The sequence below is a fragment of the Phyllobates terribilis genome, unplaced genomic scaffold (assembly GCF_046119375.1).
Source record: "Phyllobates terribilis strain yellow unplaced genomic scaffold, ASM4611937v1 Scaffold_8__6_contigs__length_399053987, whole genome shotgun sequence".
In the NCBI taxonomy this organism is placed as follows: domain Eukaryota; kingdom Metazoa; phylum Chordata; class Amphibia; order Anura; family Dendrobatidae; genus Phyllobates; species Phyllobates terribilis.
The window spans coordinates 189,281,674-189,353,762 of NW_027362768.1; positions in this window are offsets into that span (position 1 = coordinate 189,281,674).

Genomic DNA, 72,089 nt, shown 5'->3' on the forward strand with positions numbered 1-72,089 from the left:
CTTGTATTTTTTTTAATACAAACTTTTTTCTGTTTACAGCTCCTTTAAAGGGAATCTGTCATCAGGTTTTTGCCACCTAATCTGAGAGCAGCATAATGTAGGGTTAGAGGCACTGATTCCAGTAATGTGTCACTTACTGGGCTGCTTAGTGTTGTTTTGATAAAATCATTGATTTGTCAGAAGGTAATTATCACTAGATGACTAGTAAGTTCTGTAGGACGCCACCCCCATCACTGATCAGTAGATTTCTGTGTACACTGAGCATGGGCAGAAAGCTGCCAATCAGTGGTGTGGGTGGGGCTATACAGAGCGCAGCATTCAGAGAGCTGCTAGATCTGCAGCAGATAAAACGGTGATTTTCTCAAAATGACAACGAGCAGCTGAAAAAGTGACACATCGCTGGAATCAGGGTATCTGCCCCAATATTGTGCTGCTCTCAGATGAGGCAGCACAATTAATATTGTGCCAAATTAATTTACCGTGAACTATCACATGATCTATCACAGGGGATCATGTGACATGTCACGTGATAAATCAGGTGTGGGGGGGGGGCCCGCGCCTTCTAAACTGCCCGGGGCCCTTGCTACTCTTAATCCATCCCTGCTCAGGACCATAACACTGCATTCACTACACCACATTTCCGGGGAACAGGGTGACAATGCTCATGTGGGGAAGCACAACTGTCCCTGATCCCTGGCTGGAGTGGGGAGGAACCATCTAGAGAGGGGGAACCAGGTACTGGATGGGTGGAGGAAGTAGTTAAGGGGAGCACTGGAGTTGGAGCATATAAAAGTAAGGAACCATTTTGGTTCAGAGAGGAGTGGAGAAGAGAGAGTTCAGTCGCAGGAGGAGAGTGTAGGAGCAGAGGCTCTGTACGAGCTCTGCTCCGCAGGCAGGCCTAGCCAAGAGGCCTGAGCCTGAAGGAAGAGGGAGCAGGAAGGCTCCAGGAAAGGAACAGAAGGGACCCCAGGGGTATGGGCCGTGCAACTGCTACCCGTACGCCCGCCGCTACCAGGAGGTAGGGGGGTCAGGCCAGAAGAAGGGAACCGGATCCCTCAACCAGCAGAGACTACAAGGCTCAACTGGGGACCGGAGGCTGCAGCACTTCAAGTACAGCAAGCCACCCACACCAGCCACCAGGAAGGTAGCCACATAGGGCCAGGGGACAGAACACACGTCGCCCGCCAAGGCCCGAGGACACTGGACAGAGGTGCCGCTAGGTGTGAGGTACAAGGAGAGAGGCCAGAGAAAGGTACATAGAACGGGGTCCTGAAAAGTGCTCTGGAGATACCTGAGGGTGGACTGAGCCCCTCACTGAGTACGCACAGCACGACGGGGGAAGATTGCTTGGTACCTGTAATCTGAACTACAACAACAGTGAGTAAAGACTTTGGGACTGCAACACCTTGTCTCCGTGTTTCTTACCGTGCCAGCACTCACTGCACTGGGACGCCCGCACAACCACCACCATCATTCACCTGCGCTGCCCTGAAGCTACACTCTTCCTGTGGGGAGTTATACTACACTTGCTGCGCATATCATCAGCTTCAGTGGACTGCTCCGCAGCGGCGGTTCTCCATAACCGCAATCCACAGGTGGCGTAGTCGGACTATACATCACCTATACACATAAACTGCCACTGGTTTTACCGCCCTGGGTCACGGACCGGGTCGCCGCCACGGTGACTACAACCCCCCCACCTTCTACAAGGCTCGGGTCTAGGTACCCCCCACGGCCCAGGGGGCGCGTCACTTGCATAGCCTGGGCATTTTTTCAGATCGATAAGGATGACCCAACTCGTGTTATCAGTAACATTTGTCAGCAAAAGCTAAGTAGAGGCCAAAAAATCCATAGTTTGAATACTTCATGCATGAACCGGCACATGGACATGAAGCATAAGTTGCAATGGGAAGCTCAGTGTGCTACAATGCGGCCTAGCCGGCCGGGCCAACCACCGTCTGCCACATCTTGTGCATCCGCGGCCTCTTCATCCTCTGTGACTGGGGGGACAGCAGTCACACCTGTTTTGGGGCGCAGACCTGCCACCTCTTTACCCGCAACAGCCAGCGTGATTGGCAGGTCATCATTTAATTTGGAAGTGGAAACACCAGCTGGTGTTGAGCGCTCTCCGACATCGAGAGCACCACCTTTGGATCAAGGCAAAGTAACATGTCCGCCTGCATCTTCCTCACAGACCATCAGTTTGGCGGGGACATCCTACTCAACCCCGTTTAAGCACAACAGCCAGCCCTCGGTCCCTCAGATGTGGACAAGGAAAAGACCATTTCTTCCTAGCCATGACAAAGCTAAGAGGTTGAATTTCACCATCTGCAAGCTCTTGGCTACAGAAATGCTGCCTTTCCGCCTGGTGGACACAGTGGATTTTCGAGACCTTATGTCCGTCTCAGTGCCCCAGTACCAGATGCCCAGTCGGCACTACTTCTCAAAGAAAGGTGTGCCTGCGCTACACCAGCATGTCGCACACAACATCACCGCTTCTTTGAGAAACTCTGTGTGTGACAGGGTGCATTTCACCACAGACACTTGGACGAGTAGGCATGGACAGGGGTGTTACATGTCGCTGACTGGGCACTGGGTAACTATGGTGACAGCAGGACAAGGGGCTGCTGTCCAAGTCTTGCCATCCCCACGAGTTGTGCGTCAATCCTCTTTATCTAGAAGTTCCTCCACTGCTTCTACCTCCTCAACCTCCTCTCGGTCCTCCACCTGCACCCAAAGCCTGTCTGGTAATGCCACCCGCTTTCTAACTGCGCAGAAGGGATCCTGCACACCTCCTTACTATGCTGGCAGTAGGGCTCAACGGCATCAGGCGGTTTTTACTTTGAAATGTCTGGGAAATGTGAGTCACACAGCTGAGGAGTTGTGGTCAGCTCTGGAGACCCAGTTTCATGAATGGTTGTCTCCACTGGACCTGCAACCAGGGAAGGCCGTGTGCGACAGTGCTGCAAACCTGGGTGCGGCCCTTCGCCGGGGCAATGTCACACACGTGCCTTATATGGCTCACATGTTGAACCTGGCTGTCCAGCAATTTTTAGCCCACTATCCCGGACTAGATGGCTTTCTGCTCAGGGCACGGTCGCTGTGTGCTCACTTCCGCCGTTCGCATCCCGAAGCTCAACGACTTACATCTCTACAGAAGTCGTTGGGCCTGCCAGTTCACCGGCTGAAATGCGATGTGCCGACACGGTGGAATTCAACTCTGCACATGTTGCAGCGACTGTGGCAGCACCGAAAAGCCCTGGTGCAATACGTTCTGACGTATAGCCTGGGCCAACGAGATCCAGAGGTGGGGCAAATCACGCTGCAGGAGTGGTCTCAGATCATGGACCTATGCACCCTTCTGCACAGTTTTGAAATAGCGACGAAGATGTTTAGTGCTGACGATGCCATTATCAGCATGACTATTCTGGTGATCAACATTCTGGAGCACACGTTAAACAGAATTCGGAGTCAGGTGGTGGGACAAGAGGAGGTGGAGGAAGTAGAGGAAGAGGAGTTGTATGCGGAAGGGCTAACATCTCCAAGGCCCAGACGGTCGGCAGCACCAAGGCGGCAGGCATGGGAGTGTGGGGGAGATGGTTTTACCAGGGCGCATGGTAGCAGCCAAACTGTTGAGGAAGGTGCAGGAGCCCAGGAAGAAGTGGAGGACGAAATGATGGAAGACTCATCAGATGAGGGAGACCTTGATCACATTTCTGTTGTGCGAGGTTGGGGGGAGAGGACAGAGGAAGGAAGCATGATTCTTACCTCGCTACTAACACAACAAGGACTTGGTCCTCCTGGATGCGCAAGACACATGAGTGTCTTCTTGCTGCACTACCTGCAACATGACCCTCGGATTGTCAGAATTCGAAGTAATCCCGACTACTGGGTTGCCAAACTCTTAGATCCCCGGTACAAAAGTAAATTTGCAGAAATAATTCCTGCCATAGAAAGGGATTCACGCATGCAGGAGTATCAGCAGAGGCTGTTGCAAAATCTTACATGTGCTTTTCTACAAAACACCAGTGGTGCACGTAGTGAATCTCACAGTTCTAACTTGCCAACCGTGGGACTGTCGAGTCTGCATCACTCAAACCGTAACAGTAACACAGTATCTGCTGGTAACAGCAATTTTGTGGAATCGTTTCACCACTTTTTTAGCCCATCCTTTGCAAGGCCACAGGAGACAAGAAGTCTGACACATAGTCAACGCCAAGAGAGGATGGTACAGGAGTATCTCCAAGTGAACATCGAAGCCATGACTGTGTCACTGGACTCTTGCTCATTTTGGGCTTCTAATCTGGGAAAATGTCCGGAGCTCACCACTCACGCCTTGAAGATCTTGTCATGCCCCGCAGCCAGCGTTCTCTCTCAACGTGTGTTCAGCGCTGCTGGTGGTGTGCTGACAGATAAGCGCACGCGGCTGTCCACTGAGAATGTAGACAGACTCACGTTCATAAAGATGAACAAATCATGGATCCGCAAGGACTTTTCTACCCCTGTATCATCCTGAGGAGACTAAAAGCTTGATGATTTGTTAATATCACCTCACCAACCGTTTTAAGCAACTCTGGGGCAATTGATGCCACTTAAGTGGTGTCTGTGCCACAAATTTTGGAAAAAATGGAGACTCTTTTTGGAGTCCCCTTGCTGTGTTTTACGTGACGTTGGCATCGTCAATTCCAGGTGGGTTGGGTCGCTCCCCCCCCCCCTTTTAACCGTAAGAAACTACATACACTATGGCTTGGGGTAACACAGATGGTTGAGTCTGAAGAGCTGTTTACTCAGAGGTCTTGTCCAAAGCTTCAGTGTCTGCTAGTCAGCGTAGTAGCCCAGCTCTGAAGCAAGCTACACCGCCTGTGTATCTAATAAGAATTTTTAACTGCATCTAGCCTAGGCAGACTGTGGGGACCCCCAACCAAACCCAGACGCTCAGCCCCCCTACCGCCCCCCTTTCCTTGACAATACAATAATGTAACTCTTACAACTGGATGGGTGAGGATCGGTCACAGCTTTATTAACTCTTTGTACTCATTCTATTAGAAAGGCATTTTATTTCTAAAATAATTCAGCTTGTTGCAGCATGCCCTGTGTCTCCACACCGGCAAGTTGGCCAACAAGTGTAACTCTCCAACATGTCCTTTCTATTTCCAGGCCACAGAGGATCCTGCGTACTCATATACAGGACTCTGACCCCCATCCATCACTCTTAACGCTTGTTCCACTCCGTCCTGGAGTCCTGACAGGAATATGTCCAGTCCAATATCCATTAAGTGAACACCGTCGGGCCGTAGGAGACCTGCTTTATCTTCTTCCAGTTGTCGGTGTCGTATCACTACACCGCCTTTGTCTCTTCTAAATTTTGCCGTCCGAATATTTATTACCCGCCTTGTCCGTTCGATGGCCATGATGTCTCGCGCACCTTGCCATACCACTATCGGCACAATCTCTGACCATACTATAGTTAGTTTTGTGAAAAATTCTCTGAAGCGCTCAGTGTCTAGCTTCATTATTGCCATTAGTTCTGCGCTCTTGTAATGACCGAGGTCGTTTCCCCCGGCCTGTATAACTAAGATGACCGGACCTCTTACCTCTCTCCCTACCTTGATTACCTCCATTAGTACCTGTGGCCATAGCAGGCCTCTAATACCTCTCCAGTTGAAATATGTGTTATGAAACTCTAATTTCCTCCCGCCTGGGTGGACTTTCGCCCTTTTTTCTGCCCAATATATTTACGAGTGGCCTATCACCCACACTGTTGGCTTAGCGTCACCTGTAAAAGAAACAAACCACGTTAGGATAACAAGTCCGGTCTTATGTATCTCGCCAAACACGTGGATCGCCATCTCCCTATCCTCTGAACTTCCGTTTCTGACAGTCCTGCTCCTGCTGCTTCCGTGGCCGCGCCTATGCGGAATGAGTGTGTCCCGTAATCTTTGGGGTGGTTCCCTGCCGATGTTATGCATTTATTAAATATAGCTTGGAACTGGTATCTTGATAATGGCATTCCATCAATGTGTGATAGGAAGAAATTACTTTGTGATCTGATGGTTATATTTGTTTTTACTATTGTTACCCGACTCAGTGTACCGTTTGTGGGTTGTAGAACTACCCAAGTGCCCCTGCCCGCTGGAACCGTTTTCGATTTGCGTATGCGTAGACGTATTGCATTATTGGCTATGACTACGTCCTGGTGTAATAAGCCTCCACTGGTGGTAATTTTGGATTGAGGGACTAATTCGCTTATGCATAGCGCCCTGAAGAAGGCGATCGCAAATGCAGTAGACAATAGTGTTGCTTCAAATTGTGAGTGTCATGTTAATGGTGTTAGGGATATGATGTGAGAAATCAGTTTTAGTGACACGGGACGTCTACACTCCTGACTTGGCTGACCCCTTTTCCACCCTTTTATGGATTGTCTGATGATGAATCTCTTTGTCACATCTCCCCAATTCAGTAGTTGGAAGTGAAATGCTACTCCGGTCAGACACCGCTGCGCTGACGCCCCTGATATGCCCCTCATCATTAGCTGGTGGAGAAATTCTATGGTGACTTGTGATCTGGCTTGTTCACATTGGTCAACCCGTCTACCTGCTACTAGTCGTGTCCACTCTTCCCATGCCTTACCGTATGTTTGCCACGTCGACGGGGCAACTGACGCTCTGATTAATGGCATCAAGTATTCGCCACTAGATCCCATAGGGAGGGTGGGCAACTGTTGCCTGATGGGTGGGCGTTGGGGAGGAGCTCTGTGAAAATCTGCCAATTGAATTGTGATAAAGCGTTAGCAGCAGCGTTAGACCCCTCAGCATCGTGGCTAGCGCGGACCCATACATTGTGTTTTAGGCACAGGAATGCTAGCCGGCGTAGTAGGCCTAGCACTGGGAGAGACGATGATGCCATCTTATTAATGCAGTGCGCTAGGCTGGTGTTTTTTGTTATGAAGCGTATATTTTTGTTCGCCAGGCGCGAGCCCCATATTTCTATTGCTACCACTATTGGGAAGAGTTCCAGGAGTGTTTGTTTTTTTGTCAGCACTTGTTCTGCCCAATACGGAGGCTGTAAGCTTGGGCACCATTGGTTATTTAGTATCGCTGCATATCCGTACAGATGGGCTACTCCAATGAGTAACAGACACTGCTACAGGCCCAAAAAGTTTTACTGGGCTAGATGCAGTAAAAAATTGTTATTAAATACAAAGGTGGTGTAGCTTGGTACAGATGGGCTACTACAATGAGTAACAGACACTGCTACAGGCCCAAAAGGTTTTACTTGTCTAGATGCAGTAAAAAATTGTTATTAAATACAAAGGTGGTGTAGCTTGGTACAGATGGACTACTACAATGAGTAACAGACACTGCTACAGGCCCAAAAGGATTTACTGGGCTAGGTGCAGTAAAAAATTGGTATTAGATACACAGGTGGTGTAGCTTGCAACACAGATAGGCTACTCCACTGACTAACACACACTGCTAGAGGCCCAAAAGGATTTGCTTAGCTAGATTTAGCCAAATGCTGTGAAAAACACTTGCACAGCACTGGCACAGACCTGCATGGCAAAAAGTGCTAGGAACTGCTGTAACCTAGCCCTCAAAAGGGCTGCAATTACAAACTAGTCCCTACTCCCTAAACCTTTCTGTCTATTTAAGAGGAAATTTGCTTGCAATTCACACAGTTACAAAGTATAGCGCCCACAGCAGCAGCGGTGCCGTCTAACACTCAGCTGCAGCAGTGAGAAAATGGTGGTGATGGGGAAAATGGCTTGGTCTTATAGGGCAAGGACATGTGACATACACTGCCAATGACACATGCCCTTGCTTGTGTGAAAAAAAGCACTTCGCTCCGTGTGTGCGCTGCTGATAGGCTGACAGATTGCACCTCCCCACTGCAAATGCGGGAAAGAGAAAAAAAAATGGAGATCTTCATTGTTCCTGCAGAGATCCATCCCCTGCCCCTCCCCCCGCCCCGCTGTACACTCAAACTGCGTATTAACATTAATTTTCATCATTACTGAGAAAAAATCCAGTTATGATTTTGGTGCACGAACAGTTATCGAACATAACCTCGAACAGCCGGATTTTTTGCAAATCGTTCGGGTTCGTCGAACGGCTCGAACACCGCCCAAAACAGCTCGAATTTGAGATTGGCGAACAGTTCGAGTCGAACACCGCTCATCTCTACCGTGGAACTGCAAAACCACAGTTATAATTTCCTGGTGTATACCAGACTTGTTAAAATAGATATATTGGTGTCTGAACAGTCAGCGACACACTCAAACAGTTTTTTTTATGGTAAAAGGGCAAGCAGGTTGATAACACCCAGATTTGAACCGTGGAGAAAGAAAACCACAGTTCTATTTTTCTGGCCTACACCAGGCTCTTTTAAATAGATATATTTGTGTCTGAACAGTCAGTGAGACACTGAAAATGTTTTAAAATGTTTTTTTTTTTATGGAAAAAATACAAAAAAGTGGATAACACAGAGATTTGAACCGTGGAACTGCAAAACCACAGTTATAATTTCCTGGTGTATACCAGACTTGTTAAAATAGATTTATTTGTGTCTGAACAGTCAGCGACACACTCAAACTGTTTTTTTTTTATAGAAAAAAGTCAAGCAGGTTGATAACACCCAGATTTGAACCGTGGAAGAGTCAAACCACAATTCTATTTCTCTGGCCTACACCAGAATCTTTTAAACACATATATTTCTTCTCTACTCCCCTCTTATCTCCTCCTCCCACAATCGCATACAATAATAATAATAATAATAATGTTTATTTTTATAGCGCCAACATATTCTGCAGCACTTTACAAGTTTTAAGGGGGACTTATACAGACAATACAGAATAAGCATATCTCATATCGAAAGGAGTGAGGGCCCTGCTCGCAAGCTTACAGTCTATGAGGAAATGGGGGAGACACAAAAGGTAGAATGTACATATATTGTATAATGCAGCCTTAATATACTAAATAGGATAAATAATACATGGACTGGTCGCCTGCCAGTATGTGTACATGTAGAACGAGCAAAAAAGCTTGTAAAAGAACTTCAACATGACGTTTCAAGGATGGAGCGAGACTGCCATCTACTGGCCAGAGACAGTCAAGCAGAACCAAAATATACAAAGGAAGTTGCAGGGAGGGCAGATTCAGAGGCTGGACCCGATCAGATCACTTCCAGGAAGGAGTTCAGAGAGATAAGAGGCCAGCGGGCCAAACCTGAGGGGTCTTTGGCGCCAAGCAGCAGAGAGGAGCAGACGTGCTCCCTGCGTCCTGAGAAACGCCGCGTGACAGGCCAAATCCAGAGGCCTGAGAGGTGCTCCAGCCGGGCACCGGTAAAAGAGCTCCGGATCCCTCACAGTTGTGACTCAAGTGCTGTGCCTGCTGAGGATACTAGGAACCTGATCGCGGTGCTGAGTGAGTTCGAGACGTCGGCCGCCGACATACGAAGCCTGGACCCCCCTATCCAAGGCTCGAGAGACTGCCCCCAACAGCCAAGCAGAGAGGAGCTGCATACGTGAGCAGGGCCGTCACTTCCACTGCTCACCCACGGTACCGGGGACAATTGGGTTTAAGTACTCAGGTTGGGAGGGGGACGGTTGGGGCTAAAGTAGCACAACGTGATTTAATTGAATTCATCCGGAAAGAGACTCACGGCCTAGCGGGAATAACCGGTGACCCCCGCTAGGGCCAAATTCACGGTTAAAGAACTTGTGTGGTGCTTCTCACGCTTGAGGGCATCACCTTACTTTAAGAGACTGCGCCTTACTTTGAGAAATTTCGTATTTTTCTGATGTTTCAAACCACTGTTCATTACCCTTGTTGCTAATCCCTTGTTTCAGAATACCTGTTGTATAAAACTGTTTACAAACATCTCTGACTGTTCTCGCCTTGTGTCTCTGTGCGATGCATTCCGGTACCTACATTACATACAGTCCTGACCGAGGCTATTAAGTGCATGGCTGGTATGAACCTGAAATTGAAGAAGATTTTAATATGGGGGAAAACTGGGACGGACAACTGGGATGGACAGGTAGTGTGTGGAGGCGATACGCCAGTCTAAAGAAATGGGTTTTTAAGGTCCGCTTGAAACTGTGGGTATTGGGAATTAATCGAATTATCCTAGGTAGTGCATTCCAAAGAATTGGCGCAGCACGCGAGAAATATTGGAGACGGGAGTGGGAAGTTCGGATTATGGAGGATTTAAGTTTTAAGTCACTGGCAGAACGGAGGGCACGTGTAGGGTGGTAGATTGAGACAAGGGAGGAGATGTAGGGGGGTACTGAAGCATGGAGCGCTTTGTGGGTAAGCGTGATAAGTTTAAATTGAATTCTATATTGGATGGGTAACCAGTGCAATGACTGGCACAGGGATGAGCCATCGGTGTAGCGGTTGGCGAGGAATATGATCCTGGCTGCTGCATTAAGGACGGATTGGAGAGGGGAGAGTTTAGTAAGAGGGAGACCGATAAGTAGAGAGTTGCAATAGTCCAGACGGGAATGAATAAGAGCTACGGTAAGAGTTTTTTCCCGAGTCAAAGGTGAGAAAAGTCCTGATTCTTGAGATGTTTTTGAGGTGTAGATGACATGAACGAGCGAGTGATTTGATGTGAGGAGTAAAAGAAAGATCTGAGTCAAAAATGACCCCAAGACAGCGGGCTTGTTGCTGGGGAGTAATGGTTGAGCCCCAAACAGAAATGGCAATATCGGGCACAGGTAGGTTAGTGGACGGAGGAAAGACGAGTAGTTCAGTTTTTGACAGATTCAGTTTTAGACAGAGGGAGGACATAATGTTAGACACAGCAGAAAGACAATCACTGGTCTTTTGTAGTAATGCCGGGGTGATGTCCGGAGCAGAGGTGTATAATTGGGTGTCATCAGCATAGAGATGGTAGTGAAAACCGAATCTGCTGATTGTTTGTCCAATAGGAGCGGTGTATAAGGAGAAAAGAAGGGGGCCTAGGACTGATCCTTGAGGAACCCCGACAGTAAGGTGAAGGAGAGAGGAGGAGGAGCCGGCGAAAGACACAGAGAAGGAGCGGTCAGAGAGATAGGAGGAGAACCAGGAGAGAACAGTGTCCTTGAGGCCGATAGAGCGGAGCATAGTGAAGAGGAGCTGGTGATCCACAGTGTCGAATGCTGCAGAGAGATCCAGGAGAATCAGCAGGGAATAGTGACCATTAGATTTAGCTGTTAGTAGATCATTAGAGACTTTAGTGAGGGCAGTTTCAGTAGAATGTAAAGAGCGGAAACCAGATTGTAAAGGGTCAAGAAGAGAGTTACAAGATTTCTCCCGTGCTTCCCCCCTACTCTGGAACTCTCTACCCCAACACGTCAGACTCTCGCCTGCCGTGTAAACCTTCAAAAGGAGCCTGAAGACCCTCCTCTTCCGACAAGCCTACAACCTGCAGTAACCCTCGCTCCACCATCCCGCTGCACGACCAGCTCTACCCTCACCTACTGTATCCTCACCCATCCCCTGTAGACTGTGAGCCCTCGCGGGCAGGGTCCTCGCTCCACCATACCGCTGCATGACCAGCTCTACCCTCACCTCCTGTATCCTCACCCATCCCTCGTAGACTGTGACCCCTCGCGGGCAGGGTCCTCGCTCCACCATACCGCTGCACGACCAGCTCTACCCTCACCTACTGTATCCTCACCCATCCCTCGTAGACTGTGACCCCTCGCGGGCAGGGTCCTCGCTCCACCATACCGCTGCACGACCAGCTCTACCCTCACCTACTGTATCCTCACCCATCCCTCGTAGACTGTGAGCCCTCACGGGCAGGGTCCTCGCTCCTCCTGGACCAGTCGCATTGTGTTCAAGATTATTGTAATTGTTCTTGTATGTATACCACTTTTTCACATGTAAAGTGCCATTGAATAAATGGCGCTATAATAATTAATAATAATAATAATAATATTTGTGTCTGAACACTCACAGACACACTCAATTTTTTTTTTTTGGGGGGGGGGGATACCAAAAGGTTAATAAGACGGATATTTGTACCGTCTGACTGAGGAGAAAAAAAAAAAAACAGGATTTACATGAAACAAAATGGATTTTTCCAGTCCCCTGAGACCTGGGGATAAGTCTAGCAATTTGACCAGCAGGAGCACACAGGACTGTAATGCAGCGTTTGCTGGTATAACCACTGCGTCTCCTATACAGCCTGCCTGCCTGGTATCTGGGATGGATATTAGTCCTGAGAAGGACTGTTTGTTTGATTTTGCAGGCTTTAGAGACCCTACACTAACTATTTTGCAGGATATATCTCTCCCTAAATCAGCAGCGCTGTCCCTACACTGTCTGATCCAGAGCGACTGTGTCCAAGATGGCGGTGCCCGGTTTTAAATACTCGAGGTGACGCTGTGCAGCCAGCCAATCACTGTAATGCCCACAAACAACATGGCTGCGGCATTACAGTGACTGGCTGGCAATCCCTGCATGTTCATTGGCTCTGTAAAGAGCGCCAAACATGCAGGGCGGAGACCCGAGCTCCCGCCCGAGTAACCCGGAAATGCTCGGTGCTCGCCGAACATCCCGAGTAGTGAGATGCTCGGGCGAGTAACGAGCAGTGTCGAGCATGCTCGCTCAACACTAATCACTAATAAATAAAAAATAGGTTATTTTTAAAATTCACGCCCCGGGGATATTTAGTGATTTGAGCTCCACCTATTGTTTTTGCTCATTTATTGCAAGTTTGGTATAAAGTCTGGTCTGTTACATGTTGCCTCAGTCGTCCTATGAATAAGGGTGTTGTATACACCAGAAACGCGTCAGGTTTCTGAGGTTTCATTTTAGTATGTTTTAGTTTTTTCTTCAATAAAGAACAATTTTTAATTATTTCCTGTTGGATGTGCCGGTGGATTTCCCTTTTCTTTTTCATTCGCTTGTGATCACCAATGGGTGCGGCACCCTCAGGATGGACTCCGGCTGACATATGGTTTTGGAATCGACAACGTGGTAAGCTTTCTACATTTCCCCTCCCCTCCTCCCTTCTATGCCAATAATTTCCAGCACTCACAGTAATGAGAACTGGCTGAAAACACACCGAGCGCTCACACATGGCCTCCATCATCACGGTCCAGGTAATAGTAACCGATTGGAGACCACAGCACGTGGGGAGCATCGGCTCTGCCAGGTTTCTGACCTGGGATTGGATCCAGTTTGGTTGATTACAAGACAAACTGATTTCACGCTCCATCCAGACCATGAAGGAACGAGTCTGGATCTGATCTCCGCGCCGTTTGCTTTGCAGATGACAGAGAAGCTTTTTCACCTTTCAGTGTTTCTCTGAAAATAAGAGAAAATGATAAATCATCAAGTTGAACCTGCTGTAGAAAAATGTTAGGGGCGCGTCAAAGGGAATTATAATCATAATCTTTGTCAAAAAGAAAACTTAGCAATCTTGCAATTTTCACACTAGGGTTTTTTTAGACTGCCCTTTCAGGAAGAGTTATCAGCAATTACATTATCATCAGAGGTAGGTTTACAATGACAGGTAACGCCTCTATACACAGGTGAAAACACAGGATCTACCAATGACAGGTGATATCACTGCTCATCTCCTTCTCCTGTACAATAAACAATAACACCTCTATATACAGTAGATAACACAGGATCCAGCATTCACTATAGGTGATGTCACAGCTCACCTCCTCCTCCTCCTGTACAATGACTGATGACACCTCTATATAAAGTGGACAACACAGGATCCATCATTCTCAATAGGTGATGTCACAGCTCACCTACTCCTCCTCCTGTACAATGACTGATAACACCTTTATATACAGTATATAACACAGGATCCACCATTAACAATAGGTGATATCACAGCTCACCTCCTCCCCCTATACAATGACTGATAACACCTCTACTGTATATACAGCAGATAACACAGGATCCACCATTAACAATAGCTGATGTCACAGCCAGGGCCGGCGTCAGCACCCGGCGCATCCGGGCAAGTGCTGGGGCCCTGAACATGCAGGGGGGGGGGGCCTGCTCAGGGTGTGCTGTGGGACCAGAGAGCGGAGGAGAGCGGTGTCAACGCCCTCCCCCCCCCACTTGCTCAGGGCCCCGGTAGCCGGCGCAATACTTACCTCTCCCCGTGCCTCCGCAGCAGCTCCTGTCTCTTCCGCGGCTGCTGCACTGTGACGGCTTTCCACCGCGCCCTCCCCTGAGCCGTCACAGCGCAGAGCGGGAGTCCGAAGCAGTGGCAGCAGGTGAGAAGTGAGGTATTTGATTTTTTTTTTATTATATGGAGCCATGGGGCATTATATGGTTGGGTGGGGGTGTGTGACATCCTGCATGGGGCATTATATGGTGGGGTGGGGGGGTGACATCCTGCATGGGGCATTATAAGGGAGGGGGGTGTGTAATATCCTGCATTGGGCATTATAAGGGAGGGGTGTGTGTAACAACCTGCATGGGGCATTATAAGGGAGGGGGGGTGACATCCTGCATGGGGCATTATAAGGGAGGGGGTGTGTAACATCCTGCATGGGGCATTATAAGGGAGGGGGGGTGTGACATCCAGCATGGGGCATTATAAGGGAGGGGGGGTGACATCCTGCATGGTGCATTATAAGGGAGGGGGGGTGACATCCTGCATGGGGCATTATAAGGGAGGGGGGTGTGACATCCTGCATGGGGCATTATAAGGGAGGGGGATGTGACATCCTGCATGGGGCATTATAAGGGAGGGGGGGTGTGACATCCTGCATGGGGCATTATAAGGGAGGGGGGAGTGACATCCTGCATGGGGCATTATAAGGGAGGGGGTGTGACATCCTGCATGGGGCATTATAAGGGAGCGGGTGGGTGACATCCTGCATGGGGCATTATAAGGGAGGGGGTGTGACATCCTGCATGGGGCATTATAAGCGAGGAGGGGTGACATCCTCCAAGGGGCATTATAAGGGAGGGGGGTGTGACATTCTGCATGCGGCATTATAAGCGAGGGGGGGTGACATCCTGCATGGGGCATTAAAAGGGAGGAGGGGTGTGTGACATCCTGCATGGGGCATTATAAGGGAGGGGGGGGTGACATCCTGCATGGGGCATTATAAGGGAGGGGGGTGTGACATCCTGCATGGGGCATAATAAGGGAGGGGGTGTGACATCCTGCATGGGGCATTATAAGGGAGGGGGTGTGACATCCTGCATGGGACATTATAAGCGAGGGGGGTGTGACATTCTGCATGGGGCATTATAAGGGAGGGGGGGTGACATCCTGCATGGGGCATTATAAGCGAGGGGGGGTGACATCCTGCATGCGGCATTATAAGCGAGGGGGGGTGACATCCTGCATGGGGCATTATAAGGGAGGGGGGTGACATCCTGCATGGGGCATTATAAGGGAGGGGGGGTGACATCCTGCATGCGGCATTATAAGCGAGGGGGTGTGTGTGACATCCTGCATGGGGCATTATAAGCGAGGGGGGGTGACATCCTGCATGGGGCATTATAAGGGAGGGGGGGTGACCTCCTGCATGGGGCATTAAAAGAGAGGGGGTGTGTGTGACATCCAGCATGGGGCATTATAAGGGAGGTGGGTGTGTGACATACTGCATGGGGCATTATAAGGGAGGGGGGTGTGTGACATCCTGCATGGGGCATTATAAGGGGGGTGTGACATGGTGCATGGGGCATTATAAGGGAAGGGGGGTGTGACATCCTGCATGGGGCATTATAAGGGAGGGGGATGTATGACAACCTGCATGCGGCATTATAAGGGAGGGTGTGTGTGACATCCTGCATGCGGCATTATAAGGGAGGGGGTGTGTGACGTCCTGCATGGGGCATTATAAGGAAGGGGGTGTGACATCCTGCATGGGGCATTGCAAGGGAGGGGGGTTTGTGTGACATCCTGCATGAGGCATTATAAGGGAGGGGGTGTGTGACATCCTACATGAGGCATTATAAGGGAGGGGGTGTGTGACATCCTGCATGAGGCATTATAAGGGAGGGGGTGTGTGACATCCTGCATGAGGCATTATAAGGGAGGGGGTGTGTGACATCCTGCATGAGGCATTATAAGCGAGGGGGGGTGACATCCTGCATGCGGCATTATAAGCGAGGGGGGGTGACATCCTGCATGGGGCACTATAAGGGAGGGGGGTGACATCTTGCATAGGGCATTATAAGGGAAGGGGGGTGACATCCTGCATGCGGCATTATAAACGAGGGGGTGTGTGTGACATCCTGCATGGGGCATTATAAGCAAGAGGGGTGACATTCTGCATGGGGCATTATATGGGGGGGGAGCGACATCCTGCATGGGGCATTATAACGGAGGGGGGGTGACCTCCTGCATGGGGCATTAAAAGAGAGGGGGTGTGTGTGACATCCAGCATGGGGCATTATAAGGAAGGGGGCGTGACATCCTGCATGGGGCATTATAAGGGAGGGGGGGATGTGTCATCCTGCATGGAGCATTATAAGCGTGGGTGGTGTGTGAAATCCTGCATGCGGCATTATAAGGGAGGGGGGTGTGTGGCATCCTGCATGGGGCATAATAAGGGAGGGGGGTGTAACATCCTGCATGCGGCATTATAAGGGAGGGGGGGTGTGACATTCTGCATGGGGCATTATAAGGGAGGGGGTGTGTGACATCCTGCCTGGGGCATTATAAGGGAGGGGGGTGTGACATCCTGTATGCGGCATTATAAGGGAGGGGGGGTGACATCCTGCATGGGGCATTATAAGGGAGGTGGTGTGTGACATCCTGCATGGGGCATTATAAGGGAGGGGGTGTGTGACATCCTGCATGGGGTATTATAAGGGAGGGGGTGTGTGACATCCTCCTTGGGGCATTATAAGGGAGGGGGGGGTGACATCCTGCATGGGGCATTATAAGGGAGGGGGGGACTCAATTATTAGGGGAACAGATAGGGCAATCTGTCACAAAGACAGGGATCGTCGAACAGTGTGCTGCCTACCTGGCGCTCGAGTCCGGCACATCGCTGATCGGGTTGACAGATTACTGGGAGGGACTGGTGAGGACCCAGCGGTCATGGTGCACATTGGCACAAATGACAAAGTTAGAGGTAGGTGGAAGGTCCTTATAGATGATTTCAGGGAATTAGGCTGCAAGCTGAAAGCAAGGACCTCCAAGGTGGTATTCTCTGAAATACTACCGGTAACACGTGCCACGCCAGAGAGGCAACAGGAGATTAGGGAGATAAATAAGTGGCTCAAGAACTGGTGTAGGAAGGAGGGATTTGGGTTCCTGGAGAACTGGGCCGACTTCTCAGTTGGCTACAGACTCTACGCTAGGGACCGACTGCACCTTAATGGGGAGGGTGCAGCTGTGCTGGGGGATAAAATGGCTAGAAGGTTGGAGGAGTGTTTAAACTAGGGATTGGGGTGGGGGGTATTCATTTTATAGGTGCGGAAGATAGTGCAGATAGTGACCTCGGCACAAATAAAGAAATTGGGGGCGGGGTTAGAACAGTCAATAAAGTCAGAAGGAATAGAGGTACAGAGAGATACGTAAAATGCATGTACACTAATGCCAGAAGCCTCACCAACAAAATGGAGGAATTAGAATTAATTTTGTTGGAAAATGTGACATCCTGCATGGGGCATTATAAGGGAGGGGAGGTGACATCCTGCATGGGGCATTATAAGTGAGGGGGGGTGTGACATCCTGCATGGGACATTATAAGGGAGGGGGGGTGACATCCTGCATGGGGTATTATAAGGGAGAGGGGGTGACATCCTGCATGGGGCATTATAAGCGAGGGGGTGTGTGACATCCTGCATGGGGCATTATAAAGGAGGCGGGGTGTGACATCCTGCATGCGGCATTATAAGGGAGGGGGTTGTGTGACATCCTGCATGGGGCATTATAAGGGAGGGGGGGTGACATCCTGCATGGGGCATTATAAGGGAGGGGGTGTCTGACATCCTGCATGGGGCATTATAAAGGAGGCGGGGTGTGACATCCTGCATGCGGCATTATAAGGGAGGGGGGTTGTGTGACATCCTGCATGGGGCATTATAAGGGAGGGGGGGTGACATTCTGCATGTGGCATTATAAGGGAGGGGGGGTGTGACATCGTGCATGGGGCATTATAAGGGAGGGGGTGGTGTGACATCCTGCATGGGGCATTATGAAGGAGGCGGGGTGTGACATTCTGCATGCGGCATTATAAGCGAGGGGGTGTGTGACATCCTGCATGGGGCATTATAAGGGAGGGGGTGTCTGACATCCTGCATGGGGCATTATAAAGGAGGTGGGGTGTGACATCCTGCATGCGGCATTATAAGGGAGGGGGGGTGACAACCTGCATAGGGCATTATAAGGGAGGGGGGGGGTGACATCCTGCCTTTGGAAGTGCATTGAGGTGAAGGGTGCATTGCTGGAAAATGGAAAAAAAAACTAAAAAAAAAAAACTCTTTAAATCTCTTAGTTTGCGAGTGTGAACGAGCTGCGTGTGTCCGGAGCGTAAGTGCAAACGAAAATAAGTGTGTGACTTGTTTTTCAGTGACTTTGTATTCAGGGAGTTTGGAAGGGAGGACTTTGGACTGAATTGCTGTCTGTATTTTATTAATTCTTTACTTTTCTTTTTACTTAACATTCTGTATATTGCAATCCCCATTAGGAAATGAGCTCCATTATTGACAATGCTATCCAGTGTACATCATGCCACATGTATGTATTCCTTGAGCAGACGGTCGAGGTTGCTTACTGCTGCGCGAGATGTGTGCACGTTGTGCGTTTGGAAGCCCAGATACTGGATCTAAATGAGCAGCTGGCTACACTGAGATCCATTGACAATATGGAAAGGAGTCTGCTGCTCACTGAGCAGCAGCTCACTGGGGTAGATGTGAGGGAGGGTGGTAGTCGGGAGCTGCAGGATAGTGAGGTCGCTAGAAGGGTGACAGTTAAAAGGGGTGGTAGAGGGAAGAGTGCCAGGGAGGCTAGTCCTGATCTGGCACATCCCAATAAGTTTGCAAAGTTGGCAGATGAGGGGAGTGACGGTACAGGGGTAGCACTACTGCAGCAAGGCATGTCCCCTGAAAGCCGGAGGAGTGTCAGCTCCAGTAAAGAGGGAAATAGGAGAGTAGGGCAGGCCAGGCAGGTGCTGGTAGTGGGGGACTCAATTATTAGGGGAACAGATAGGGCAATCTGTCACAAAGACAGGGATCGTCGAACAGTGTGCTGCCTACCTGGCGCTCGAGTCCGGCACATCGCTGATCGGGTTGACAGATTACTGGGAGGGATTGGTGAGGACCCAGCGGTCATGGTGCACATTGGCACAAATTACAAAGTTAAAGATGATTTCAGGGAATTAGGCTGCAAGCTGAAAGCAAGGACGTCCAAGGTGGTATTCTCTGAAATACTACCGGTAACACGTGCCACGCCAGAGAGGCAACAGGAGATTAGGGAGATAAATAAGTGGCTCAAGAACTGGTGTAGGAAGGAGGGATTTGGGTTCCTGGAGAACTGGGCCGACTTCTCAGTTGGCTACAGACTCTACGCTAGGGACCGGCTGCACCTTAATGGGGAGGGTGCAGCTGTGCTGGGGGAGAAAATGGCTAGAAGGTTGGAGGAGTGTTTAAACTAGGGATTGGGGGGGAGGGTATTCATTTTATAGGTGGGGAAGATAGTGCAGATAGTGACCTGGGCACAAATAAAGAAATTGGGGGTGGGGTTAGAACAGTCAATAAAGTCAGAAGGAATAGAGGTACAGAGAGATACATAAAATGCATGTACACTAATGCAAGAAGCCTCATCAACAAAATGGAGGAATTAGAATTAATTTTGTTGGAAAATGTGACATCCTGCATGGGGCATTATAAGGGAGGGGGGGTGACATCCTGCATGGGGCATTATAAGGGGGGGTGACATCCTGCATGGGGTATTATAAGGGAGGGGGGGTGACATCCTGCATGGGGCATTATAAGGGAGGGGAGAATGTGACATCCTTCATGGGGCATTATAAGGGTGGGTGACATCCTGCATGGGGCATTATAAGGGAGGGGGGATGTGACATCCTTCATGGGGTATTATAAGGGGGGGGTGGTGTGACATCCTGCATGGGGCGTTATAAGGGAGGGGGGGTGACATCGTGCATGGGGCATTATAAGGGAGGGGGGGATGTGACATCCTTCAAGGGGCATTATAAGGGAGGGGGGATGTGACTTCTTCCATGGGGCATTATAAGGGAGGGGGGAATGTGACATCCTGCATGGGGCATTATAAGGGAGGGGGGATGTGACTTCCTCCATGGGGCATTATAAGGGAGGAGGGAATGTGACATCCTGCATGGGGCATTATAAAAGAGAGGGGGGGGACATCCTCCATGGGGCATTATAAGGGAGGGGGGGGTGACAGCCTGCATGGGGCATTATAAGGGAGGGGGGTGTGACAGCCTGCATGCGGCATTATAAGGGAGGGGGGGTGTGACATCCTGCATGGGGCATTCTAAGGGGGGGTGACATCCTGCATGGGGCATTATAAGGGGGTGTGACATCCTGCATGGGGCATTATAAGCGAGGTGTTGTGTGACATCCTGCATGGGGCATTATAAGGGAGGGGGGGTGACAACCTGCATGGGGCATTATAAGGGAGGGGGTGTGACATCCTGCATGGGGCATTATAAGCGAGGGGGGGTGACATCCTGCATGGGGCATTATAAGGGAGGGGGGTGTGACATCCTGCATGGGGCATTATAAGCGAGGGGGGTGTGACATCCTGCATGGAGCATTAAAAGGGAGGGGGGGTGACATCCTGCATGGGGCATTATAAGGGAGGGGGTGAGTGTGACATCCTGCATGGGGCATTAAAAGCAAGGGGGGGTGTGACATCCTGAAGGGGGCATTATAAGGTAGGGGGGGTGACATCCTGCATGCGGCATTATAAGGGGGGGTGACATCCTGCATGAGGCATTATAAGGGAGGGGGGGTGACATCCTGCATGGGGCATTATAAGGGAGGGGGGTGACATCCTGCATGGAGCATTATAAGGGAGGGGCGGTGCGACATCCTGCTTGGGGCATTATAAGGGAGGGGGGTGTGTGTGACATCCTGCATGGGGCATTATAAGCGAGTGAGGGTGTGACATCCTGCATGGGGCATTATAAGGGAGGGGGGGGTGTGACAGCCTGCATGCGGCATTATAAGGGAGGGGGGGTGTGACATCCTGCATGGGGCATTATAAGGGGGGTGGGTGACATCCTGCATGGGGCATTATAAGGGAGGGGAGGTGACATCCTGCATGGGGCATTATAAGGGAGGGGGGGTGTGACATCCTGCATGGGGCATTATAAGGGTGGGTGGGTGACATCCTGCATGGGGCATTATAAGGGAGGGGGTGTGTGACATCCTGCATGGGGCATTATAAGGGAGGGGGGGTGACATCCTGCATAGGGCATTATAAGGGAGGGGTGTGTAACATCCTGCATGGGGCATTATAAGGGAGGGGGTGAGTGTGACTTCCTGCATGGAGCATTATAAGGGAGGGGGTGTGTGACATCCTGCATGAGGCATTTTAAGGGAGGGGGGTGTGACATCCTGCATGCGGCATTATAAGTGAGGAGGGTTGTGACATTCTGCATGGGGCATTATAAGGGAGGGGGGGTGACATCCTGCATGGGGCATTATAAGGGAGGGGGGTGTATGACATCCTGCATGGGGCATTATAAGGGGAGGTGAAATAATACATGGGGCATTATAAGGGGGGGTGACATCCTGCATGTGGCATTATATTGGGGGTAACAGCCTGCATGGGGCATTATGTGGGGGGAACAGCCTGTGTGGGGCATTATGTGGGGGGGAACAGCCAGCATGGAGCCTTATGTGGAGGCACAGCCTGCATGGAGCGTTATATGGGAGCCAGTATTCTGTTTGCAGCATTATATAGGGCCAGTATCCTGTATGGAGCGTTTTATGGGGACCAGTATCCTTTATGGAGCATTTTATGGGGGCCAGTATCCTTTATAGAGCATTTTATGGGGGCCAGACTACTGTGTGGAGCGATTCGCCGGTTTCTGAGCTATTGTACAATTTACAATAGATATCACTCATGTAATGTAAGAAGTGTAATCTTTGGCATTGTACTATATACTGTATATATATATATATATATATATATATATATATATATATATACAGTACAGACCAAAAATTTGGACACACCTTCTCATTTAAAGATTTTTCTGTATTTTCATGACTATGAAAATTGTACATTCACACTGAAGGCATCAAAACTATGAATTAACACATGTGGAATTATATACTTAACAAAAAAGTGTGAAACAACTGAAAATATGTCTTATATTCTAGGTTCTTCAGAGTAGCCACCTTTTGCTTTGATGACTGCTTTGCACACTCTTGGCATTCTCTTGATGAGCTTCAAGAGGTAGTCACCGGAAATGGTCTTCCAACAATCTTGAAGGAGTTCCCAGAGATGCTTAGCACTTGTTGGCCCTTTTGCCTTCACTCTGCGGTCAGCTCACCCCAAACCATCTCGATTGGGTTCAGGTCTGGTGACTGTGGAGGCCAGGTCATCTGGCGTAGCCCCCCATCACTCTCCTTCTTGGTCAAATAACCCTTACACAGTCTGGAGGTGTGTTTGTTGTCATTGTCCTGTTGAAAAATAAATGATGGTCCAACTAAACGCAAACCGGATGGAATAGCATGCCGCTGCAAGATGATGTGGAGGCCATGCTGGTTCAGTATGCCTTCAATTTTGAATAAATCCCCAACAGTGTCACCAGCAAAGCCCCCCCACACCATCACACCTCCTCCTCCATGCTTCACGGTGGAACCAGGCATGTAGAGTCCATCCGTTCACCTTTTCTGCGTCGCACAAAGACACGGTGGTTGGAACCAAAGATCTCAAATTTGGACTCATCAGACCAAAGCACAGATTTCCACTGGTCTAATGTCCATGCTTTGTGTTCTTTAGCCCAAACAAGTCTCTTCTGCTTGTTGCCTGTCCTTAGCAGTGGTTTCCTAGCAGCTATTTTACCATGAAGGCCTGCTGCACAAAGTGTCCTCTTAACAGTTGTTGAAGAGATGTGTCTGTTGCTAGAACTCTGTGTGGCATTGACCTGGTCTCTAATCTGAGCTGCTGTTAACCTGAGGCTGGTGACTTGGATAAACTTATTCTCAGAAGCAGAGGTGACTCTTGGTCTTCCTTTCGTGGGGCGGTCCTCATATGAGCCAGTTTCTTTGTAGCACTTGATGGTTTTTGCAACTGCACTTGGGGACACTTTCCAAATTTTACAAATTTTTCGCACTGGCTGACCTACATTTCTTAAAGCAATGATGGCCACTCGTTTTTCTTTACTTAGCTGATTTTTTCTTGCCATAATACAAATTCTAACAGTCTATTCAGTAGGACTATCAGCTCTGTATCCACCAGACTTCTGCACAACACAACTCATGGTCCCAACCCCATTTTTAGGGCAAGAAATCCCACTTATTAAACCTGACAGGGCACACCTGTGAAGTGAAAACCATTTCCGGTGACTACCTCTTGAAGCTCATCAAGAGAATGTCAAGAGTGTGCAAAGCAGTCATCAAAGCAAAAGGTGGCTACTTTGAAGAACCTAGAATATAAGACATATTTTCAGTTGTTTCACACTTTTTTGTTAAGTATATAATTCCACATGTGTTAATTCATAGTTTTGATGCCTTCTGTGTGAATGTACAATTTTCATAGTCATGAAAATACAGAAAAATCTTTAAATGAGAAGGTGTATCCAAACTTTTGGTCTGTACTGTATATACACGGTGGTCCAAAAGTAGGTGGCCAGAAAATAATAACATTTATTTTGATTTATATATAAAATTATATTTACTAACTCAAGCATAACATTGACATTTAAAATTTATTCTGAGCAATAATACAAAAGCCCTTAAATTTTATCAGCGCAGGTGCTCAAACTGTTTTCCATTACAATTTGCACAGCTTTGAAGTCGCCTCTTACGCTTCGACAAACTTTTTTGCACAAGTCTCTTTGGGTATTAATTTCTTGAAATGCATCTCTTATGTCATTTTTCAAATCACTGACACTTTTGGTTTTCGACTATAAACTTTGTCCTTGAGTACTCCCCATAAGAAAAAATCCATTGGGGTCAAGTCTGGTGAACGTGCCGGCCAATCAAGTGGGCCTCTTTGGCCAATCCATTTATTAGGAAATGTTTCATCAAGATACTCGCGTATTACTCTTGAATAATGTGGAGGGGCCCCATCTTGTTGGAAATAAAGGTCATTAGAATTAGGCTGTTGCTGTAACTGGGGAACAACTTGATTCATTAGAATTTCGAGATACTTATCTCCTGTGACTGATCCATCAAAAAATATTGGTCCTAAAACACCAAAACTTGAAATACCACCCCAAACATTGACACCAGGCTCATTTAGTTGTTGCTCTAATGTTAAATGTATGTGTCGCAGAGTGCATCTTCTTGCAGTCACCATTGTACTTATGAGAGCTTCAATCAGCAAGATATCTTAAGTAAACAGTATTTACTTCATACTGGATAAACATGAGATACAATTTAATGTCACACAGTCCGGTGCTGCTGACATAACACATTCAGGAAAGAAAAAAAACACAGGAAGAAGAAAACAACCAACAATTGAGAGCTTCCCTCCCCACATTACAGCAAGCATATAACTTTACACACTATCGCCATCTGCTGTCTGGTTAGTATAAAGTCCTCCTTTCACTTATAATAAGTCCTAATCTGTTGCATATGCCAACACCCTTTCTCAACAGTAAGGACTTATTCAATCAAACCCAACTTTTTTATTGGTCTCTGGTGTTTATCAGCATTCAACGCCTTTGTGAAGATGTCTGCTGTCATTTCTTCAGTAGGACAATACTCTAACTTCAAAACTCCTTGTTCCTGATGATCTCTCAAGAAATGATATTTCACATCAATATACTTGGTTCTTGGATTGACTCTTTCCATCTGAGCAAGAACAAGACATCCTTGATTGTCCTCTTTCAGTTTTGTTGGTTTCAACTGTGGTTGTCCTAATTCTGTCAACAATTGTCTTAACCACAGTACTTCTTGACTCGCATGTGCTGCGGCAACATATTCTGCTTCTGTTGAAGACAGTGTCACAATTGACTGTTTCTTACTTGTCCAACTTATTGGTCCACCTGAGAGAAAAAAAATATGTTCACTGGTAGATCTTCTGTCAGTTGGATCTCCAGCCCAATCTGCATCAACATATCCTGTTAAAATGCAATTATCACTTGTGGGTAATTTCAGCTTAACATTGCTAGTTCCTTTCAAATAACGCATTACTCTCTTCACGGCATTCCAATCAGCTTTATTTGGTTTTGATACCTTTCTACTCAGGATTCCTACTGCTGCTGCGATGTCTGGTCTTGTAACGGTTGCTAGATACAGTAGTTTTCCTATTGCTGTTCTGTATTCTTCATTATTTGGTAGCATATTTTTTTCACTGTTCATCTCTTTGAGATAATTAGTTTCCATTGGAGACTTTACTGTTTTTGCATCCTTTCATCCAAATTTTTCTGTTATGTCTTGAATCATGTGATTTTGATTCAGTAGGAAACTTCCATCTTCTTCTCTTTCTACCTGTATTCCTAGGTACTGTTTTACATTTTCCAAGTCTTTGATTTCGAAATGTTGCTTCAGGATTTTTAGAATGTTTTCTTTATCCCTTTCTTGTTTAAAACAAATCAAAATGTCGTCTACATATGACGCACCCCTGGGCCTGTGTCGCGCAGCGTTGCGCACGCGGGAGCGTACCCGGAGCCGGATCTGTTGAGGGTTGTAGTCTCGTGGCGGTGACCTGGTCCGTGCCCAGGGAGTCAGACTAAGTGGCGCTGTATTAGCGGTAGATGTTGGACGACTACGCCACCCGTTGAATGCAGCGAAGGAGCTGCCGCTGCAGGGCAGACCGCTGAGGCCGGTGGTAGGATTGTGCAGCGTGATAGTATCACCCCCAACGGGAGGGGTATGGCCTCAGGGCAGCCGACGTGGATGATGGGGTAGCAGGAATCACTCAGAGACGATGCGGTGTAATTCAGGGTCTTTACTGGTGATAAAGATAGACCCTCCCGGAGTACTGGCTAGCGATCGGGGCCTGGTCAGTCCTTGAGCAGATGGGATCTCCCCTGGCCAGGCGGAGTTGTAGGCCTCCCAAACTGACTGTACTCTTCTGGCTACCTTGCTAGAGGCGGGTATAAGTACCCCACGTCCCTGAGTGTACCGTGTGGTGCTCACCCGTATGGCCGGTGACTCGGGGCCTTCTAGTGGCGTCCGCTCCACGGCGGCGGTGCTGGTCCCACGCGTGTGACCGTGCCTTCGGGTTTCTTGGCCAGAGGACCTGAAATCCCCTGCCGGGCGGATTCTGCTGCTGGGTAAAGATTAGTCCCCACAGCCTCGGACTCCGGGTCCGGTGATAGCTTCTCAGTCAGGGCGAGCTCTGCAGCTGCCAGCCCCTGACTCCTTATAGCACTGCTCCCACAGAGCTCCTGATGTTCTTTTCCTATATCTGCTTCTCTTCTCTGTCTCTACTTCTTCTCTACTCACTAACCCTGCCTCAGCCCTAGGTTTATATAGGGGAAGTCCTTCCCCTCCCAGGACTGGGCAGGAGGTGTGGCATGCATAGGATTCCTGACCAAGAGACCTCCCACCTGCTCTCAGACATAACATTGCTGTTACTGTGGAAACCAGACCACTGGGGTGCCACATTCCCCCCTAGTGAAATTTAGTACTCCGGGACTAAACATATTTTTAAACATAACAAGGTATAAACAATAATAGTACAATAAGAAAAACATATAAAGATGGTCACGGCGTGTCCGCAACCGGGTGCAGTTTTTGAAGAAAAGCAAGGTGTCCATTTCACCAAAACAGGGAGACGTAACCAGGTAGGGGTCTGTCCTGCCCCGAGTCCTTAACAGTCTTTAGTCCATTCCTAGGTTACGCTCCAACCATGTACAAGGATTCCCGGTAAATCCACCAAGGACTCCTATAAATAACTAGAAACAAATAATTATACACAAGCAACAAGAAAAACAGGTAACCACAAATAAAACAGTTTATACACTTCAAATCCTCCAACGTGCGGGTAACTGGCCTCTAGTGGCCCTAGTGGACCTACGGAGCTAACTGTCTAGCCCTGAACTACAGGGTGTAGGAGCTGTCAAGGGTAAACTGGGCAGCTGTCTACCGGCTCTTTGGCTCACTAGGGGTACGGCAGGCTCACTATAAGCAGAGGGTTGATCCTCCTGTTCTGCTTGTGTGGAGTCTTCTGCCTCCTGGACCGGCTGCTCTTCCAGCTCTACCTGTTGCTCCGTAGGCACTTGGGATGCTGGTTGGAGGAACGTGAGGACGGGTACCACAACTGCACCATTGACTTGAGTCCAGGACCGAGGGAAGTCTCCGAGCACAGTACTAACCATATCTTCCCTTTCCTCTACGGGTCGATGGTCTTCTTGTTCCTCTTCAGGGTTCCGCAGCTGTTCAGGACACTTCTTCAGGTGATCCCGGGATACAATGGCTATGGTCTCCCCTCCGTCTTTACTGATGGTACAGACTTTCGGGTTCTCGTGGCTTGAGGGCAGTACGGTGTACGGGTCCTTCTCCCACTGGTCGTCCAACTTGTGGAGCCGTCTTTTCCTCTTCAAGACCTGCCCTCCGGGTACCAGGGGAACAGCGGGAGCATACTGGTTGTAAGTTTTCTCTTGTCTTTCCCTAGCCTGACAGAGACTTCGCTCCACGCTCTCCTGTACTTTCCGGTACTGCTGCTGCCTCTCTGTGTCCCAGTCTGCCTCTGGTGAAGTGTCCTCGGGTGTCAGGACTCCCATTTCCAGGTCAACAGGTAACTTACCAGGTCTCGCCCTCATTAGGTAAGCCGGGGTACAGTTGGTGGAACCTACCGGGATGTGGTTGTATAGGTCCACCAGATCGGGCAGCTTCTCAGGCCACAGACTGCGTTCTTCCAGGGGCAACGTTTTCAGGAGATCCATTACCACCTGGTTCATTTTCTCACAAAGTCCATTAGTTTGCGGATGATAGGGTGTCGTCCTTATCTTCCGGCAGCCATACAGATTGCAGAATTCCTGGAAGACCTCCGCTTCAAAGGCAGGTCCCTGGTCCGTCAGCACTTGGTCCGGGTACCCGTGTGGGCGGCAGAAGTGCTGCTGGAAGGCTCTAGCTGCTGTTTGAGCCGTTAAGTCCTTAACGGGGACGACAACCAAGAACCGGGAGTAATGATCCACAATGGTTAACGCGTAGACGTAGCCACTTCTGCTTGGGGTCAGTTTTACATGATCCAAGGCTACCAGTTCCAACGGCTGCCGGGTGACGATGGACTGCAGGGGAGTCTTCTGGCTGGCACGGTCCTTCCTTCTTAGGTTGCACGGGCCACAGTCTCTGCACCACCTCTCGATGGTTCCCCTCATGCCTACCCAGTGGAACCGCCCACGCAGCAGGAACTCCAGCTTCTTCCATCCGAAGTGTCCAGCCCCGTCGTGGTATGCTTCCATCACCATGGCTGCGTCTCTCCGTGGCACCACTACTTGCCAGATTAGTTCATGCGTCCGGGAGTTAACCATTCTGCGGCACAACTTCCCCTTGTAAAGGAACAGTCGACTCTTCTCAGCCCACAGTTGCTTAGCTTCCTCCGGAGCGTCTGGGTCAAGGCGAGCCTCTGGCCGAGTCAGCATCTCCTTCACCAGCCGGACGGCAGGGTCACTGTCTTGCGTTTCCTCCCAGTTGTAGTGAGGCAAGGGGTTAAACGTAGCGGCTTGCTTACTCCTTACCCGATGGGAATACTGGATAGTCCCATGACGGTGGAACGCGGGGAGTTCGACTTCTTCCAGTCCCTCTGGATCTTCTCCTACGTCCGGTAGGTTTGGCATCCTGGACAGGGCGTCCGCGTTGGTATTGGAGCGTCCTGCCCGGTATTTGATTGTGAACTCGTAGTTGGACAGACGGGCCATCCATCTCTGCTCTAGGGCACCGAGTCTTGCCGTGTCCAGGTGTGTCAATGGGTTGTTATCCGTGTACACGGTGAACCGGGAAGAAGCGAGGTAGTGCTTAAAGCGTTCGGTGACTGCCCACACCACTGCCAGGAACTCTAGCTTAAATGAGCTGTAATTCTCAGGGTTTCTTTCGGTGGATCGCAGTTTTCGGCTAGCGTAAGCGATTACTCGTTCTTTCCCCTGCTGGATCTGGGACAGTACGGCTCCTAGCCCGATGTTACTTGCGTCGGTGTAGAGGATAAAGGGCTGGCTGTAATCAGGGTACGCCAGGATTTCATCCCCCGTGAGGGCCATCTTCAGCTGGCGGAAGGACTCTTCTTCTAACTTCTCCCATTTGAAGGGCGGCTTCTGGTTCTTGGCCTTCCGGGACTGGCCTATCAGGAGGTCCTGCATAGGAGCTGCCTTTTTGGTGAAACCGGGGATGAATCTGCGGTAATAGCCTACCAACCCGAGGAACTGCCGCACTTCCTTTACACTGGAGGGACTTGGCCATTCCTTAATTGCGGTGATCTTATCAGGGTCGGGAGCCACTCCGTCAGCGCTCACCACGTGTCCCAGGTACTGCACCTTTGGTTTCAAGAGGTGACACTTGGAGGGTTTTACCTTTAAGCCGTAGCTTGCCAGAGCTTCGAACACTTCCGCCAGGTGTTTCAGGTGGTCCTCATAAGTCTTGGAATATACGATGACATCGTCCAGGTACAACAGGACCGTCTCGAAGTTTCTGTGGCCCAGACAGCACTCCATTAATTGTTGGAAGGTTCCCGGTGCGTTGCAGAGTCCGAACGGCATACAGGTAAACTCGCTAAGTCCCATCGGGGTGGTGAATGCGGTCTTCTCCCGGTCCGCCTCTGCTACAGGAACCTGCCAGTACCCGCTAGTGAGATCCAAGGTAGAGAAGAAGTTAGCAGATCTTAAAGCAGCCAAAGACTCCTCTATCCTTGGTAAGGGGTACGCATCCTTGTGTGTGATACGGTTAATTTTCCGGTAATCTACACACATCCTCATGGTGTTGTCTTTCTTTTTGACTAAGACTAGTGGAGCTGCCCAGGGGCTACAGCTATCCCTGATCACCCCAGCCTCCTTCATGTCCCTAAGCATCCCCTTGGCGTGTTGGTAGTGTGCAGGGGGTACGGGTCGATACCTCTCTTTTATAGGAAGATGGTCTCCCGTGGGGATGTGGTGTTCTACCCCCTTGACTCGCCCGAAGTCTAATGGGTGTTTACTAAACACTCTCTCGTACTCTTGAACCACCCGATAGACTCCCTGTTTCTGGTGTGAGGGAGTGGAGTCAGTACCCAAATGTAGTTGCTGACACCAGTCCTCCATTGTTTCCTTAGAGCCGTTACCTTCCTCCGGGGAAGATGGAGGCAAGGGTTCTACGGACTGTATGGAATTTTGATTGATGGTATACAATTTGGCTAGCGTGGCATACCGGGGCAGGTACACTTCCCTCTTCCCGATATTTATTATGCGAACGGGCACCCTCCCATGGCGTACATTGACCACCCCCCGTGCTGTCAAAATGGTGGGCCTACTGTCTGAGTAAACTGGTTCTACCATTGCCTGGTAATCTCTACCTCTCAGACCAATAGCTGCCCGGCACCAAATCATCATTTCACTTTTTGGGGGCATGGCAATAGGGAAAGGGTCACACATTCTTACGCTACCAATCTCACCACCGGAGAGTTCTATCTGTTGCCGTCGCATCAGTGCCCGGATCTCTTTCTGGAGCACTCGCTGCTGGCCGGAGCTGGCGTTCTTGGCAACCTGTTGTAAAAGGAAAATCACCTCTGCAAGACAATTTTCAATTACATTAGTTCCTAGAGTTATCTTTGGGTGACTCTCGTGTTTGTCAATGTCTACAATGATCAGTCCCTGTGCTGCCAGTTCGACTCTACCGATTTTAATGGTCACCTCTTTAAATCCAATCTGTGGCACGGGCTGACCATTGCTGGCGATGATACTCAAGTCGTCGTCAGGGTAGCGGGTGATATCCGAGTCATTCCAGTACTGCTTGAAGAGCACGTACGGGATAGTGGTAACCTGTGACCCGGTGTCCAGTAGGGCACTCATGGGGATGCCATCCAGTACCACGGGCAAGACTGGACGTCCTCCCACATATTTGTCGCGCCAGTTCGATGGGCCTGATGATCTTTTTCCTGGGGTTTGGCCCTCTACCCCAGGTTGTGCCAGTTTAAAGGACAGTACCTTGCCATATGTCCGGGTTGATTGCAGCGGCGGCAGATGGGTTGTCCGTCCTCGTTGTATCGGTCGCTGGGTCTTCCTCTGGCCGGTGGGGTCCTCCTTGGTCGACGCCACGGGATGTCCTCCGGTCCGGATGCCAGCTGGATCTTCCCTGGAGTGGAAACCTGTAAAGACTGCACAGTTTGGGTTAGCGCGGCAACGCTTTTAGCTAGCTCTTGGACCTGATGGTGCAGGTCTGGAGCCGGGTCATTGTTCAAAGCCTGCGCATCAGCTCCCACAGGCCCTGCCGACAAGGGTGCCGCCTCCTGGTGGTAAGTGGTAGTGGGGCGTCTGTGGGTCACAACGCCACCTGGTGCCGGTTCTCGGAGCACCCGGATGGCTCTGTCCTTGAACTGTGCAAATCCCAGATGAGGGTCCTGTAAGGCCATTGCCCGCAACTGGGTTCGGTGGGCATTGCAATATAAACCCTCTATAAATTGTTCAGTCAACAGCCTGTCCTCGTCTCCCACGCCGTCAGGGTCGGTCTGCTTAATGGCTCTCAGGGCCTCTTGTAGGTTCAGGGCATAGTTCCTTATACTCTCATGTGCCCGCTGTTTGCACCCGTAGAATCTAAGCTTGATCTCGGCTGAGGTGCGGGTATCAAAGGTGTCCCTCAGCCGGGTTAGTATCTCTGCGACAGTCCTCCTCCCAGGTGGCCAGGACTTTACCTCCCTTTGGGCTGCCCCGGTTAATTGGGCCACCAGGATGCTCACTTTTTGCTCCTCTGTGAGGGGATACACCTGGAAGAGGCTATCCAGCTTTTCTCTAAAGTCATGCAGGGTATGTGACTCCCCTGAGTACTGGGGTAGCCAGGCTGCCCCCGGGATATAGGGCATGGTGAAAGGCATGACCGCAACAGCGGTGGCGCTGGCGGGGGTTGAAGCGGTGAAGCTCTCCTCCGTATCCGACATCCTTCTCCCCCCTAGTGGACCGTGGCCTACCTTGCGATGATCCTCTTCCGTAGGCCGCGGCTCCGCAGTGGATCGTCAGGGTTGAGGACCTTCCGTCGCGCTCCTGTGACGTCGGCGTCTGCTGGGCTCCTTCCAGGACCTTACGCAACGTCCGGACATGAGGCGGGGCTTCAGTTCTCGCGCGCTTTCGGAGTCCACGCCCCTCTTCTTCCCGCGCGGCGTCTTCAAGATGGCGTCCAACGGCGGGAAAACTCCACGGATGGCGGGAAGAAGGCAGAAGATGGCGCCTGATGGCGGGAAAACTTCGCGGATGGCGGGTAGAAGACAGAAGATGGCGCCGGATGGCGGGAATCTTCACCACTGGTAAGTTTGAACAGTCTTTTTCAGGCACGCAGTACCCGGTGGTTGCGGGCACGAGATCCTGCCGACTACGCCAAAAGTTGACGCACCCCTGGGCCTGTGTCGCGCAGCGTTGCGCACGCGGGAGCTTACCCGGAGCCGGATCTGTTGAGGGTTGTAGTCTCGTGGCGGTGACCCGGTCCGTGCCCAGGGAGTCAGACTAAGTGGCGCTGTATTAGCGGTAGATGTTGGACGACTACGCCACCCGTTGAATGCAGCGAAGGAGCTGCCGCTGCAGGGCAGACCGCTGAGGCCGGTGGTAGGATTGTGCAGCGTGATAGTATCACCCCCAACGGGAGGGGTATGGCCTCAGGGCAGCCGACGTGGATGATGGGGTAGCAGGAATCACTCAGAGACGATGCGGTGTAATTCAGGGTCTTTACTGGTGATAAAGATAGACCCTCCCGGAGTACTGGCTAGCGATCGGGGCCTGGTCAGTCCTTGAGCAGATGGGATCTCCCCTGGCCAGGCGGAGTTGTAGGCCTCCCAAACTGACTGTACTCTTCTGGCTACCTTGCTAGAGGCGGGTATAAGTAGCCCACGTCCCTGAGTGTACCGTGTGGTGCTCACCCGTATGGCCGGTGACTCGGGGCCTTCTAGTGGCGTCCGTTCCACGGCGGCGGTGCTGGTCCCACGCGTGTGACCGTGCCTTCGGGTTTCTTGGCCAGAGGACCTGAAATCCCCTGCCGGGCGGTTTCTGCTGCTGGGTAAAGATTAGTCCCCACAGCCTCGGACTCCGGGTCCGGTGATAGCTTCTCAGTCAGGGCGAGCTCTGCAGCTGCCAGCCCCTGACTCCTTATAGCACTGCTCCCACAGAGCTCCTGATGTTCTTTTCCTATATCTGCTTCTCTTCTCTGTCTCTACTTCTTCTCTACTCACTAACCCTGCCTCAGCCCTAGGTTTATATAGGGGAAGTCCTTCCCCTCCCAGGACTGGGCAGGAGGTGTGGCATGCATAGGATTCCTGACCAAGAGACCTCCCACCTGCTCTCAGACATAACATTGCTGTTACTGTGGAAACCAGACCCCTGGGGTGCCACACATATATGAGTACATAAATCCATATATTAATCAGCCTTTTTGTGTGCAAGCATGGATCAGCTTTGCTTCTTTGAAATTTTTCATTTGTAAGTACTTCCGTGATTTTGTCATTCCACGCTTTAGCTGCTTGCTTTAAACCATATATGCTTTTCTGTAGTTTGCAAACTTTGGATTTCTTTCATCTTTGAATCCAGGAGGTTGTTCCATGTAAATGTAGCGCCCCGAGGGCTCGGCCGCTACAGGGGTATTGCACCTTTACCTGAGGTGTGATATTCCACTCCCGGGTAAGGATGGAGTATGGACCAGGGCTCAGTTAGCTGCATACAGCACACTCACCCCATTTCCGAGGGACAGTTCAACGGTGCTCCCATTAGACAGAAATGCAGGCACGACAGACCATGTCCCTGGCTGGAGTGGGGAGGGGGGAGGAAAACCCAGTGATGTAGGAGCAGAAGGGGACGGTTCCTGAGCGTAGATAGGAGCCCATTGGTTGCTGGTCACCTGGGCTCATGTTCTAGAGGGAAGTATAAAAGGTGGGCACCATCTTAGATCTGGGTTCAGTCGAGTTCAGTTCAGTCAGAGAAGACAGGGAGCAGAGGCTCTGTAGGAGCTCTGCTCAGAGGCAGGCCTAGAGAAAAGGCCAGGGCCTGAGAGAAGAAGGAACAGGAGAGAGAGAGAGCAGAAGGGCTCAGGAACAAGAAGGTGGAAGGGACCCTAAGAACCCATGAGAATACAGGGTGAAGGGTCAGGCAGATTAAGGGTACCGGATCCCAAGTTAGTGGAGGAGAAACTACCCTCAGCCAAAGACCGTAGGTCGTGATCATTTATTGGTGCGACACCTCATCAAACCTGCTAGGAAGGCACCATATAGGACAGCGGGGAATGGGGCCAACGTTTACCCGCGCAGATCCGCGGCAGCTGGACAAAAGTGGGTCACTGGTGAGGCAGGCCAGAGAAAGGACAAAAGGGGGTCCTGAGCCAGACTTCTGAACTGCCTGGGAGTTGACCGAGCCCCACACCTGGTGGTCGCAGCACGGCTCGGACGGTCACTACCTGTACAGAAGTGACCCAGAGCACATGAACTGTGAGTAAAAGACATTGGATTGCAGTACGTTGTCTGTGTACTTTCTCGCTTCTCCAGCACTACCGGTACTGGGATCCCTGCACCATCACTCCCATCATCCATTGCACAACCTTGGGGCTACACTCTTCCCGTGGGGAGTTTAACAACCTCAGCTGCGTACACCATCAGCCTCAGGGGATTACCTTGCAGCGGCGGTTCATAATAACCGCAATCCACGGGTGGCGTAGTCGGACAACATGAACAGCACCTAGCAGACTACCATTGGTCTGACCACCCTGAGCCACGGAACCGGGTTGCCACCACTACCCCCATCGTCTCCTGTTGCCCGGAACCGAGTACCCCACGGCCCAGGGGGCGAGTCATAAATGTCTTCTGTTAAATCTCCATTCAGAAAAGCTGTCTTTACATCCAGATGTCTCAGTTCCATCTGTTTCATTGCTGCAACTGTAAGTAAAGTTCTTATTGTAGTGTGTTTGACAACTGGAGCAAATGTCTCATCATAGTCTTCTCCATATTTTTGAAAATACCCTTTAGCTACGAGTCTTGCTCGGTATCTTTCAGCTGTGCCATCTGTTTGGTATTTTACTTTAAAAATCCATTTACATCCTATGGCTTTTATTCCTTCTGGTAAATCTGTTAGTGTCCATGTATTTGAATTTTGTATTTCTGTTGCTTCTATTCATTTATTAGCTTCTTCTTCAGGAAGTTTAGATATGTCTTCCCAAGAGGTAGGCTCATAGATTTTTCTTATGCTTGTCTTGTATGAGAGACGTTTTGGTGGTTTTCCTTTGTTCTCTCTTATTGAACGTCTTGGTTCTGTGTCTGTTTGTAGTTGTGATTCTTCACTTTCAGTATTTTGTTCTTCATTGATTTCTACTTATTTCTCATCAGATATTTCTTCAGTTATGTCACTATTGTTTTTCTCATTTTTTGTTTCAACTGAAATCATAATGTCTTCATTTAAATCTTCAATGAATGTCACACTGTTACTCACCGTAACTCTGTCTGTTTTGGGATCTAGGATTCTATATCCTTTGCAATTTTCACTATATCCAACGAATATTCCTTCCATGGATCTGTTTTGAAGTTTGGAACGTTTTTCTGTTGGAATGAATATAAAAATTTTACATCCGAAAACTTTTAAATGATTGACACTTAGTTTCATACCCTGCCACAGTTCATATGGAGTTTTCGTCAGTTTTCTGGAAAAAAAGTCGGTTATGTAGATATGTAGCTGTCATTGCTGCCTCACCCCAATATTTCTCTGGTAGTTTGGAATCCGTCAGCATACATCTTATCATTTCTGTTCTGTTTTTCCTTTCTGCTACTCCATTTTGTTCAGGTGTGTATGGAACAGTTTTCTGGTGTTCTATTCCATTTTGTCTTAAGTAGTCTTCTATTCTGTGACCTGTAAATTCACCTCCATTATCACTTCTGATGACAATTGGCTTCCTTTGAAATTTGTTACTTGATCTTGTTACATAGTCTACAAGTTTATCAAAAACTTCACTTTTGTATTTAATTAAGTATGTGACTGTGTATCTTGAGTAGTCGTCTATAAAAGTCAACATGTATCTATTGCCTCCTGATGTAGTCACTTTCATGGGTCCACATACGACACTATGCACCAAATCAAGTGGTCTTTCGCTTTTCATCTCACTTTCTTTTGGAATAGATATCCTTGTGGCATTGGATTTTATACAACATTCACATCTTACAGTAATTGAGCAATCTGATATCTTTAAATCTTTTGTCAATTCTTTTCTCTGTAGTTCCCTTATACTGTCAGGGTGTCTATGTCCTAGACGTCTATGCCACATGTGAATACAGTTTTTGTGATCATGTGTACATACCTTCATCTGTTCCTTTGGTGTGTTAAAATGATATAATTGTTCATCTGCCTTGACTTTGGTTATCACCTTGTTTCCTGCAATAATTGCACACTCATTGTCTTTGAATTTTACTGTAAGTCCTTTTGCTGTTAAACGTTTCACAGATAATAATCCGCCTTCCAATTTTGGAACATACAACACATCCTGTACAAGTATCTTTGAATCTTGTCCGAACTTGTTTGAACAATTTAGCATACCTTGTCCGATACCTTCTGCGGTTATTTTGCTTCCATCTGCAAGATAAATGGCTTCTTTCTTATCTAAATCAAGATCAGCAAAGAAATTCTTGTCAGTTGTCATATGACTCGTTGCTCCTGAATCAATAAACCAACCAAGTGATGATTTCTTGTCTGTTACTTTAAATGTGCCATTCCAATTATTCTCACATGAATCGGAAATTGTGTTTTTTACTTTCTGTGTATGCTTTTTATGTTGTAATTTTTGTTGTTCTGCTTTCCATATGGTACAGTCTTTCTTTAAATGACCTTTTTTCTTACATCTGAAGCATTCTCTTGTCTCTTTATTATAGTTTTTTTTTTTAAATTCTGTAGCTTTAAGAGCGTTTTCACTGTCCTTTTCAGTAGAAGAATCATTTCTTTGTTTTTTTCTTCTCTGATATTCATCTATTAGTCTTGTTTTCACAAAATCTAATGTAATGTCAGTTTCTGGTCTCGTCTCAAGGGCATTTATCAAGGCTGTATACGAATCTCGTAAACTGCACAATAATATAGCTGCTACATGACTTTCTTTAATGTCTTCACCAATAGATCTTAGCTGTGATATCACTTCCATAATTGAGAATATGTGCTTCTGCATGTCGTCATTTGCACTCAATCTCATACTGTAAAGCTTTCTTAATAAAAATAACTTGTGATTCAAGCTAGGTCTTTCATACAGTTTTCTTAATGCTTCCCACATTCCTTTCGCTGTTTCTTCATTTTTTATATGTATTAACTGAGCATCATCCACTAATAAGCTAATGGTGGCTCTTGCTTGTCTATTCTTCTTATCTCATGTCTGATTATCTTGATCTGGTCTTTCTGTAACAATTAATTCCCATAAATCATCCTTAGATAACAACATCTCTACTTTGAATTTCCATAACTGATAATTTTCACTATTCAGTTTAGCTACTGTGAATTTCAGTTCTGTGTTACTCATCATCTTTATATAGTCTTACTTGTTTAGAGAGTTGTACTGAAGATATTTTCCTGTTTTTTCTTGCTGATAGTTCCTGTATGTCCTGCCTGTGTTGAATTCTCTGTAATTATATCCAGCTCCTGGGATCATGATTTCCTTTGTCACTCTGTATCTGGATTTATTTCCTTCTGTTTGCAGAGCTTATCTGTGTGCTCCATTATCTGGGGTTATAAACCGGGATCTTGCTGCCTGGGCTTGTAGTGCGGGCCTGTAGTGTCTGGGCCCATAACCTGTCGCAGAGTGCATCTTCTTGCAGTCACCACTGTACTTACGAGAGCTTCAATCAGCAAGATATCTTGAGTAAACAGTATTTACTTCATACTGGATAAACATGAGATACAATTCAGTGTCACACAGTCCGTGTGCTGCTGATGTGGCACCCCAGAGGGTCTGGTTGCCACAGTGGTATCAATACCATGTCTGGGAGCAAAACAGGGGTTTCCTGGTCAGGAACACATTACATGCAACACCTCCTGCTCCAGGCCAGAAAAGGGGAGGATCCTGCCCTATATAACTGGATCTGGAGGCGGGGTTAGGGAGTTCAGTCAGTGTCAAGGAGTGAGTTAGGACACGAAGTAGCAAGGAGCTGAGGACTGGAGCTGGCAGAGCTCGTCCTGGCCAGAGTACATACAGAGGGCCGGACACCGGAGTCTGAGGCTGTGGGACCCTTCAGGCCCAGCAGCAGATACCGCAGGGCAGGGGATTTCAGGTCTCCTGGCCCAACAGAAGCCCGGAGGCTCAGCCACATGAAAGGATCAGTACCGCCACAGAGGAGCGAGGAATACACGGGATCCGAGTCGCCAGCCATACGGGTGAGCACAGCACGTCACACTCAGGGACGTGGGCTACAACACGACTATAAAAGGGATAGCCAAAAGAGTACAGTCAGAACGGCAGGCCTACAACTCCACCTGGCCAGGGGAATTCTAGGATTGCTCCCAGACTGACCAGGCCCTCATCCCTAGCAAGTACTCCCATTGGGGCCTATATAATTGCCACCAGTAAAAACCCTGGGACTGCACTGCAAAGGCTCTGTGTTATCGTTACTGATCCAGGCACTATCACCACCATCATCCCTACACGCTGCCCTGAAGCTCCACTCTTCCTGTGGGGAGTTACATCACCTTGCTGCACATACCATCAGCTTCAGTGGACTGCTCCGCAGCGGCGGTTCCCAATAACCGCATTCCACAGGTGGCGTAGTCGGACTATACATAAACGACCCTGGTTTGACCGCCCTGGGTCACGGACCGGGTCACCGCCACGGTGACTACAACCCCCAACATCTACAAGGCCCGGCTCCGGGTATCCCCACGGCCCAGGGGGCGCGTCACTGACATAGCACATTCAGGAAAGAAAAAAAACACAGGAAGTAGAAAACAACCAACAATTGAGAGCTTCTCTCCCCACATTACAGCAAGCATATAACTTTACACACTATCGCCATCTGCTGTCTGGTTAGTATAAAGTCCTCCTTTCACTTATAATAAGTCCTAATCTGTTGCATATGCCAACAATATGTTCTCATTATACCAGTAAATACAATTATGTCTGTTAATATGGCCGGAGAATTTGAAACAAGCTTCATCACTCCACATAATGTTATCTAAAATTACTGGATGTTCTTCAAGTTCGTTAAGCATAATCTCACTAAATTGCAGCCGCCTGTCTGGATCATCCTCCAATAAACCATGAATTAGACGTGGATAAGCTTTCCACCCAATAGATTTCAGGATTCACATGATAGCAGCTCGTGAAATTCCCAATTCCAAAGAGGCTCTTCTGGTGGACTTTTTTGGACTCTGAACAAATGTTTCAGCCACGGTGACTACAACCCCCAGCATCTACAAGGCCCCGCTCCGGGTATCCCCACGGCCCAGGAGTCACGTCAACTTTGGCGTAGTCGGCAGGATTTCATGCCCGCTACCACTTTGTACTGCGCGCCTTCACAGGCTGTGTCGCATACCGTATTGAAGATTTCCCGCCATCTGTCGCCGTTTTCCCGCCATTGTCCGCCATTTTCGGTTCGCCGCACGGGAAGAAGAGGGGCGTGACTGCTGAAGTCCAAAGCCTCGCCCCACGCACTGACGCAGAGCCAGGTCCTGGAAGGAGCCACAGCGTACGCTGACGTCAGACGCGTGCGACGCCAGGTCCTCGACGGAGACCATTGCCTGCGGAACTGCGGCCTACGGAAGAAAAGAGAAAGAAGGTAGGGGGGAGGAAGACGCCCGATATGGAGGGAACTTCAGCCACCGGCGCGGCCGCTGCTGCGGTAATGCCATTCACCATGCCTTATATACCGGGGGCAGCGTGGTTGCCCCAGTACTCAGGAGAGTTGCACACCCTGAGTGACTTCAAGGAGAGGCTCAGCAGTTTATTTAAAGTATATCCCCTGTCCGAGGAGCAGAAAGTGAGCATTCTTATAGGCCAGTTAATTGGTGCAGCCCAGAGAGAAGTGAAGTCCTGGTCAACCAGGGAAAAAGGGACTGTAAAAGAGATACTGGCAAGCCTAAAGGACCCTTTTGACACCCGTACTACAGCAGAGATAAAGATGAAGTTTTATGGGTGCAAACAACGGGCACAGGACAGTGTACGGGACTATGCTTTAAACCTGCAGGAGGCGCTGAGGGCCATCAAACAGGTAGACCCTGACAGTGTGCATGATGAAAACAGACTGTTAACTGAACAATTTATTGAGGGTTTACTGTCCAGCGCCCACCGAACCCAGCTGCGCATAATGGCTATGCAAAACCCTGACTTGGACTTTGCTCAGTTTAAGGACAGGGCCATCCGGGTGCTGCGAGAACCGGCACCAGGTGGCGCTATATCTCACCGCCGCCCAGCTATCACCTACCACCAGGAGGTGGCACCCTTTTCCCCGGAGCCTGTAGCAGCTGATGCACAGACTCTGGACAATGCCCCGTCTACAGACCTGCACCATCAGGTCCAAGAGTTAACTAAAAGTGTAGCTGCGCTAACCAAAACTGTGCAGTCCTTGCAGGTGTCTCCCAAAGGAAAGATCCAGCTGGCTTCCAGTCCGGAGGACGTCCCGTGGCGCCGACAGAAGAGGATTCCACCATCCAGAGGGAGGAACAGCGACCGCTACGACCAGGACGGACAACCCATCTGCCGCCGCTGCAACCAGCCAGGACATTATGCAAGGTACTGTCATTTAAACGAGCAAAACCTGGGGCAGAGGGCCAACCCCCAGGCGTAAGACCACCAGGCCCATCAAGCTGGTGAGACAAATATGTGGGAGGACGACCGGTCCTACCTGTCGTGCTGGACGGCTTTCCAATGAGCACGTTGCTGGACACTGGATCCCAGGTGACCACCATCCCCTACATTCTTTTCAAACGGTACTGGACTGACTCTGACATCACCCGCCGTCCAGATGAAAATTTGAGCATTGATGCCAGCAATGGTCAACTCGTACCTCAGGTGGGGTTCAAAGAAGTGACCATAAAGGTTGGCAAAGTCGAAATGCCAGCACAAGGACTGACTACTGTCGACATTGACTGCCGAGAAAGTCATCCCATGATAACCTTAGGCGCTAATGTCATTGAGAATTGTCTTGCAGAAATAATTGTCTTGTTACAGCAGGTTGCGGAGACCGCCAGTTCCAGCCAGCAGCGGGTTCTACTCTGACAGTAGGCCCACCATTTTGACAGCCAGGGGGGTGGTTGATGTCCGCCATGGGAGAGTGCCAGTCCGCATCCTGAACATTGGGGAAAAAGAAGTCCATTTGCCCCAGTATGCCACCCTAGCCAAGCTATTCACCGTCAATCAAAATTCCATAAAGACAGTGGAACCCTTACCTCCATCCAAACAGGCGGAGGATAATGGCTCCAAGGGACAGATGGAGGACAGGTGTCAGAAGCTGCATGTGGGCACTGACTCCACCCCTCCACATCAAAAACAAGGAGTATACCGGTTGGTCCAGGAGTATGAGAGGGTCTTCAGTAAACACCCACTTGACTTCGGGCAAGTAAAGGGGGTTCAACACCATATCCCCATGGGAGATCATCCACCCATTAAAGAAACCATAGAATCATAGAATCATAGAATGGTAGAGTTGGAAGGAACCTCCTGGGTCATCTGGTCCAACCCCCTGCTCAAAGCAGGATTCACTAGATCATCTCAGACAGATGTCTGTCCAGCCTCTGTTTGAAGACGTCCATTGAAGGGGAACTCACCACCTCTCGTGGCAGCCTGTTCCACTCATTAATCACCCTAACTGTCAAAAAGTTTTTTCTAATATCTAATCTGTGTCTCCTCCCATTTAGTTTCATCCCATTGCTTCTAGTCTTTCCTTGTGCAAATGAGAATAAAGATGATCCTTCTACAATGTGACAGCCCTTGACATATTTGTAGACAGCTATTAAGTCTCCTCTCAGTCTTCTTTTTTGCAAGCTAAACATTCCCAAATCCTGCAACCGTTTCTCATAGGACATGGTTTGCAGACCAGTCACCATTCTGGTCGCTCTTCTCTGAACTTGCTCCAGTTTGTCTATGTCTTTTTTAAAATGTGGTGCCCAAAACTGTACACAGTATTCCAGATGAGGTCTGACCAAAGAGGAGTAAAGACCGATAATGACTTCACGTGATCTAGACTGTATGCTTCTGTTAATACATCCCAGAATTGTATTTGCCTTTTTTGCTGCTGCATCACACTGTTGACTCATGTTCAGTCTATGATCTATTAGTATACCTAAGTCTTTTTCACATGTACTGTTGCTTAGCTCTATTCCTCCCATTCTGTATATGCTTTTTTCATTTTTATTGCCCAGATGTAGTACTTTGCATTTTTCCCTGTTAAAAACCATTCTGTTGGTTGCTGCCCACTGCTCCAGTTTATTTAGGTCTTTTTGAATCCTCTCTCTCTCTTCTCTAGTATTAGCTATCCCTCCTAGCTTTGTGTCATCAGCAAATTTAATCAGTTTACCCTCAATTCCTTCATCTAAATCATTGATAAAGATGTTGAACAATACAGGTCCCAGGACGGAGCCCTGTGGTACCCCACTTGAGACATTCATCCAGCTGGATGTGAAGCCATTTACAACCACCCTTTGAGTCCGATCACTAAGACAGTTATGAATCCACCTAACAGTTGCCTGGTCCATTGCATACTTGGTCATTTTTTCAATAAGGATGGTGTGAGATACTTTGTCAAATGCTTTGCTGAAGTCAAGATATACTATATCTACAGCATTTCCCTGATCCACCCAGTCAGTGATTCTGTCATAGAAGGAAATTAAGTTAGTCTGACATGACTTGTTAGTTACAAACCCATGCTGACTCTGGTTAATCACTTCATTCTTATCCATGTACTTACATACATGTTGTTTAATAATTTGTTCAAAGATCTTTCCTGGTATAGAAGTCAGACTCACCGGCCTATAGTTCCCTGGGTCCACCTTCTTCCCCTTTTTGAAGATAGGAACAACATTTGCTCTTCTCCAGTCTTCTGGGACTTCTCCTGTTCTCCAAGAATTTTCAAAGATTATGGAGAGTGGTTCTAAAATTTCTTCTACGATCTCCTTCAGTACTCTGGGGTGTAATTCATCTGGACCTGGAGACTTGAACTCATTTATGTTAGCTAAATATTCCCTCACAATCTTTCTGTTTACAGATAACTTGGATTCCTCTATTCCTTTAAAAGGACAGTGAAGATCAGTTGATGTTACATTTTCTTTCTGAGAGAAAACAGATGCAAAATAGGAATTAAAAAGTTCGGCCTTCTCAACATCCTCTCTTACCATTTCTCCATTTTCATCCTGTAAAAATCCTATAGCATCTTTGACTTTTCTTTTACTTTTGACATACCCCCAAAATCCTTTTTTATTGCTTTTGACATCTCTTGCAAGCCTTAATTCATTGTCAGCTTTAGCTAACCTGATACGTGCCCTACAGGATCTGCAGACTGCATTATAATCTTCTTTAGATATGCCTCCCTCTTTCCATTTAATAAACATTTCTTTCTTTCTTTTTAGCATGTGTTTAAGTTCTGTGTTCATCCATCCTGGTTTCCTTAAATGCTTCCCATTCTTCCTACTTTTCGGGATTGTTAACGATTGTGCTTTGAGAATCTCATTTTTAAAAATTTCCCATCCTTCCTGGACATTTTTGTCCTTAAGGACATCCAGCCATTGGATCCCTCCTATTCTCTTTCTGAGTCTCTTAAAATCTGCCTTTCTAAAATCTAACCTTGAAGTTTGAGTCTTCACATGTCTTCCTCCTCTAGTTATCCAAAATTCTATAATAGCATGATCGCTGCCTCCTAGGGTCCCAGCCACCTTTACCTCCTCAACCATTTCCTCCCTGTTTATAAGGATTAGATCCAAAGTAGCAGATCCCCTGTACCGCCAGCACACTACCAAAATGCCAAAGGGATGTTACGAGAGATGAAGGAGGCTGGGGTAATAAGAGACAGTTGTAGCCCCTGGGCAGCTCCATTAGTTCTTGTAAAAAAAAAGGATGGCACAATGAGAATGTGTGTAGACTACAGGCAAATTAACCGCATAACTCATAAAGATGCATATATGCTTCCCAGGATAGTGAAGTCACTAGCTGCATTAAAATCTGCTAATTATTTCTCTACTTTGGATCTTACTAGTGGGTATTGGTAGGTTCCTGTAGCGGAGGCGGATAAGGAAAAGACCGCATTCACCACCCCGATGGGCCTCAGCGAGTTCAACTGCATGCCATTCGGGCTCTGCAACGCCCCAGGAACCTTCCAGCGGTTGATGGAATGCTGTCTAGGACATAAGAATTTCGAGACAGTCCTCCTGTACCTGGATGACATCATAGTATACTCCAAGACATATGAGGATCATCTGGAGCACCAGGCGGAAGTGTTTGAAGCCCTGGCTGGCTTTGGCCTGAAGGTGAAGCCATCAAAGTGCCACCTGCTGAAGCCCAAAGTACAGTACTTAGGACATGTGGTAAGCGCTGAAGGTGTAGCACCAGACCCCGACAAGATCACCGTAATCAAGGACTGGCCGAGACCTTCCACCATCAAAGAAGTGCGGCAGTTCCTCGGGTTGGTAGGCTACTACCGAAGGTTTATACCAGGCTTCACCAAGATGGCAGCACCTATGCAGGACCTCCTGATAGGCCAGTCCAGAAAGGCCAAGAACCAGAAGCCACCATTCAAATGGGACAAGCTGGAAGATGAGTCCTTCACCAGGTTGAAGATGGCCCTAACAGGAGACGAGGTCCTGGCCTACCCTGATTATGGACAACCCTTCATCCTTCACACGGACGCGAGCAACGTGGGACTAGGGGCGGTGCTGTCCCAGATCCAGCAAGGCAGAGAAAGGGTAATAGCCTACGCCAGCAGGAAGCTCCGGCCCACAGAAAGAAACCCAGAAAACTACAGCTCCTTCAAGTTGGAGTTCCTTGCCATCGTCTGCGCCATGACAGAGCGCTTCAAGCATTATCTCGCCTCCTCCAAATTCACCGTCTTCACGGATAATTACCCACTGACACACCTGGACACTGCAAAACTTGGTGCCCTGGAACAAAGATGGATGGCCCGACTGTCTAATTACGAATTCACCATCAAGTACCGGGCTGGGCACAAGAATGCAAACGCAGATGCGCTGTCCAGGATGCCTAACTTGCCAGACGGGGGAGAAGACCCAGAGGAGCTGGAAGAGATAGAAATCCCCGCGTTCCACCGCTATGGGATAAAGCAGTGCTCACATTGTGTGAAGAACAGGTGCTCTGCCAACAGAGAAGCCACGTTCAATCTGTAGCGCCCCGAAGGTTCGGTTGCTACAGGGGTATTGCTCCTCAACCAGAGGTGTGATATTCCACTCCCAGGTAAGGATGGAGTATGGACCAGGGCTCAGTTAGCTGCATATACCACACACACCCCATTTCCGGGGGACAACTCTACGGTGCTCCCATATATATATATATGCAGGCACAACTGACTATGTCCCTGGCTGGAGTGGGGAGGGGGGAGGAAAACCCAGTGGTGTAGGAGCAGATAGGGGTTGGGTTCTGAGCATAGGTAGGAGCTCATTGGGTGCTGGTCACCTGAGCTCACACACAGAGGAGGAGGTATAAAAGGTGGGCACCATCTTAGTTCTGAGAGAAGTTCAGTGGAGAAGTGACAGGGAGCAGAGGCTCTGTAGGAGCTCTGCTCAGAGGCAGGCCTAGAGAAAAGGCTGGGGCCAGAGAGGAGGAAGGAAGGAGAAGTAGGCCTAGAGAAGAGGCTGAGGGAAGGGGAGAAGAAGGAACAAGAAAGAAGGAGAAGAGACAGAGAAGTAGAAAGGCTCAGAAACAAGAAGGCAGAAGGGACCCTAAGAACCCACGAGATATCGGGTGAAGGGTCAGGCAGAATAAGGGTACCGGATCCCAAATTGGTGGAGGTAAATCATCCCTCAGCCAAGAACCGGAGGTCGTGATCATTTATTGGTTCGACCCCCCGCGAAACCTGCTAGGAAGGCACCATATAGGATAGAGGGAAACGGGGCCCACGTTTGCCCGCATAGGTCCGCGGCAGCTGGACAGAAGTTTGGTCACTGGTGAGGCATGAGCCAGAGAGAGGACAGAAGGGAGTCCTGTGCCATACTCCTGAATTGCCTGAGGGTTGACCGAGCCCCTCACCTGGTGGACGCAGCACGGCTGGGGCAGTTATTACCAGTACAGAAGTGGCTTGGAGTATACGAACTGTGAGTAAAAGACCCTGGACTGCAACACGTTGTCGTTGTGTTTCTTACCGCGCCAGCACTAACGGTACTGGGACGCCCTGCACCACAACCCCCACCATCTACGCTCACTGCCCTGAGGCTACACTCCTCCCGTGGGGAGTTATACTATTCTCTGCTGCACCCACAACACCAGCCTCAGCGGTCTGCCCTGCAGCGGCGGTTCACTCTGACCGCAATCCACGGGTGGCGTAGTAGGACATTCATAACTATACAAATAGACTGCCACAGCATTTGGTCTGACCACCCTGAGCCACGGGATCGGGTCGCCACTACTACCCCCATCATTGCGCAGAAGCCCGGTTCCGAGTGCCCCAAGGCCCAGGGGGCGAGTCAAATCCATTGCCCCACCATGGATGGGCAGAAACACAAGACATTGACCCGGCTGTTCGCCTAGTCAAAGAGTTGCTGACACAAGCTGACTCATTCCCTGATTCAGGTGCTCCAGAAGAAACCAAATAGCTGTGGAAAGAAAAGGGCAAGCTGTTCATCTATGAAGGGAAGCTGTGTCGAAGAACTGTCAACTCCCGGACGCATGAGCTGGTCTGGCAGGTGGTAGTCCCGAGGCATGATGCGTCTATGGTCTTTGAAGCGTACCACGATGGAGCAGGACACTTCGGATGGAAGAAGCTGAAAGTCCTGCTACGTGAACGGTTCTATTGGGTTGGCATGAGGAAAGCAGTCGAGAGGTGGTGTCGAGAATGCGGACAATGCAACCTGAGAAGAAAAGACCGTGACAGCCAGAGGGCTCCCCTGCAGCCCATCATCACCAAGCAGCCACTCGAACTGGTAGCCTTGGACCATGTGAAGCTATCCCCGAGCAGGTCAGGCTATGTCTACGCTCTCACCATCGTAGACCATTACTCCCGGTTCCTGGTAGTAGTGCCAGTCAAGGACCAAAAGGCTCAGACAGCAGCCAGAGCTTTCCAACAGCACTTCTGCCGCCCGCATGGTTACCCAGAACGTGTGCTAACTGACCAAGGTCCGTATTCCAGGAGTTCTGCATGGCTGCATGAAGATCAGGACAATGCCTTATCACCCCCAGACCAACGGGATGTGTGAAAAGATGAACCAGGTGGTGATAGACCTACTGAAGATATTGCCCCTGGAGGAACGTAGTCTGTGGCCAGAAAAGTTGCCAGACCTGGTGGACCTCTACAATCATATCCCAGTGAATTCCACCAACTGCACACCTGCTTACCTGATGAGAGCAAGACCTGGTAAGCTGCCCATCGATCTGGATATGGGAGTTCTGACACCAGAGGATGCCTCACTCGATGCAGATTGGGACACTGAGCGGCAACAGCAATACCGTAAGGTACAGGAAAGTGTTGAAAGAAGTCTGTCCCAAGCAAGAGAAAGGCAAGAGAAGACTTACAATCAACATGCACCTGCTGCCCCCTTGTCACCAGAAGAGCAAGTCCTAAAGAGGAAGAGGCGACTCCACAAGTTGGATGACCAGTGGGAAAAAGAGTCGTACACCGTTCTACCCTCAAACCATGATAACACCAAGGTGTGCCTCATAAGTAAGGATGGAGGTGAGACAACAGCAACAGTTTCCAGAGACCACCTGAAGAAATGTCCCGAGCAGCTACAACATGCTGAAGAAGGCCAAGATATCCCTCAACCCGCAGAGGAAGTGGAAGAAATGGTCAGCACAGTACTCGGAGAATTTCCCGGGTCGTGGACACAAGTAAATAATGCAATAGTTGTGCCAGTCCTTACATTTCTCCAACCAGCCCCTCAAGAAGCTGTAGAAGTCCCAGTAGAGTTGGAAGAACCATTGGCCCCGGAGACAGAAGATTCCTCATCAGCAGACCAGGAGAATCTACCCTCTGCTAGTAGCGAGCCTGTCGTACCCACGGTAAGCCAAAGGATCCATAGGAAGCTGCCCAACCTACCTGAGACACCTCTAAACACCTGTAGTGAGGTGAACATCGAGCCCACCACACCAGGGGTAAATACAGGGGACCAAGGTAGAACACAGACAGACAGTGTGTTACGTAGGTCTACCAGAATCAGCAGAGGTCAGATCCCTGCTCGTTGGAGAATTTAAAATGTAACTATAACTGTATTATTGCAAATGTTTTATGTGTGTACTAAATATGTTTTTCCAGTTTCCCTACAGGGTCCAAAAAGACTTTCAGGTTATGGACAATGGATAACCAAAAACTTTGCCTGTAAATAGTTGCACCTGGAAAGTGCCCCTTATGTGCCAGACCACAGAACAAAAACCCGTGGAGGTGGTTGAAGACGTGGTCCAACATCCGGATCATCAATGCCCTCCTGTAGCCACCCCAGGGCCTCCGTGGAGGGTTTGGGACGGGTCCCTCAAGCTACATCTTCACCTGTTTACGGATGATACCGTGACCTATAAAGACTGTAAAGTTTGTAATATTCTAATGTACCTTGTATTTACTATTGTATTTGTTACCTATTATTTTTGCAAAATATGTTCAGTCCCGGAGTACTGAAATTTACTAGGGGGGAATGTGGCACCCCAGAGGGTCTGGTTGCCACAGTGGTAGTAATACCATGTCTGGGAGCAAAACAGGGGTTTCCTGGTCAGGAACACATTACATGCAACACCTCCTGCTCCAGGCCAGAAAAGGGGAGGATCCTGCCCTATATAACTGGATCTGGAGGCGGGGTTAGGAAGTTCAGTCAGTGTCAAGGAGTGAGTTAAGACACGAAGGAGCAAGGTGCTGAGGACTGGAGCTGGCAGAGCTCGTCCTGGCCAGAGTACATACAGAGGGCCGGACACCGGAGTCCGAGGCTGTGGGACCCTTCAGATCCAGCAGCAGATACCGCAGGGCAGGGGATTTCAGGTCTCCTGGCCCAACAGAAGCCCGGAGGCTCAGCCACACGAAAGGACCAGTACCGTCACAGAGGAGCGAGGAATACACGGGATCCGAGTCGCCAGCCATACGGGTGAGCACAGCACGTCACACTCAGGGACGTGGGCTACAACACGACTATAAAAGGGATAGCCAAAAGAGTACAGTCAGAACGGCAGGCCTACAGCTCCACCTGGCCAGGGGAATTCTAGGATTGCTCCCAGACTGACCAGGCCCTCATCCCTAGCAAGTACTCCCGTTGGGGCCTATATAATTGCCACCAGTAAAAACCCTGGGACTGCACTGCAAAGGCTCTGTGTTATCATTACTGATCCAGGCACTATCACCACCATCATCCCTACACGCTGCCCTGAAGCTCCACTCTTCCTGTGGGGAGTTACATCACCTTGCTGCACATACCATCAGCTTCAGCGGACTGCTCCGCAGCGGCGGTTCCCAATAACCGCATTCCACAGGTGGCGTAGTCGGACTATATGTAACATACCTGGCGGCGTTCTTGCATAGGGCACCATCTCCCACTATGCAAGATCGCAAACTTGATCATCAGTCCAGTCTGCTAGCCTGGCTTCTTTCCATGCTGTCTGTTTGTCTCTGTTCTGACTTCTTAAGGCGGTGGCCCGGTTACTTCTTTATTCTTGTAGCTGCTTTGGGCACATCCCTAATGCATCCTCAGCCTATTGCTGTCTGTCACTGAATATTTAAACCAGTTTCACCTAGAAGCTGATGCCTGAGCAACTTTATCATTCAGTGTGCTTCTAGACTCTGAATGTGCCAGGTCCTGTTTTGTTTCTCCTGCCTGTCTGCCTTCCTGGAGGCTGTATTTCCAGTCCTGTCTGAACACGCTCCTAGCCTGTTCGTCCCGCCTTCTAGGGGCCGCATACCTAGATCTGTTATCTGTGTTTCTTGCCTGTCCGTCTGCCTTCCTGGAGGCTGTATTTCCAGGCCAGTCTGAACATGCTCCTAGCCTGTTCGTTTCTGCCTCTGGGGGCCATATACCCAGGCTCGTTCCTGTATTTCACTGCAGTAACAGTTCCTGTCTGAACTGTCTCCTAACCTGTTACTTGTTTTGTTTCTATGTCCGTTTCCTCCCTTTTGCTGCAGTGTCTGAACCAGCTCTTGGCTATACCTAGGCTCGTTCCTGTATTTCATTGCAGTACAGTTCCTGTCTGAACTGTCTCCTAACCTGTTACCTGTTTTGTTTCTATGTCCGTTTCCTCCCTTTTGCTGCAGTGTCTGAACCAGCTCTTGGCTATACCTAGGCTCATTCCTGTATTTTGTTGCAGTACAGTTCCTGTCTGAACTGTTTCCTAACCTGTTACCTGTTTGGTCCCTATGTCCGTTTCCTCCCTTTTGCTGCAGTGTCTGAATGAGCACTTGGCTTTACCTAGGCTCGTTCCTGTATTTCGCTGCAGTAACAGTTCCTGTCTGAACTGTCTCCTAGCCTGTTGCTTGCTTTGTTTCTGTGTCCCTTTCCTACCTTTTGCTGCAGTGTCTGAACCAGCTCTTGGCTATACCTAGGCTCGTTCCTGTATTTCGTTGCAGTACAGTTCCTGTCTGAACTGTCTCTTAACCTGTTACCTGTTTTGTTTCTTTGTCCGTTTCCTCTCTTTTTCTGTAGAGTCTGAACCTGCACCTACTCCTACTCGTTGTCGCTGTACTTCTGTTTGTGAGTTTGGAGTCCACTCGCTACTTCTTTGCTAGTACCTTGTGTGTATCTGGTTCTGCCTTTCCCTTCCAGTCTGTTCCATGTAAACAGAGCCCTGTCCCCTCTGCTCTGTCTTTGCTCACCGCTTTGGCGGTTTATCTCTGCTCTGTCTTACTTACCGCTCTGGCGGTTTCTGCCCTCTCTGCTCTGCTTTGTCTACCGCACTTGCGGTTTCGCTCTGCTCAGCCTTGTAAAACCGCGCCTGCGGTTTCGCTCTGCTCAGCCTTGTCCACCGCATCTGCGGTTTCGCTCTGCTCAGCCTTGTCCACCGCATCTGCGGTTTCGCTCTGCTCAGCCTTGTCCACTGCATCTGTGGTTTCGCTCTGCTCAGCCTTGTCCACCGCATCTGCAGTTTCGCTCTGCCTTGTCCACTGCATCTGCGGTTTCGCTCTGCTCTGCCTTGTCCACCGCATCTGCAGTTTCGCTCTGCTCTGCCTTGTCCACCGCACTTGCGGTTTCGTTCTGCTCTGCCTTGTCCACCGCACTTGCGGTTTCGCTCTGTTCTGCCTTGTCCACCGCATCTGCGGTTTCGCTCTGCTCAGCCTTGTCCACCGCATCTGCGGTTTCGCTCTGCTCTGCCTTGTCCACCGCGCCTGCGGTTTCGCTCTGCTCAGCCTTGTCCACCGCATCTGCGGTTTCGCTCTGCTCAGCCCTGTCCACCGCATCTGCGGTTTCGCTCTGCTCAGCCTTGTCCACTGCATCTGCGGTTTCGCTCTGCTCAGCCTTGTCCACCGCATCTGCGGTTTCGCTCTGCCTTGTCTACTGCATCTGCGGTTTTGCTCTGCTCTGCCTTGTCCACCGCACTTGTGGTTTCGCTCTGCTCAGCCTTGTCCACCGCATCTACGGTTTCGCTTTGCTCTGCCTTGTCCACTGCATCTGCGGTTTCGCTCTGCTCAGCCTTGTCCACCGCATCTGCGGTTTCGCTCTGCTCAGCATTGTCCACCGCATCTGCGGTTTCACTCTGCTCAGCCTTGTCCACCGCATCTGCGGTTTCGCTCTGCTCTGCCTTGTCCACCACATCTGCGGTTTCGCTCTGCTCAGCCCTGTCCACCGCACCTGCGGTTTCGCTCTGCTCAGCCCTGTCCACTGCACCTGCAGTTTCGCTCTGCTCAGCCCTGTCCACCGCACTTGCGGTTTCACTCTGCCCAGCCTTGTCCACCGCGCCTGCGGTTTCGCTCTGCTCTGTCTTGTCTACCACACCTGCGGTTTCGCTTTACTCTGCTTGATTACCGCATCTGCGGCTCTGAACCCGTCTCCTAGTCTGTACTGGACCCTACCCAGCCTGTGCTCTAACCTGCCTGTTCCTGTATTCCCCGGTGTGGGTCAACAGCCGTGTCCGGGGTCTGACCTGGAGTCGCACCTGGTCCCTCTGCTCGGTTCCTCCCTGGTGCTCAGGCGTCGTTAGCCGTCGTGCGACCTTGGTCAGATCGGGTAGATACTTAGTTACGCCCCTCCAGGCACTCTCCGGTTCATGGTCCAGTGCGATCACTAAACACGCACACGCCTGTAAGTCCGGACGTGTGCATAACACTATACATAAACTACCCTGGTTTGACTGCCCTGGGTCACGGACCGGGTCACCGCCACGGTGACTACAACCCCCAGCATCTACAAGGCCCGGCTCTGGGTATCCCCACGGCCCAGGGGGCGCGTCACTGACATAACACATTCAGGAAAGAAAAAAAACACAGGAAGTAGAAAACAACCAACAATTGAGAGCTTCCCTCCCCACATTACAGCAAGCATATAACTTTACACACTATCGCCATCTGCTGTCTGGTTAGTATAAAGTCCTCCTTTCACTTCTAATAAGTCCTAATCTGTTGCATATGCCAACAGTATGTTCTCATTATACCAGTAAATACAATTATGTCTGTTAATATGGCCGGAGAATTTGAAACAAGCTTCATCACTCCACATAATGTTATCTAAAATTACTGGATTTTCTTCAAGTTCGTTAAGCATAATCTCACTAAATTGCAGCCGCCTGTCTGGATCATCCTCCAATAAACCATGAATTAGACATGGACGATAAGCTTTCCACCCAATAGATTTCAGGATTCGCATGATAGAAGCTCGTGAAATTCCCAATTCCAAAGAGGGTCTTCTGGTGGACTTTTTTGGACTCTGAACAAATGTTTCAGCAACGAGTTGTTTATTATCTTCTGTACAGACTGTTTTGGGTCGACCAGTTTTTGGAGCATTAAGGATTGAGCCAGTGGCATTGAATTTGTCACGAATGCGGTAAATGGTTTGTCTCTTTGGGGCTTGAGCACCAAATGTTTCAACCAAATTTGCTCTAACAGTTTCAGCATTTTGAGATTTCTAACACTCTGTTAAAATCCATTTTCTTTGATCTGTATTTAAATTATTTGCCATTATGTGTTATCTGAATTATCTGAAAAGAAAACAGATTCCACCTTTCATTTTCCAAAGAGTCTGTGAGAAATGAAAAATGGAATCTGTTTGGTTGCTAAGGGCAACTGAGCCAGTTTCACTTTACATCATGTTTGATAAATCTCCCCATTCATAACCTTATTACACTTTCTGTCCACTTACTTTTGGACCACCCTGTATATATATATATATATATATATATATATATATATATATATATATATATATATACAGTTCAGACCAAAAGTTTGGACACACCCTCTCATTTAAAGATTTTTCTGTACTTTCATGACTTTGAAAATTGTACATTCACACTGAAGGCATCAAAACTATGAATTAACACATGTGGAATTATATACTTAACAAAAAAGTGTGAAACAACTGAAAATATGTCTTATATTCTAGGTTCTTCAAAGTAGCCACCTTTTGCTTTGATGACTGCTTTGCACACTCTTGGCATACTCTTGATGAGCTTCAAGTGGTAGTCACCGGAAATGGTCTTCCAACAATCTTGAAGGAGTTCCCAGAGATGCTTAGCACTTGTTGGCCCTTTTGCCTTCACTCTGGGGTCCAGCTCACCCCAAACCATCTCGATTGGGTTCAGGTCTGGTGACTGTGGAGGCCAGGTCATCTGGCGTAGCACCCCATCACTCTCCTTCTTGGTCAAATAGCCCTTACACAGCCTGGAGGTGTTTGGGGTCATTGTCCTGTTGAAAAATAAATGTTGGTCCAACTAAACGCAAACTGGATGGAATAGCATGCCGCTGCAAGATGCTGTGGTAGCCATGCTGGTTCAGTATGCCTTCAATTTTGAATAAATCCCCAACAGTGTCACCAGCAAAGCCCCCCCCACACCATCACACCTCCTCCTCCATGCTTCACGGTGGGAACCAGGCATGTAGAGTCCATCCGTTCACCTTTTCTGCATCGCACAAAGACACGGTGGTTGGAACCAATGATCTCAAATTTGGACTCATCAGACCAAAGCACAGATTTCCACTGGTCTAATGTCCATTCCTTGTGTTCTTTAGCCCAAACAAGTCTCTTCTACTTGTTGCCTGTCCTTAGCAGTGGTTTCCTAGCAGCTATTTTACCATGAAGGCCTGCTGCACAAAGTCTCCTCTTAACAGTTGTTGTAGAGATGTGTCTGCTGCTAGAACTCTGTGTGGCATTGACCTGGTCTCTAATCTGAGCTGCTGTTAACCTGCGATTTCTGAGGCTGGTGACTCGGATAAACTTATCCTCAGAAGCAGAGGTGACTCTTGGTCTTCCTTTCCTGGGGCGGTCCTCATTTGAGCCAGTTTCTTTGTAGCGCTTGATGGTTTTTGCAACTGCACTTGGGGACACTTTCAAAGTTTGCCCAATTTTTCACACTGACTGACCTTCATTTCTTAAAGTAATGATGGCCACTCGTTTTTCTTTACTTAGCTGCTTTTTTCTTGCCATAATAAAAATTCTAACAGTCTATTCAGTAGGACTATCAGCTGTGTATCCACCTGACTTCTGCACACCACAACTGATGGTCCCAACCCCATTTATAAGGCAAGAAATCCCACTTATTAAACCTGACAGGGCACACCTGTGAAGTGAAAACCATTTCCGGTGACTACCTCTTGAAGCTCATCAAGAGAATGTCAAGAGTGTGCAAAGCGGTCATCAAAGCAAAAGGTGGCTACTTTGAAGAACCTAGAATATAAGACATACTTTCAGTTGTTTCACACTTTTTTGTTAAGTATCTAATTCCACATGTGTTAATTTATAGTTTTGATGCCTTCAGTGTGAATGTACAATTTTCATAGTCATGAAAATACAGAAAAATCTTTAAATGAGAAGGTGTGTCCAAACTTTTGGTCTGTACTGTATATATATAAATATATATATATATATATATATATATATATATATTTCTCTGCGGTATCTGTGCATCATGAATCGTGGTATGTGTTAAAGGGGCCCACTGAGACTCTTTCGTCCGGGGCCAATGAGAACCTGGAGCCGGCTTTGGTCACAGCTCACCTTCTCCTCCTGTACAATGACTGATAACACCTCTATATACAATGGATAACACAGGATTCACCATTAACAATAGGTGATGTCACAGCTCACCTCCTCCCCCTCACTTCACAATGATCTTTACACACGCTCATTTGATGCTTCAACATCATGGATAGGAGTCTGTTCATTGCTGCTAACATACTTGTGGTTTTCCTGAAAGAACAGGAGTTTAAAATAACCTCAGTGGCCGATGTGAAATTTGCAATTTTACTATATATTATTTATAATACAATAATGAAATGTTTTAAATATTCAACACAAAAGCTTGATTTAAACACTAGCTCATTTTGTAAAGAGAGATTCACTTTCAGAGAATGTTTTAAATTCATGATAGAGATTTGTTCTTATCTTTGTTGCTCAGGAGCACAGCACTCCTCTGCCTCCCGGGTTTCTGCATGCCGCGGCAGTGCACTCCTGATGATTGACAGCTTGGACCAGCGGCACAGCTGCACTGCTGACCAGAACTCTGTTCTTGAAAATGCTGAGGATTTTTAATAAGAGGTAAATTGCAATAAATTGCAACGTCGTTTGTTTTTACAGGCACTATGTCATTTTATCCAGGTGTGATGATGAGACAAACCCTTTTAGGAAGTTCTGCAATTTTTTAAATAGTTTAGCGCAGCCCGTTTATTATCTTTTTTTTTCAGATCTGATACGTGTTACAGAGATAAATTTATGCAGTATTATACAATGTTTTAAAGGGAACCTGCCACCACTTTGGAGTTATCAGGCCTCTACTATGGCCATACAGGGTATAGAAAAGTAAATCTATACATACCTGTATGACCCATAGTAGAGGATTGATTGCAGAAAAAAGCGCTTTAATCAATTCTATTTTGTACAGGCTTGGCGTCCGGGGGACACCAAGCAATCCCTAACTATGTGCTCATTATTCCCCCAAATCCCCGCCTATATGTTTAATTATCATATTCCACCCTCTCCGGCACGTCACAAGGCCCTGTGACGTGCACTGTGCTCCTTGACTTCCCGGGCATGCGCAAAGCGCCGCTCACATAGAGCTCACATAGAGCGCGTTTTGCTTCACCCCGGGCCCGTCTCTCTGTGCACTGCGCCGTGGTTTCTATTGCACAGGCGCCGGGTAGTCACTGTCACTTCCTGGCGCCGATAGATTCCTGCACTGCAGTGCACAGGCAGACGGGGCCTGGGGTGAAGCAAAGCGCGCTCTATGTGAGCTCTATGTGAGCGGCGCTTTGCGCATGCCCGGGAAGTCAGGGTGCACAGTGCACATCACAGAGCCTTGTGACGTGCAGGGGAGGGGGGGGATATGATAATTAAGCATATAGGCAGGGCTTTGGGGGGAATAATAAGCACATAGGCGGGGATTTCTTTCCGTCCCCCGAACACCAAGACTGTACAAAATAGAACTGATTAAAGCGCTTTTCTCTGCAATCAGACCTCTACTATGGGCCATACAGGTATGTATAGAATTACTTTTTTATACCCTGCATGGCTATAGTAGAGGTCTCATAACTCCAAAGTGGTGACAAATTCCCTTTAATACATTGTGACATGCAGAAGTAGAGCTTCAAAAGCATCCAGCAACTATTAGAAGTAACACAAGCACAGGAGACAGGAAGTGTTGTGCTCCAGAAGCATCCAACAACTAGAGGGGTTAACACAGTCACAGGAGACAGGGAGTGTTTTACAGAGCCCCAGGGGGATTGTGGGGAAGTTGTTTACTGTCTGGCTGAAGCCGAAGAGAAAGGTGGTGTGTTATCTGTATCTGATAGAAGGCAACTGAACAGGACTCAAATCAGGAGAGAAACTAAACACAGGTCAGTTAAACTAACAGTGCAGAGTATTATCGGGCAGGAAGATAAGGAGTGGAAGGAATCGTGTCCCAGGGTATCATCTCCCTCATCAAACCCTCCCCCCCCCTCCATCTCCATGCAGGATAAAGAATGCTGTGTACTATTGTGTCCTTGTGAAGGAACAACCTCTTGTTGTGTATGCATAGAAGTGTGCTGCTAAGAGATCTAATCTGTGCTGAATTATGCTACTGAAGAGACTGCCATTACTGTACCTGCTTCAATAGATTGTACTGTGGTGAAGCCTGTTTCTTCAAAGAGTTAAATGGTACTGGTGGTACTTGAATAAACTCCACTGTTAAACTGTTGAAAAAGACTCTTGTCAGATGTGTCTGGTCAGCAATTGAATCTACCGTGTGCCTGAGAGACGCTGTCGCCTATGGTCGCCCTGAGTAACGGTTCCCCCAGGATTCCAACAAATTCATGAAACCCGTCTCGCCCTATCTGAACCTAGCGGTGTGCGTGTAACAACATTTCATTTCATTTTAAAGATATTGCCTAAAAAATTATTACAATGTGTCTTGAATGACAACCCTTGTGTATTTTGTTATGGTTATAATGCTATCAGAGGTTCCTATCAGAAGCATCATGGTGCATCTCCAAGCATTGGTATCCATCATAGGATGCATTGTAGCATCAAAGGAAGATGTGAATAAAGTATACGTGAACTGTGAAATAATTCTTCATTTTGGTTAGCATTTGCCATGTTATTTTCTGACTTATGCTTTCCTATTTGCAAAAATTAAATTATCACTAGCCCTTTAAGATACTGGACACCTAGCATAGAATGCCTAATTGTAGCCCAGATGGAATGAGTCAAGAGTCAAGACATATCCACCCTGTGTGAAGTATGAGCTGTTCACCCATTAAATTCCAAGGAATATGTAAAAAAAAGTAAGATGCAGGTACTATAATAAAGATATATGTATTTTGAATGGTACAGAAAGCTCCTCCTAGAGGTAGCTGCAGACAGAATCTCATCATGTATCTTTGTATACAGTGAGCTCCCCCTAGTGGTGGCTGGAGACAGAATCTTATCATGTATCTCTGTATACAGGGAGCTTCCCCTAGTGGTGGCTGCAGACAGAATCTTATCATGTATCTCTGTATACAGGGAGCTCCCCTTAGTGGCGGCTGCAGACAGAATCTCATCATGTATCTTTGTATACAGTGAGCTCCCCCTAGTGGTGACTACAGACAGAATCTTATCATGTATCTCTGTATACAGGGAGCTCCCCCTAGTGGTGTCTGCAGACAGGATCTTATCATGAATCCCTGTATACAGGGAGCTCCCTCTAGTGGTGACTGCAGACAGAATCTTATCATGTATCTCTGTATACAGGGAGCTCCCCCTAGTGGTGGCTGCAGACAGAATCTTATCATGTATCTCTGTATACAGGGAGCTTCCCCTAGTGGTGTCTGCAGACAGGATCTTATCATGTATCTCTGTATACAGGGAGCTCCCTCTAGTAGTGACTGCAGACAGAATCTTATCATGTATCTCTGTATACAGGGAGCTCCCCCTAGTGGTGGCTGCAGACAGAATCTCATCATTTATCTTTGTATACAGTGAGCTCCCCCCAGTGGTGACTACAGACAGAATCTTATCATGTATCTCTGTATACAGGGAGCTCCCCCTAGTGGTGGCTGCAGACAGAATCTCATCATGTATCTTTGTATACAGTGAGCTCCACCTAGTGGTGGCTGCAGAAAGGATCTTATCATGAATCCCTGTATACAGGGAGCTCCCTCTAGTGGTGACTGCAGACAGAATCTTATCATGTATCTCTGTATACAGGGAGCTCCCCCTAGTGGTGACTGCAGACAGAATCTTATCATATATCTCTGTATACAGGGAGCTCCCTCTAGTGGTGGCTGCAGACAGAATCTTATCATGTATCTCTGTATACAGGGAGCTCCCCCTAGTGGTGACTGCAGACAGAATCTTATCATGTATCTCTGTATACAGGGAGCTCCCCCTAGTGATGACTGCAGACAGAATCTTATCATGTATCTCTGTATACAGGGAGCTCCCCCTAGTGGTGACTGCAGAAAGGATCTTATCATGTGTTTCTGTATACAGGGAGCTCCCCCTAGTGGTGGCTGCAGACATAATCTTATGTATCTCAGTATACAGGAAGCTCCCCTAGTGGTGGCTGCAGACAAAATCTTATCAAGTATCTCTGTATACAGGGAGCTCCCCCTAGTGGTGACTGCAGACAGAACGTTATCATGTATTTCTGTATACAGGGAGCACCCCCTAGTGGTGACTGCAGACAGAACCTTATCATGTATCTCTGTATACAGGAAGCTCCCCCTAGTGGTGGATGCAGACAGAATCTTATCACGTACCTCTGTATACAGGGAGCTTCTTCTAGTGGTTGCTGCAGACAGGATCTTATCAAGTATCTCTATATACAGGGAGATCACCCTAGTGGTGGCTGCAGTCAGAATCTTATGATGCATTTCTGTATACAGGGAGCTCCCCCTAGTGGTGGCTGCAGACAGAATCTTATCATATATCTCTGTATACAAGGAACTCCTTCTAGGTGTGGCTGCAGACAGAATCTTATCATATATCTCTGTATACAAGGAACTCCTTCTAGTGGTGGCTGCAGACAGGATCTTATCATGTATCTCTGTATACAGGGAGCTCCCCCTAGTGGTGACTGCAGACAGAATCTTATGATGCATTTCTGTATACAGGGAGCTCCCCCTAGTGGTGGCTGCAGACAGAATCTTATCATGTATCTCTGTATACAGGGAGCTCCCCCTAGTGGTGACTGTAGACAGAATCTTATCATATATCTCTGTATACAGGGAGCTCCCTCTAGTGGTGGCTGCAGACAGAATCTTATCATGTATCTCTGTATACAGGGAGCTCCCCCTAGTGATGACTGCAGACAGAATTTATTTGTATTTCTGTATACAGGGAGCTCCCCCTAGTGGTGACTGCAGACAGAATCTTATCATGTATCTCTGTATACAGGGAGCTCCCCCTAGTGGTGACTACAGACAGAATCTTATCATGTATTTCTGTATACTGGGAGCTCCCCCTAGTGGTGGCTGCAGATAGAATCTTATCATGTATCTCTATATACAGGGAGCTCCCCCTAGTGGTGGCTGTAGACAGAATATTATCATGTATCTCTGTATACAGGGAGCTTCCTCTAGTGGTTGCTGCAGACAGGATCTTATCATGTATCTCTGTATACAGTGAGCTCCCCCTAGTGGTGGCTGCAGACAGAATCTTATCATATATCTCTGTATACAGGGAGCTTCCTCTAGTGGTGACTACAGGCAGAATCTTATCATGTATCTCAGTATACAGGGAGCTTCCCCTAGTGGTGACTACAGACAGAATCTTATCATGTATTTCTGTATACTGGGAGCTCCCCCTAGTGGTGGCTTCAGACAGAATCTTATCATGTATCTCTGTATACAGGGAGCTTCCCCTAGTGGTGGCTGCAGACAGAATCTTATCATGTATCTCTGTATACAGGGAGCTCCCCCTAGTGGTAGTTGCAGACAGGATCTTATCATGTATCTCTGTATACAGGGAGCTCCCCCTAGTGGTGGCTGCAGACAGAATCTTATCATGTCTCTCTGTACACAGGGAGCTTCCCCTAGTGGTGGCTGCAGACAGAATCTTATCATGTATCTCTGTACACAGGGAGCTCCCCCTAGTGGTGACTGCAGACAGAATCTTATCATGTATCTCTGTACACAGGGAACTTCCCCTAGTGGTGGCTGCAGACAGGATCTTATCATGTATCTCTGTATACAGGGAGCTCCCCCTAGGGATGGCTGCAGACAGAATCTTATCATGTATCTCTGTATACAGGGAGCTCCCCCTAGTGGTGGCTGCAGACAGAATCTTATCATGTATCTCTATATACAGGGAGCTTCCCCTAGTGGTGGCTGCAGACAGAATCTTATCATGTATCTCTATATACAGGGAGCTCCCCCTAGTGGTGGCTGCAGACAGGATCTTATCATGTATCTCTGTATACAGGGAGCTCCCCCTAGTGGTGGCTGCAGACAGGATCTTATCATGTATCTCTGTATACAGGGAGTTCCCCCTAGTGATGGCTGCAGACAGAATCTTATCATGTATCTCTGTATACAGGGAGCTCCCCCTAGTGGTGGCTGCATACAGGATCTTATCGTGTATCTCTGTATACAGGGAGCTCCCCTAGTGGTGGCTGCAGACAGAATCTTATCATGTATCTCTATATACAGGGAGCTCCCCCTAGTGGTGGCTGCAGACAGAATCTTATCATGTATCTCTGTACACAGGGAGCTTCCTCTAGTGGTGGCTGCAGGCAGAATCTTATCATGTATCTCTGTATACAGAGAGCTCCCCCTAGTGGTGGCTGCAGACAGGATCTTATCATGTATCTCTGTATACAGGGAGCTTCCCCTAGTGGTGGCTGCAGACAGAATCTTATCATGTATCTCTATATACAGGCAGCTCCCCCTAGTGGTGGCTGCAGACAGGATCTTATCATGTATCTCTGTATACAGGGAGCTCCCCCTAGTGATGGCTGCAGACAGAATCTTATCATGTATCTCTGTATACAGGGAGCTCCCCCTAGTGGTGGCTGCAGACAGAATCTTATCATGTATCTCTATATACAGGGAGCTTCCCCTAGTGGTGGCTGCAGACAGAATCTTATCATGTATCTCTATATACAGGGAGCTCCCCCTAGTGGTGGCTGCAGACATGATCTTATCATGTATCTCTGTATACAGGGAGCTCCCCCTAGTGGTGGCTGCAGACAGGATCTTATCATGTATCTCTGTATACAGGGAGTTCCCCCTAGTGATGGCTGCAGACAGAATCTTATCATGTATCTCTGTATACAGGCAGCTCCCCCTAGTGGTGGCTGCAGACAGAATATTATCATGTATCTCTGTATACAGGGAGCTCCCCCTAGTGGTGGCTGCAGACAGGATCTTATCATGTATCTCTGTATACAGGGAGCTCCCCTAGTGGTGGCTGCAGACAGAATCTTATCATGTATCTCTATATACAGGGAGCTCCCCCTAGTGGTGGCTGCAGACAGAATCTTATCATGTATCTCTGTACACAGGGAGCTTCCCCTAGTGGTGGCTGCAGATACGTAGAATGTTGTCATGTAACTTCCTGTCTGTGCAGGGGATTTGAACCTCTGCATTAAAAAAATTACACAACAGGCAGCTCTCCCTAGTGGTAACTACAGGCCGACAGAATCCTATAATTTATGTCCATGCATTAGGATCCTACCCACTGTAACAATATATTGTGAAATACATCAGCACTTATAATAGTCCCCTAAAAATGTCATAATGGTAAAGGTATAGATTCTTTTTGAGCATGAACAATGATCTTGATGGCAATAAATGTCTCATACAATAGATATTGTTTTCTTTGTGTATATGACCTATGACACAATTAATATTTTTATTTTCTTTTGCATAAGGTTAATTTGTGCTGATATACAGTATAATCGCTGCTCTCATCTTCCGACCTTTAACAATGAGTAAAACAAAAGAAAACCCAATTTGCTTCCATTAGAGGTAATATAACAGCATGATGACTTTTTCGTGTTTGCATTGAGATGCTATAACTACTCACTGAGTAATGAGTTTGGTGGAAGCTGCCAGAGCTGAGTGTTGTTTTAATTATTGGCAATACTAAGATGAAGCAGCGCTGTCTGGAAATCCTGGATTTAGAATGCACAATGTGCGCTAACAATAACTGGCGGAGGAGGTTTCAGAGAGTAATTGCACTAATGTGCCTAATAAACCTCATTTTCTATAATGACATCATCAGTGCTAGAAAATCAGTGGACCTTGTGTATGAAAAGCCCTAGTAATGAATCAAAAATTTTGGGGAGCTTTTAATTCGCCCGTCTTAACCTAAAGTTCATTGGGGTATAATGAACCCAATTTATTAAATGCTTTTTTTGTCATTTCGAAAAAGTTTTCATAAATTGATAATACATGTGAATAAAGGAAATAAGTAAAGCAAGGTGAGAATAGGAGTAAAAAGTTGTAAAAACTGCCATAAAATAAATGTAGCTTTATTAAAAGCAGAATACACGATGCCTTTCGACTGCATCCAGCCTTCATCAGTATGTAAAAGTTTGTCAATTCAACAAACTTATATACATATCCGTGATTTGGTAGAGTTACTGGCAAGAAAATTAAACATCCATGTAACACTGTATAAAAAACACATCATTTATCTCCATGTGTGGAATGATCACAAGCAGACTCAAGATGTCAGAATTTATATCTTTCACCATATGTATAATAAAATCCGTCTTCAACAGAAGCCGAAGTGGCTCAAACAACTATAGAAAGCAAAACTGAATATTGCAACCAAAAGGTGTCAACGAATGGGATGTAAGGATTATACTTCTTCCACTACATCGTTAATTTTTTGTGCAAACTCTGTAATTTATGTATCCAGTAAGATTCCAGGGCAGCAAGGTGGCTCAGTGGTTAGCACAGCACGGTGGCTCAGTGGTTAGCACTGCAGCCTTGTAGGTCCTGGGTTCAAATCCCACCAAGGACAACATCTGCAAGGAGTTTGTATGTTCTCCCCGTGTTTGCGTGGGTTTCCTCTGGGTTCTCCGGTTTCCTCCCGCACTCCAAAGACTGATAGGGAATGTAGATTGTGAGCCCCAATGGGGACAGCGCCCATAATGTCTGTAAATTGTCTGAATTGTGAAGCGCTGCAGAATATGTTGCCGCTATATAATTAAAAAGATTATTATTATTTAAAGTAACATTTCAGCGTTTTTTTTACTGTTACCACTGGAAATACATTGTGGGTTATTTGTAGTTTTTTTTTTTTTGATAGGCTGTTTCAGGCACCTTTTTTCACTAAAGCTTTCTTTTAACCATATTTGATTGGGCTATATAATCATTTGTTTTGGTGCAGTTCCTCATGATATGTGGACTTTGAGGGTGATCAATGAGTGGAACAGGCGGCCAAGAGAGGTGGTGAGGTCTCCTTCAATGGAAGTCTTCTAACAGAGACCGGACCGACGTCTGTCTGAGATGGTTTAGTGAATCCTGCATTGAGCTGGGGGTTGGACACAAGGACCCTGGAGGACCCCTCCAACTCTAACATTCTGTGATTCTATATGACAGAGTTTGGTTAGGGCAATGTTCCTTTTACATTTAGGGAAGTGTGCACTATAATAGTCTAAGTATTCATTCCCATCTATGGACTTAAACTGTGTTTTGGTAGTAATCTCTTTATTTTTGTGAAAGATCTCAAGATCCTAAAAAAAACAATACAATATGTTTTTCCAAAATGTATGCAGTGAAGGAAATCCTCAAATTATTTTTATTTAGCTCATCAACAAAGTGAAGAGCCTCCTGATAAGTGCCACACCAAATGATAAAAAGATCATCAATATACCTACGATAGTACTTAATGTGATTTTGAAAATGATTGGACCCAAAAAGCGACAGGGACTTGAATCGCCCCATAAATAGGTTTGCATAACTTGGGGCGACTTGAGTTCCCATCGCTGTTCCTTGTGTCTGAAGATGTAACTTTTCTTGAAGAATGAATGCTTAAAGGTTAATTCCAAACCATCTTGTAGAAATCGTCTCTGTTCACGTTTGATGGTACAAACAGCTGTTAAGAAAATGATCAACAGGTTTAAGCCCTAATTCATGGCTCATATTTGAATACAGGACCGATACATGAAGCGTAATGGTAACCTTAGCGATGGACAGTTTGTTATGTTCTGCTACCAGAGTTAAGGAAAGAGAGGAGATCTGTCCCTACGATAGAACTCAGCTTGATCCCTACGATGTAACAGGGGACCTGATCCTGCGATCAGACCTGCTAAAGTCCTCAGCTAGTCTGTACGGAGACCTATAGATGTGGGGAAGGAATCCCTACAAGTACTAGGGACTGGAAGCAAAATGGACACCTCCTAACAGAAATAGTAGCAGACAGACGAACAAACAAAATATATAGAACACAGAGGTCCGAAGACCAAGCAAACTAACAGAGTTAGATACTGAGCACCGGCTAGCTAAAGAGTAGTAATACAATGAAGTCCAGCAAAGCCAGAAGGGCGGAGCAGGACTAAATAGGCCAACAAGGTCATGTGACCAGCAATAGAAAAAACCTAAGAGCAAGGTTCTAACACAGTTAACTATAGAATTAAAAAGCCCTCCTTTCTTGAGAATGGAGAGGACTTTTAACAATAAGTTTCTTGTTTTTGCTCATCTAATAGGGTAAGACAACCACTTTAATCAAAAATTGACCACTCTTTGACACGAAGGGGAGAGGAAGCTGTCAATAAGTAATTATTAGGGAGTGTACCCCGCCTCTCTGTCCCACTGAGACCTCTGCTGTTCCGAGTAAATGGAGCTGTAGTGAACATGTGCGACCACTAATTCAGAAAGTAAATGGAGCCATGGTCGCATATGCTCACTACTGCTCAATTCACATAGGTGACTTTGGGACCCCTGTATTCGTGATCAGTGGGGGTCCCAGCAGTTGAATCCCCAGTGATCATACATTTATCTCCTGTGCTGTGGAGAGGAGATATATGCTGTTTATGGGACCTGAACGAGGTGATACTTGGGTACTATATGGCACTGCTATGTGGGACTGAGCTTCTAGCATTTCTTCCAGCTCCAGACTTTGATATTTCTTGGAAAGTGTAAGGAATACAATTATCATGGAAGTAGAACTGAAGCTTCTTGGCATGGGGCTCCTCCAATTTTCTCCATTTCATTGTTGATCCTTTTTACATCTGGCCGATCTTCTAACGCAGCAGTGTTCATGTCTCATCGCTCATCACAAGCCAGTTATTGTGTATTTTACCGCCATACTGTCCACAGCATCTCATGGAGTAACGTGTCAGTGTGATAACGAGTACACGGCACTGATTACATTTGGACACTGCGTTCTGCATAGAGTGCTGTGCCGGTCTCTGGATCTGATAGATGGTAGCAGATACTTTCAGTACAGACACCAGCGGAATTATTTCTCTTCTCATCTCTAAACTATTTCTCCAGTATCCCGCATAGGAAATAATCCCCATTTTCTAAACTTCCAGGAAAAAAATGTTGCAATCTACAGATGGTTTCCATGTGTTATCTCCATACAAACCTGCGAGCGCCGTCACTTTCTACAAGTCGGATTGTCATTCACTTTAAGTGTTTTGTTGACTCCGTTTGCAAAATATTTAGCACAACATGACTTACTCATCGGCAATGTAAAACATTTCCCTTAAAATGCTAAAACGGTAAATCAAGCTCTCAAAAGTAAAATTTAAAAAATCTGCAAATCCACTAAGGGGCACCAATGAGGGGCACCACTATAGGAGGTTCGGGGGGTTCTGTTTCACTCATGCACTGAAAATGTAAAGGGGTCCAAAAATTTTCTCTGTCGTATATTAGGAGACTAGGTAAAAAAAATAGTATTATACTCAATCCCTGTCCTATGGAGAACAAAGAAATAAAGTAAAAAAAAAAGTTTTAAAAAAATGTGAAAAATCTAAGTTTTAACCTCCCACTTTTTTCCCATTTTAAAAATAAAGAAATAATAAACATATTTCATATAGTTGTGCCTGTAAAAGGCTGATTTACCAAAACTAAAATTAGTTAACAGGTATGGTAAAGAATGGAAAGAGAAAAAAAATGTAAACACCGAAAATGCAATTTTTAAAGTTGTCCCATCTCCCTAAAAGAATTCAATAAAAAGTGATCAAAAGGTGTAAATACTCAAAATTGGCATCAATAAAGCTACATCTATCCATGTCTAAAACAAGTGGTCACACAGCTGCAACAATGGAAAAAGAAAAAAGTTACAGGTCTCAGAAAATGACGTCACAAAGATACATTTATCTTTCACAAATTTCAGATTTTTTTTCACCACTTTAAAAAAAAACAATAAGAGTTTGGTAACCCCTTAATTATACTGACCTAGAGAATCATATTTTACTACACATTGAATGATGTAAAAGAAATTCCAAAAAAGACCCCTTGGACTTGCAGAAAAGGTGGCGAATCTCACAGGTACCAAAAAACTTTTTGGAAACCAGAACTTCCACTTTCTTGTGTGCGATGCCAAAATGCTTCATCATTAGACAAAGTCCCAGCATTTACAGTGGGTACGGAAAGTATTCAGACCTCTTTAAATTTTTCACTCTTTGTTTCATTGCAGCCATTTGGTAAATTCTAAAAAGTTCATTTTTTTTTCCATTAATGTACACTCTGCACCCCATCTTGACTGAAAAAAACAGAAATGTAGAAATATTTGCAAAGTTATTAAAGAAAAACTGAAATATCACATGGTCATAAGTATTCAGACCCTTTGCTCAGTATTGAGTAGAAGCCCCCTTTTGAGCTAGTACAGCCATGAGTCTTCTTGGAAATGATGCAACAAGTTTTTCACACCTGGATTTGGGGATCCTCTGCCATTCTTCCTTGCAGATCCTCTCCAGTTCTGTCAGGTTGGATGGTGAACGTTGGTGGACAGCCATTTTCAGGTCTCTCCAGAGATGCTCAATTGGGTTTAGGTCAGGGCTCTGGCTGGGCCAGTCAAGAATGGTCACATAGTTGTTCTGAAGCCACTGCTTTGGTATTTTAGCTGTGTGCTTATGTGTCACCCTGGCCTGGATGCCACAAAATGTAATAAAGCTGTGTCTGAGAGCAAGGGGGAGGTTCTCTAGTCAGGGGAACATTAGCATGCAGTACCTCCTGTCTCAGGCCAGTAGGGGGAGCAGGCTGTCCCTATAAAAGCTGGTGCTGGGGGCAGGGTTAGAGAGAACTTGATGGCCTGTCTCAGCACTGAGACTTGTCCCAGAGCAGAGCAGGGACAGACAGTCGTATTGCACCTAAGAGGAAGTGTGGCAGGAGGAGAGCCACAAGCCAGAGACAAGAGGCGAAGTGAGCCTGTCTTGGCAGATCACGGACTTAATTTACCAGACTTTGGTGTCTGAGGCTGGGAGGATTCCACATTCTCCAGCAGATAACCAGTCCGCAGGGGACTGTATATTCCTTGGCCTAAGAAGCCTGGAGGCCCTGCCACAACAGAAGGGACCAGCAAAGCCGTACAAGGCCTGGAGCAGAAAGGAACCCACGTCGCAGGCCATACAGGCGAGAATACACGGAAAGCTCGGAAGCGTGGGCTGTTATCCTATAAGGAGGAGATAGCCAGAAGGAGCACAGAAAGCACGGTAGGCCTACACCCTCACCCTGACCAGGGCCAATTTCCCCATTGCTCTCAGACATCCAGGTCCCCTCCTAGCCGGGACTGTTTATGGGTCAGTTTACCTGCTTTAGTAAAGACCCTGGACTGCAACCTGTTGTCTGTGTGCTCCTTTGCTCCTCTAGCACTATCAGCACTGGGACTCTCACTACCATCACTCCCACCATCCACTACACTGCCCTGGGGCCGCACTCTTCCCATGGGGAGTCACACCATCCCAGCTGCATACATCATCAGCCCCAGTGGTCTGCCTTGCAGCGGCGGTTCCTAATGACCGCAAATCCACGGGTGGCGTAGTCGGACATGATCATCAGCACATAACGGACTACCACTGGCCTGACCACCCTGAGCCACGGAACCGGGTTGCCACTACTACTCCCATCGTTCCCCTACTGCCCGGATCCGAGTGCCCCACGGCCCAGGGGGCGAGTCACTTAGGGTCATTGTCTTGTTGGAAGGTGAACCTTCGGCCAAGTCTGAGGTCCAAAGCACTCTGGAAGAGGTTTTCATCCAGGATATCTCTGTACTTGGCCGCATTCATGTTTCCTTCAATTGCAACCAGACGTCCTCTCCCTGCAGCTGAAAAACACCCCCATAGCATGATGCTGCCACCACCATGTTTCACTGTTGGGATTGTATTGGGCAGGTGATGAGCAGTGCCTGGTTTTCTCCACACATACAGCTTAGAATTATCACCTAAAAGTTCTATCTTCATCTCTTCAGACCAGAGAATCTCATTTCTCATAGTCTGGGAGTCCTTCATGTGTTTTTGAGCAAACTCTATGCGGGCTTTCATAGAGGCTTCTGTCGGACCACTCTGCCATAAATGCCCGACTGGTGGAGGGCTGCAGTGATTGTTGACTTTGGGGAACTTTCTCCCATCTCCCTACTGCATCTCTGGAGCTCAGCCACGGTGATCTTGGGGTTCTTCTTTACCTCTCTCACCAAGGCTCTTCGCTCACGATTGCTCAGTTTGGCTGGACGGCCTGGTCTAGGAAGACTTCTGGTGGTCGCAAACTTCTTCCATTTAAGGATTATGGCGGCCACTGTGCTCTTAGGAACCTTGAGTAATGCAGAAGTTCTTTTGTAACCTTGTCAAGATCTGTGCCTTGCCACAATTCTGTCTCTGAGCTCCTTGGGCAGTTCCTTTGAGCTCATGATTCTCATTTGGTCTGACATGCACTGTGAGGTCTTATATAGACAGGTGTGTGCCTTTCCAAATCAAGTCCTATCAGTTTAATTAAACACAGCTGGACTCCAATGAAGGAGTAGAACCATCTCAAGGAGGATCACAAGGAGATGGACAGCATGTGACTTAAATATGAGTGTCTGAGCAAAGGGTCTGAATACTTATGACCATGTGATATTTCAGTTTTTCTTTTTTAATAAATTTGCAAAAATTTCTACATTTCTTTTTTTTCAGTGAAGATGGGGTGCAGAGTGTACTTTAATGAGAAAAAAATTAACTTTTTAGAATTTACCAAATGGCTGCAATGAAACAAAGAGTGAAAAATGTAAAGGGGTCTGAATACTTTCCGTACCCACTGTAATTGCACGTTTGTGGGACAGGGAAAGGGTGGAAAGAATAAAGAAACATGGACGCTACCTACATAAACGGCGCTGCACCTGTCCAAACAAGACACAACCTGCAGACAGGAGTGGCGCTGTTTTTGGAACGCCATGTTTTTGCATTCTGTGCAACCCTAAAATAGTCTTAGAAGTTTACACAACTATTGCCAAAGTCCCCTGATATTTCTGACCCCGGCTGTGATCTCTGTCGAGTGTGGATTTCATTACCTGAGGCGAGTTAAATGTCTTTCCCAGATGTCCGACTGACACTATAAAATGATGATGTTGTGAAGACCGAACGTTAATAATAGACTGAGCCGCACCGGCCACATTCTGTCCTTTGAAGCAACGTAATGACCATTGCGTAATAATCTTCTACATTCGCTGGATTTAATTCTACGTCTCTGATGAGATCCAGAATACACGAGATTGAAATGTAACCACACATGTTCTGTGTTCTTGTATGTGCACATCACACACATGTATCACCTTACATATAACATACGGCACGGAAACGCGTCCTGCAGGTTTGGTTTATATTAGCAAAATTTCCAGATGAAATATTGCAAATTTCCAGAAGAGAAAACAGAACAGAAATATAAATCACATCCAAAAAGGACAGAAAATCATGTGACAAACAACGTCTAAAAGTGAGCGATCAATCAGTGAGAAAATCAAAGCAGAAAGTTTAAAAGATTTATATATCTTTATGGTGGTCAGATGCCGAGCTCCAGCTGCAATGAATAGACCGAAAAGTGTCGAGCAAGGGATGGAAACGCTCAATTTATCATTGCATTTACACCATTTTTATTTAATGAATCCCACTCAATTAGTGGCTTTTTGATTTGCATCAAATTCATCAAACTATTTGCACCTTTTTTAAAAGTTGTGTTTTGTTTAGTTTCTGTCGTTTTTTACGTTAATGTGGCTTTTCCAGATATTATAGTCTGATTCATCAAATGCGACTGGTGACCAGACAGACCACACATCATAATATGTCACATTCTATATGCATCAAATAAATTTAAAACAAAATCTACTTTCCTGACCGAAATTCTAATTTTGGCTCCTTCGCTCATCCTGATTTACAACAAAAGAAATCGTATCCATATTTCCCCCAGAAAATAATCTGCGCTGTGGATTTTGGAATGCAGTATATGTATTTCTGCTGCAGAGAGTGCACGGATTTGTTACTCGCTGCTTTCCGAAGTCTGTAAGCAAATACTATTTTTTCATATTTTGCTGAGGATTACCTGGGGATACATGGCAAAATTAGCAAAATCCAGTCTATAAATTTAAAGGGAACCGGTCAGTAGGTTTTCACTATGTAATCTGACAGCAGCTTGATATAGGGGGAGAGACCCTGATTACAGTGATGTATCACTTAGTTTCCTGGGTGCAGCAGTTGTAATACAATCAGTGTTTTCTCTGCTGCAGATCTAGCAGAGCTCACAATGCTGAGCTCTGTTTGCCCCCACACACACTCCTAAATGGCAGATTTCTGTATACACTGTGCATAGGCAGAAAGCTGCTAAATAGTGGTGGGGTGGAGTTACACAGGACTAGGAGGCACGATGCAGCTAGTCCTGTAGTAAATCTCCTGCTGATAAAACATAGATTTATTTTTTTTGACACAACACACATACTAGTAAGTGACACATCACGGGAATCAGGCTCTCAGCCCCTATATCTTAAATTACATAGCTAAACGCTGCTAACATATTCTATTAAAATAAAAAAAGACATCATACTGAAAATTGAAAATAAAAACTATACTCCTCTCCTCGGATGTTTTCGTGGTGCGACACTTTCCTAGTCCCCACCGGTCTCTGTTGTTATGTTCCGCAACTTAGAACTAAGGAATAGGAGGGAAAAGCTGTCCCTGCACTGAGACTCAGCTTAACCCTACGCTGGGGTGGGTGCCCTATTCCTTATGAATAGC